Source organism: Cervus elaphus, chromosome 20 (assembly GCF_910594005.1).
Source record: "Cervus elaphus chromosome 20, mCerEla1.1, whole genome shotgun sequence".
Taxonomy (NCBI): domain Eukaryota; kingdom Metazoa; phylum Chordata; class Mammalia; order Artiodactyla; family Cervidae; genus Cervus; species Cervus elaphus.
In genome coordinates, this window is record NC_057834.1 from 35,095,403 (window position 1) to 35,167,491 (window position 72,089).

The 72,089-nt window shown below is 39.2% G+C and overlaps 1 protein-coding gene and 2 pseudogenes across 1 annotated transcript; all 3 read right to left on the reverse strand.

Annotated features, from left to right (window-relative positions):
* Window positions 1–18,063: 18,063 nt before the first annotated feature.
* On the reverse strand, window positions 18,064–21,776 carry LOC122676442 (annotated as a pseudogene).
* Window positions 21,777–21,859: 83 nt separating this feature from the next.
* LOC122676444 lies at window positions 21,860–47,812 on the reverse strand (annotated as a pseudogene).
* Window positions 47,813–60,013: 12,201 nt separating this feature from the next.
* Window positions 60,014–63,773, reverse strand: LOC122676620 (T-cell surface glycoprotein CD1a-like). The gene is made up of 6 exons (XM_043876071.1): window positions 63,600–63,773; window positions 63,025–63,291; window positions 62,131–62,409; window positions 61,383–61,661; window positions 60,978–61,068; window positions 60,014–60,809 (listed from the first exon to the last, which is right to left on the reverse strand). The coding sequence occupies exons 1-6, from the start codon at window positions 63,679–63,681 to the stop codon at window positions 60,767–60,769; spliced, it is 1,041 nt and encodes a 346-aa protein (XP_043732006.1). The 5' UTR covers window positions 63,682–63,773; the 3' UTR covers window positions 60,014–60,766.
* Between the last annotated feature and the right edge of the window lie 8,316 nt (window positions 63,774–72,089).

Here is a 72,089-nt window from a genome sequence, read left to right on the forward strand (position 1 = left end):
AGGTTAAATAATGTCCTGCGTGTGGGAACTTTTAATAAGAGTCCCCAGAGAACCCTTGCCTTCTCTCTCCCTCTCTCTCTTTCCCTGTCTCTCTCTTTCTCCTATCCCCCACCCCCTGCTCACCACATGCACTGAGGAGAGGTCACATGAGGACATATCAAAAAGGTGGCTGTCTATAAGCAAGCCAAAAATTGAACCTTCACCAGACTTCTCAAGAACTGTGAAAAAATATGTCTGTGGTTTTATGTAACCCAGGTTGTGTGTTTTGCTGTGCAGCCTAGGCAGACTAATACACTCATCTAGTCCAGGCAATTCTGGAAAATCCCCAAGCACCCTCACCTGAGGGTCTGTTTCTAATCAAGTCGGGATGGAGGAGACACCAGAGCTGAGGCTTCTGAGAGCAGCTTGGCTCCAGAGGCAAAGAGCAGGAAGAAGCTGTTGAAACATATCACAAACCCAGTTTCTCTCCTGGAGTCACCAATGAGCTAATTCACTCTATTGTCATGGGAAAGAATAGGAATAAGAAAAAAAACAAAAATATTTAGGGAAAATAAGAAGGTATCAGCTCCACCCCCTGACATGATAATACCCATCCATTCATCCAAACGGAAACCTAGAAACCTTCATTTTTTTGAAAACTTATCTCTCCTTTACTCCTCACAGTCACCAGGGCATTTGTCTCCATAATCTAGAAAATACGCCCCTTCCTCTCTAACCTCACTGTCATTTAGTTCTGCTTTCATCACATGTGACCCAGGTCAAGGCCACAACCCCTTATCTGGACAATGCAATCCAAACCCTCTCTCTATCTTTTCAGCACTCTGGTCATCATTGCTACAAAAAAAAAGCAAACCACATCATGTCAAGTTCATGCTTTAAATAGCTCATTTACTTTCATAAAAAATAATCCAAACTCCTATATATGTCAGTTTTATACACAAAGATTCATATATTAATGTGTCACTACCCAACAAAAAGGGTTGAGGAGGTGAAAGGAGTGAGATGTGCAAGAAGGGAAACTGACAGACTATTTATATCAGGGAACATTTATGAACATATATCCAAGAATCTGAAATCTGTATGAAATGCAACAGGGAGAGAAGGAGGTGATTATATAATCTCTCTAGACACACATGATCCCCACAGAATAATCTGATATGGGTGGAACATCCTGATTAAATTCCAACCTGGGACTTCCCTGGTGGTTCAGTGGTTAAGAATTCACCTTGCAATGCAGGAGACATGGGTTCAATCCCTGGTCAGGGAACTAAGACCCCACATCCCACAGAGCAACTAAGCCCACACACCACAACTAGAGAGTCCATGCACAGCCACCAAATATCCCACACGATGCAATGAAGACCCACATGCCACAAGGAAGAATCGAGGTAGCCACATAAATAAATAAATATTAAAAAGAATGTGTCCTGGCTGAGGGTCCTTGCCCATCGTGGGGGATCCCAGTGCTTTTCCTCTGTCACCAGCCTTCCCCAGGCTCCCTCTTCTCGCCCCATTGTTGCCTAGACCACTGCTGTCCTCACGCTCACCTTTGCCTGGGCTCTTACCTGGCCCTCCACCAAACTCATGTCAGCGAGTGGTTCCCCCCTAGAGATCACTGTCCTCAGCCCTCCACTGTGGTATGCCCACCCCACAGGGTCACACTCTACTCCATCATCCCCTCTCTGCCAGCAGAAACCGCACCCTCTGCCCACTTCCCTGCTCAAGAAACCACACTGCCTTTCATCACACATCCCTTTTTCTGGTCTTTCATTTCCCCATCAGCACTTCTTCAAGTGATTCTCTCTCCCTTTGCTGGCTCCCAGCAGCAGTCTCTGCTTCTCTTCTGGGTCCTCCTGCCTATCACATCTACAGCAGTGGGAAGGGTACCACCCTGAGATTCAGGATAAACTTCTTATTTGAATACACTGATTATTGCCCAGGGTCTCAATTTCTCCCACTGTAAAATGACTGCACTAAAAGAATTTGACATTCTCCAATTCTGCTTCAACTCTAACATTTTTTGACTTGATTTGTATTTACATTTATTTTTATTTACATAGTCTTTTCTTTCTCTACCTCCTGGACCTCTTTTCTATGGTTCTATAATATTCTCTGTTTACCCTTAACCTGAGTCCCCTGGGTCTCTTTTCTCTTTTATCACCACTCTTCCCTATCCATTCATTCTAAGTGCTGCTCACCACCTTGGCTAAAGTTTGAAACCTAAAGTATATTGCCTTATAACTGGACCTTAAGTTTTCTTTGTGTAAATATATTAACAAAAGGCAAAATGTTTTTTTGTAATATAAAAGCCAAGAAATGAACAAGAAAAAACTACCACAAGACAGAGGTATATCAGGTAAGCTATAGCTTTGTAAATTATTAATACATGCATATGCTGACCTCACAAGATGAATAAAATCTTTAAGAAGGAACTCAAATAAGACAATGAAAATAAGAGTGGGGAATGGAAGCTGACACTTAGGCTCCCCAGGGCATTGTCGTGAGTTAGTTCCCAAGACTTATGTCTATAGTAGCCACAAAGGTGAGGAGATAGTGTCTTGAGATCATCCCCCTCCCAAAATGCAAGTTGTCATGGGACTTTTGGGGGCTTCCCTTAGGTCTAGTAGTAAAGAACCCTCCTGCCAATATACAAAACATAAGAGACGTGCGTTTGATCCCTGGGTTGGGAAGATCCTGGAGGAGGGCATGGCAACCCACTCCAGTATTCTTGCCTAGAGAATCCCATGGACAGAGGAATCTCATGGGCTACAGTCCATAAGGTCACAAAAAGTTGTACACAACTGAAGTAACTTAACTTGCACGAATACATGGGACTTTTTACTACACCCTCAGTGAAACTGGATTAGGAAGAAAGAAAATCCACCCATATGAACAGGGAAATAAAAAGAAAACTTATGGTTGCCTAATGCTCTACCTAGAAAATTTTTAAATTATTCTTATGAAAGTTCTTAATCACAGGTGCTAACATGAGTTTGGCATTGAAAATATCTACTTAATTTTTAATGCCCAATCTAAGAATTTAATATCTTCCCCACCCAGAGATTAAACCCATGTCTTTTACATCTCGTACATTGGCAGGCAGGTTATTTACCACTAGTGACACCTGGGAAGCCCATATGCCACTATACGCTTGTCCAAACCCACAGAATGCACAGGTGATGCTAGAGGTAAAGAACCTGCCTGCCAATACAGGAGATGTAAGAGATGTGGGTTCGACCTCTGGGTTGGGAAGATCCCCTGGAGGAGGGCATGGCAATCCTTTCCAGTTTTCTTGCCTGGAGAATCTCATGGACAGAGGGGCCTGGTGGGCTACAGTCCTTGGGTATGCAAAGAGTTGGACATGATTGAAGTGACTGAGCATGCACAGAATGCACAAAACCTTTTCTAAACAACCAATTAAAAAAGAAAATCAATTCTAATCAACTTATGCTAGACAACAGACTGAATTACCTTGCCATGCTCTCTACGTAAGATGATATTTTTTTTAATTTTCTTATTTCTTTGGATGATATATTACTTCTGGTGATTTTTTTCAGCTTTTTTAAAAAAACTGAAGTACAGCTTACATAAACCTGTATATAAATCACAGGCATATGATATAGTGATTCAGAATTTTTATATGTTATAATCCGTTTGTAGTTATTATAAGATATTGGCTATACTCTCTGTGTTGTACAATATATCCTTGTTTGTCAGCTTTTTCAAATAAAAAGTTATTGTCATTTCTGTTGTGTCTTTTAAGTGTTAAGTATCTCATAGCTAATTTTTTTCCATTTATTTTTATCAGTTAGAGGCTAATTACTTTACAATATTATAGTGGTTTTTGCCATACATTGACATGAATCAGCCATGGATTTACATGTATTCCCCATCCCGATCCCCCCCCCCCACTTCCCTCTCCACCCGATCCCTCTATACAAAGTGAAGTAAGCCAGAAAGATAAAGACCAATACAGTATACTAACACATATATATGGAATTTAGAAAGATGGTAACGATAACCCTATATGCAAAACAGAAAAAGAGACACAGATGTACACAGCTAATTTTTTAAAAGGTTTCAGACTGTTCACTTTGCAAAAGTACACACAGAACTGAATTCTAGGGATTCATGACCAACACAATCTTCTTTTTTTCTAATATATGCTGTCCTTGCTTTATGCAATTTCAATATATAAAGGTTTCGGGTACCATGGGTTATTTAAATAATGCCAAATCCCCCCAAAAATGGCTCAATTTCAGTTACCACAGTATATTAAATATGAATAATTGAATAAAGCACAAACTTTACTAGTAGCTCTTCATTCTATGAAAAACAGTGGAAATAAGAAATGTGCATTCAGTAACCAATGACATCAGTAATCAATCACAACACTTCTTTCAAAGCTTGTCAGTGACTGTTAATTCCATGCACAGCAAAATGTGTACAGTTGGCCCTTGAATAATGTGGTTTGAGCTACATGAGTCCACTTATAGGTGACTTTTTTTTTTCAGTTAATACAGTCTACAGTTCTACGTGATCAGAGGTCAGTTGAATCTGCACATGTAGAATTGTGGTTTTGGAGGGCCAACTGTGAAGTTATACATGGATTTTCAACTGCAGAAAGAGTTGGCCCCCTAACTCCTGATTGTTTTGGAGTCAACTGTACCTACATTACTTCCTTGTATTCCAATAATAAATCCATGTGACATTTAGATGGACAAAAATAGAAAAAAGGAATCAGCCAGCATAGATGAAAATGAAAATGCTAGAAGTGAGATTTGAATTGAATCTAAATGAAGCCATAGGAGATATAGCAGACCTGGGGAATGTTGATACTGCCACTGGTTGAGAAATTATAGATATGAACCTAAAGGAACTTATCAACATAAATGAGGAAAATAACTGTGACAAAAGGATGAAGGTGTCCCAGATTAAGTGATGCCTACAGAAAATTTCACATTTGAGGAACTCTCAATGTATCAAAAAGTCAGTGTTAATTGGAAACTGATCCATTCTTAGAAGGAATTATGAAATTCCACCAAGGCCTAGAAAAGATATTCCATATCTATAAGTGATATGATGAGAATAAGGCAAGCATGGCTAAAACTGCTCTAGATAAATACTTACAAGAAAATAAAACATTTAAATTCTGGACATTTCTATTGTTTTCAGTGTCGCTGTTGCTGTTCAATCATTCAGTCATGTCCAACTCTTTGAAACCCCATGGACTGCTGCATGCCAGGCTTCCCTGTCCTTCACTGTATCCCAGAGTCTGCTCAGACTCATGCTCACTGAGTCGGTGATGCCATCCAACCATCTCATCCTCCGTTGCCCTCTTCTCCTTTTCCCTTCAGTCTTTACCAGCATCAGGCTCTTTTTCAGTGAGTTGGCTCTTATCAGGTGGCCAAAGTACTGGAGCTTCAGCTTCAGCATCAGTACTTCCAATGAATATTGAGGGTTGATTTCCTTTAGGGCTAACCTTTGATCAAATCCTTTAGGATTTGACTTTCAAATCAAAAAGGATTTCCTTTTGATCTCCATTGTCCACGGGACTCTCAAGAATCTTCTCCAGCACCACACCCTTTTTCAGTGTTCTCACTATTTTTCTCTGTTTCAATGTTTTCAGTGACAATGTGCTAAAGTAATACTAGTGTTACTATTTTTTTCAACTTCTCTTTACAGTTGACCCTAGAACACCATGGTTTTAAACTATGTGAGTCCACTTTTACATGAATTTTTTTCAATAAATATGTACTACAACACTACACAATCCACAGATATTGAACCTCAGATATAGAGGGCCAGCCTCTGCACAGTTTTACACAGATTTCATGACCTCAACCCCCACATTGTTCAAGGATCAACTGTGTATTTATGACCAACAATAAGAAGATTTTGAATGCTTTGACAAAAAATTTTAGAGGTGATGGAATGATCCTAATTTTCCCATTGATAATTTAAGTCTTTTTGCTTGGTTTCACCTTGCCAAGATCATTTTTTAGAGTCCCACACAATCATGCAAAGAAAAAACTAACTTTACATTGTAAGATTTAGACTCAATATTTTAAAATTATAGTTTATTAACATTCATAATATCTTCTTTTTGACATATCATTTTATTTTTTCTTTAAAGAAACCCTTAATCCTCTGAAGTTTGGGAGGAATTAAGTACGTTGGATTAGGATTATAATATCATTCTCTTTATGGTATTAATTTACTAAATATAAAGCCAAACAACTACTAAGTCCATCAATTCAAGGGATATTTTTAGAAGTATACATTTGGCCTGTTTTCTACAACCCATAATTTTATCAATATCTTCAAAATTTCCAAAGAAGTATTGCGGATTACCACAAATTGAATTCTTAATCCTATGATGACATTAGCACCTCATCTTATATTTAACAATGATTTTAATTTTATATTTACTTATATTTTCAATACATTTCAGTGCCTTTTTGGAAACTTTTTGGTGATAGTACCATTCTTGTATGATATTTTTAAAGTTATATAAAAATAAGCTTTTACTATATATTTTGCTATCAAAATTTTAAAATTAATGTGCACAGATCAAAGTATATAGAATGCCATCAAATTTTTTTCAAGTATTTTAAGATGCTTGTCAATTATATTTTCCACACAGGGTGGTACTATCATATACCTGATGTTTCAAATCATTTTTGTCTGTATTCAGCTTTTGTAGCTATATATGATTTATATAATTCCTTTCCAGTCATCTCATGTACTAAGCCAGCTGTTCAACACACACACACAAAAATGCTTTATGTAGAAATATATGTATTTAGAAGTACATAAATCTAATAATTATGTTTTACCTGGCTCATATCTGAGATGATATCATCAAACCTTAGTGGAAAATATTTAGCATTTCTTACCTTATTTAAATTGCTTGATTCGGACTTCCCTGGTGCTCCAGTGGTTAAGACTCTGTGCTCCCAACGCAAGGGGCCTGGGTTCAATCCCTGGTCAGAGAACTAGATCCCACATGCCATAAACTGAGACCTAGTGCAGCCAAACAAATAAAGATTTAAAAAATAAACAAAAGTGCTTAATCTATAACATCTACCATAATTTCAACTAATGATTTCATATTTCATCCCCTAAATAATGTGTTACTATATTATTTGTTGTAAATGTTAGTCTTCTGCATAAATGTTCTATCATACTGATAGTGTTGGCATAATTTATGTAGTATCTGCCAAATGAAGGGAACACTAATACATTTTTTTGGACGGTGCTCTGAATGCTTGATTTTGTCCTGTCAAGCAGCTGATCATGCATATTATGTACTCATTTACAGCATGTCAATATTTTCAAAATAGTCATAGTCTCACAGCACTTATAGTTTCATAATTGATCATATTTCATTTTTAAATATTTATTATGTATCCAAACACTGTTAGGGAGTTTTAACTTCCTTTTGCTATTAGCATGATAACTCTGCTGATCATCTACTCATTTCCTTTATTAGATAATTTTTTCATCATTAAAAGATTTTCAGTATAAATTTTAAAATAATAATAAAGTAATACACATAATAAGGTTTTAGAAAACAGAATCTAGTTATTTTTCACCAATTTAAAAAATTGTGTCAACTGATGTTTCAGAACCTCCTATCTTTTCTTTTGAGATATATATATATATGCATGTGTGTATATATACAGTGAACGCTACTCAGCCATAAAAAGGAATAAAATAATGCTATTTGCAGCAACAGGGAAGGAACTAGAGATTACCATACTAAGTGAAGTAAGTCAGAAAGAGAAAATCAAACAGTGTATGATATCACTTACATGTGGAATCTAAAAATGACTCAAATGAATGTATCTACAAAGCAGAAACAGAATCATGGACATACAGAACAAACTGTAGCTGCCAAGGTGGAGAGATGGAGTGGGAGGTTGGAGTTAGCAGATATAAGCTTTTATATAGAGAGCTCTCCATTCTCTATATAAAACAAGGTCCTACCATATAGCACAGAGAACTATATTCAATATCCTATAATAAATATTTTTAATATTGCATATATATGTATAACTGAATCACCTTATTGTACAGCAATAATTAACACAACATTGTAAATCAACTACACCTCAATTTTAAAAAAAGAAGCAATTGCTTTTATTAAAAAAAAAAAAAACTCCTATCTTTTCTTAATCTTTTTACTGAGCATTCAAAAATGTACCCAATCATACAGTCCATTGATATATCACAAATAGAACACATCTATATTATGCAATTCAGATCAACAAGCAGAATATCACTAGCACCTAAGAAGACTCCATATTGCACTCCTTACTGCATCTCTCATTCCTAAACATAACCACTATTTTGACTTTTAGCATCATAATTAACTTTTTTATCCCACTGTAGTATCTTCTGCCTAAAGAATATACTTCAACATTTCCTTTTCTGATAACAAATTGCTTCAGTTTTTCTCTTGTCCAAAAATAAAAACAGTATTTACCTTCAGTTTTGATCGATAGTCTCATTGACTATAGAATTCTAGATTTTCAATTTCATTGTCTTAGAACTCTGAAAACAGTATTGTATGCAATTTTGGCCCCCCCACTGTTTTCTTTGAGAAGTCAGATGCTAGTTTGGTGATAGAAAACTAGTCTCTAGTCTCTGGCTATTATTAAAATATTCTCTTTGTTTTTAGTTTTCAGTAGTTTTACTGTGATGTACTTGGTATGATTATACACAGGAGGTGATGAAAAGATTCACAGGTTAGATCTGGTAGAGTGCTTAAAAAAGTTTGGATGGAACTTTGTAACATTGTACAGAGGCAGAGACCAAAACCATCCCAAAGAAAAAGAAATGCAAGAAGGCAAAGTGGTTGTCTGAGGAGGCTTTACAAATACCTGAGGAAAGAAGAGAAGTGAAAGGCAAGGGATACAGGGAAAGATATACTCAACTGAATGCAGAGTTCCAGAGAATAGCAAGCAGAGAAAGATAAGAAGGTCTTAAATGACCAATGCAAAAAATAGAGAAAAACAATAGAATGAGAAAGATTAGAGATCTCTTCAAGAAAATTGGAGATAACAAGGGAATGTTTCATGCAAGGATCGGCATGATAAAGGACAGAAACAATAAGGACCTAACAGAAGCAGAAGATATTAAGAAGCAGTGACAAGAATACACAGAAAAACTGTACAAAAAAGACCATAATGACCCAGGTAACAATGATGGTGTGATCACTCATCTACTGTCAGACATCCTGGAATGTGAAGTCAAGTGGGCCTTCGGAAGCATCACTATGAACAAAGCTAGTGGAGGTGATGGAATTCCAGCTGAGCTATTTCAAATCCTAAAAGATGATGCTGTGAAAGTGCTGCACTCAATATGTCAGCAAATTTGGAAAACTCAGCAGTGGCTACATGACTGGAAAAGGTCAGTTTTCATTCCAGTCCCAAAAAAAGGCAATGCCAAAGAAATCTGTATGCAGATCAAGAAGAAACAGTTGGAACTCGACATGGAACAATGGACTGGTTCAAAATTGGAAAAGGAGAGTGAAAAGGCTGTATATTGTCACCCTGCTTATTTAACTTCTATGCAGAGTACATCATGCAAAATGCCAGGCTGGATGAATCACAAGATGGAATAAAGATTTCCAGGGGAAATATCAACAACTTCAGATATGCAGATATCACTATAATGGCAGAAAATGAAGGGGAACTAAGGAGTCTCTAGATGAAAGTAAAAGAGGAGAGTGAGAAAGCTGGCTTAAAACTCAACTTTTAAAAAATTGAGATCATGGCATCTGGACCTATCTCTTCATGGCAAATAGAAGGGAAAAAAGTGGAAGCAGTGACAGATTTTATTTTCTTGAACTCCAAATCACTGCAGACAGTGAGTACAGCCACGAAATTAAAAAACACTTGTTCCTTGGAAGGAAAACTATAACAAATCTGGACAGTGTGTTGAAAAGCAGAGACATTACTCTGCCAACAAAGGTCCATATAGTCAAAGTCCATATGATTTTTCCAGTAGCCATGTAGAGATGTGAGAGTTGGACCATAAAGAAGACTGCTGAAGAATAGATGCTTTCAAACTGTGGTGCTGGAGAAGACTTGTGAGAGTTCCTTGGACTGCAAGGAGGTCAAAAACAGTTAATGCTAAAGGAAATCAACCCTGAATATTCATTGGAAGGACTGACGCTGAAGTTGAAGCTCTAACACTTTGGCCACCTGATGAGGAGCCAACTCATTGGAAAAGACCCTAAGGCTGGGAAAGATTGAGGGCAGGAGAAGGAGGTGACACAGAATGAGATGATTGGATAGCATCATCGACTCAACATGAACTCCAGGAGTTAGTGGAGGACAGAGGAGCCTAAACTACTACAATCCATGGGGTTGCAAACAGTTGGATATGACTTAGTGACTGACCAGCAACACTTGTTATGACCTTTTTGTTGTTGTTGTTCATTTTCTCCTCCTTCATTGTAATTCTTGATCCCATTTTTCTATTTTGGAGAGTTCTCACCCATTATTTCATCTCTACCATTTTCTCCATTCACTCTTCAGTCACTTTGTGACCAGCTATGCATATATTTGACCTTTATATGATATTTCCACAGCTGCATACTTTGTCTTTTCTGTCTTTTCTACACTTTGTTCCTTCAAAATTCATTCTAGATATATTCTTCTAATCTATCTTCCAGTTCACTAATTCCAACTTTAGTGAGGTCTTCAGTTCAGTTCAGTCGCTCAGTCGTGTCCGACTCTTTGCGACCCCATGAATCGCAGCACGCCAGGCCTCCCTGTCCATCACAAATTCCTGGAGTTTACTCAAACTCATGCCCATCGAGTCGGTGATGCCATCCAGCCATCTCATCCTCTGTCGCCCCCTTCTCCTCCTGCCCCCAATCCCTCCCAGCATCAGGGTCTTTTCCAATGAGTCAACTCTTCGCATGAGGTGACCAAAGTATTGGAGTTTCGGCTTCACCATCAGTCCTTCCAATGAACACCCAGAACTGATCTCCTTTAGCATGGACTGGTTGGATCTCCTTGCAGTCCAAGGGACTCTCAAGAGTCTTCTACAACACCACAGTTCAAAAGCATCAATTTTTCGGCACTCAGCTTTCTTCACAGTCCAACTCTTACATCCATACATGACCACTGGAAAAACCATAGCCTTGACCAGATGGACCTTTGTTGACAAAGTAATGTCTCTGCTTTTTAATATGCTGTCTAGGTTGGTCAAAACTTTCCTTCCAAGGAGTAAGCGTCTTTTAATTTCATGGCTGCAGTCACCATCTGCAGTGATTTTGGAGCCCAAAAAAATAAAGTCTGACACTGTTTCCACTGCCCCCCCATCTATTTCCCATGAGGTGATAGGACCAGATGCCATGATCTTAGTTTTCTGAATGTTGAGCTTTAAGCCAACTCTTTCACTCTCCTCTTTCACTTTCATCAAAAGGCTTTTTAGTTCCTCTTCACTTTCTGCCATAAGGGTGGTGTCATCTGTATATCTGAGGTTATTGATATTTCTCCCAGCAATCTTAATTCCAGCATGTGTTTCTTCCAGCCCAGCATTTCTCATGATGTACTCTGCATATAAATTAAATAAGCAGGGTGACAGTATACAGCCTTGACGTACTCCTTTTCCTGTTTGGAACCAGTCTGTTGTCCCACGTCCAGTTCTAACTGTTGCTTCCTGACTTGTATACAGATTTCTCAAGAGGCAGGTCAGGCGGTCTGGTATTCCCATCTCCTTCAGAATTTTCCACAGTTTATTGTAATCCACACAGTCGAAGGCTTTGGAGTAGTCAATAAAGCAGAAATAGATGTTTTTCTGGAACTCTCTTGCTTTTTCAATGATCCAGTGGATATTGGCAATTAATCTCTGGTTCCTCTGCCTTTTCTAAAATCAGCTTGAACATTTGGAAATTCTCGGTTCACGTATTGCTAAAGCCTGACTTGGAGAATTTTGAGCATTACTTTACTAGCGTGTGAGATGAGTGCAATTGTGCGGTAGTTTGAGCATTCTTTGGGATTGCCTTTCTTAGGGATTGGAATGAAAACTGACCTTTTCCAGTCCTGTAGCCACTGCTGAGTTTTCCAATATTGCTGGCATATTGAGTGCAGCACTTTCACAGCATCATCTTTCAGGATTCAAAATAGCTCAACAGGAATTCCATCACATCTACTAGCTTTGTTCATAGTGATGCTTTCTAAGGCCCACTTGACTTCACCTTCAGGATGTCTGGCTCTAGGTGAGTGATCACACCATTGTGATTATCTGGGTCATGAAGATCTTTTTTGTACAGTTCTTCTGTGTATTCTTGCCACCTCTTCTTAATATCTTCTGCTTCTGTTAGGTCCATACCATTTCTGGCCTTTATTAAGCCCATTTTTGCATGAAATATTCCCTTGGGATATTTAGAGATATCTAATTTTCTTGAAGAGATCTCTAGTCTTTCCCATTTTGTTGTTTTCCTCTATTTCTTTGCATTGATCGCTGAGGAAAGCTTTCTTATCTCTCCTGGCTATTCTTTGGAACTCTGCATTCAAATAGGATTATCTTTCCTTTTCTCCTTTGCTTTTTGCTTCTCTTCTTTTCACAGCCATTTGTAAGGTCTCCTCAGACAACCATTTTGCCTTTTTACATTTCTTTTCCATGGGGATGATCTTGATCCCTGTCTTCCGTACAATGTCACGAACCTCCGTCCATAGTTCATCAGGCTCTCTGTCTATCAGATCTAGTCCCTTAAATCTATTTCTCACTTCCACTGTACATTCATAAGGGATTTGATTTAGGTCATACCTGAATGATCTAGTGGTTATCCCTACTCTCTTCAGTTTAAGTGTGAATTTGGCAATAAGGAGTTCATGATCTGAGCCACAGTCAGCTCCTGGTCTTGTTTTTGCTGACTGTATAGAGCTTCTCCATCTTTGGCTGCAAAGAATATAATCAATCTGATTTCAGTGTTGACCATCTGGTGATGTCCATGTGTAGAGTCTTCTCTTGTGTTGTTGGAAGAGGGTGTTTGCTATAACCAGTGCATTCTCTTGGCAAAACTCTATTAACCTTTGCCCTGCTTCATTCCATACTCCAAGGCCAAATTTGCCTGTTACTCCAGGTGTTTCTTGACTTCCTACTTTTGCATTCCAGTCCCCTATAATGAAAAGGACATCTTGTTTGGGTCTTAGTTCTAAAAGGCCTTGTAGGTCTTCATAGAACTGTTCAACTTCAGCTTCTTCAGCAATACTGGTTGAGGCATAGGCTTGGATTACCGTGATATTGAATGGTTTGCCTTGGAAATGAACAGAGATCATTCTGTCGTTTTTGAGATTGATTCCAAGTACTGCATTTCGGATTATCTTGTTGACTATGATGGCTACTCCATTTTTCTAAGGGATTCCTGCTCACAGTAGTAGATATAATGGTCATCTGAGTGAAATTCACCCATTCCAGTCCATTTTAGTTCACTGATTCCTAGAATGTCAACATTCACTCTTGCCATCTCCTATTTGACCACTTCCAATTTGCCTTGATTCATGGACCTAACATTACAGGTTCCTATGCAATATTGCTCTTTACAGCATCGGACCTTGCTTCTATCGCCAGTCTTACCCACAACTGGGTATTGTTTTCACTTTGGCTCCATCTCTTCATTCTTTCTGGAGTTATTTCTCCACTGATCTCCAGTAGCATATTGGGCACCTACCGACCTGGGGAGTTTCTCTTTCAGTATCTTATCCTTTTGCCTTCTCATACTGTTCATGGGGTTCTCAAGGCAAGAATACTGAAGTGGTTTGCCATTCCCTTCTCCAGTGGACCACATTCTGTCAGACCTCTCCACCATGACCCATCCATCTTGGGTGGCCCCACATGGCATGGCTTACTTTCATTGAGTTAGACAAGACTGTGGTCCTGTGATCAAGTTGGCTAGTTTTCTGTGATTATGGTTTTAGTGTGTCTGCCCTCTGATGCCCTCTCGCAACACCTACCATCTTTCTTGGGTTTCTCTTACCTTGGACGTGCGGTGTCTCTTCACGGCTGCTCCAGCAAAGCGCAGCCGCTGCTCCTTACCTTGGACGAGGGGTATCTTCTCACGGCCGCCCCTCCTGACCTTGAACATGGAGTAGCTCCTTTTGGCCCTCCTGCGCCCATGCAGCAGCAGCTCCTGATATTATATTCATCAATTTTTTATCTACTATCATTTTATTTTTTTATTACAGAATTTTCATTTGCTTCTCTCTATATAACTTCCATTTAGCTTCCAAAACTCTCAATCTTGTTTTTATCTTCTTGAGTGTGTTAAGCCTAGTCATTTTAAAGTCTGGGCCTGATTACTTCGTTATCTAGGATGCTAGTAAGCTTGTATCTGTTCTCTGTTGCCTCTAAAAAAATTATTCATTTTGCCTTGTCTCTATGTTTCTTGGTGTTTGGGTTTTGGTTTTGTTTTAAATTTTGTTTTTTAGTGTTGATCATTTACATTTCAAAAATATACAGATAACTTGGGGCTTCAAAAAATGTTACCTTCCCCCAGAATCATTTGTGGTTATTGACAATACAAAATCACCTTATTAACTTCAGAAATTACAATAAGCTGAAATTTGGTTATAGTCTCTGCAAAGTTACGCTCCTTCTGATCTACACTGACTTCAGATGCAGCCCTTTAAGATTGTAACCCAAAGTTCAGGCCACGATACGTTTAAAGATTTGCAAGTCTGTTGAAAGCTTTGATGAGCTTCTCAGTGTGTTTTTTGTTTATTTTTTTCAGAAAGAAATGGAAAATTTTATTCAAGCCAAATTTGAGGATTATAATCCAGAAAAAGTTCACAGAAAGTTCTGAGAACTCTTTCACCCATTAGAAGTCAAGGCACAGTTACAGAAGATTTTGGGGACAAAAGAATGTGGATTAAATGATGTATTATTGACACTTTACACGATCCAGATCTAAGTGTCATCTTGGTGGGACATGTGACCCCTTACAAGATCAAAAAGGAATGAACACTTGCTGAATATTGTGGAGTAAAATGCATATTTTATGACAAGACAAGAGACATTTAAACATAAAAATTTGTCTCAGCCTTTTGGCCTCCTCTCTGCCTCCTACTGTGCATCGTATATCAGCATTATATATTGACCAAATATTGTCCATTGTCAGAAATACTTGTTCAACAACAAAAAGCAACATTCTCCTAACATCAATAAACAACTCCTTAAAATACAGCTTTTTCAGTGTTTTCAGCACCTCTTATGGAATCAGAAGATGCTCATAGTGGAAAAGCAGCCCAACTATAAGACTCATTCTGTGAATTTCTGTTTTCTCCTATATATTAAGTCAGTAATTTATTTCTCCTTTGTTAGTTCCTCAATGTCTTGAAGCAGATTTTATTTCACATTTTCTACTTGTCATTGACAAAAGAGTTGGTTCAAATTAGATAGTCCACCATTTCTAGAAGCAGAATGCCTCTGAAAAAAGTAAAAGTGTTAGTCACTTAGCCGCATCTGACTCTTTGTGACCCTATGCACTGTAGCCTGCCAGGCTCCTCTGTTCATGGAATTCTCCAGACAAGAATACTGGAGTGGGCAGCCATTCCCTTCTCCAGGGGATCTTCCTGACCCAGGGATAGAACCTAGGTTTCCTACAGGGAAGGCAGATTTTTACTGTCTGAGCCACCAGGGAAGCCTTTAAATTGTTTATTAATAAAACCTACCATCCTTCCATGTGTAAGCCTCAATTTCTGTCTCAGAAATCCAGGCAACAACAGAGCTGGAACAAACAAGTTGAGACTGTAGTGGGAAGTGACCCCTGAGCCTGTATATAAAATGTGTGAATTCAAGGTGAATTTCTTCACAAGCCTCCTTGACTGTGAAGCCAGTTCAAAATGACATAGTAAAAGAACGAAATTTAGGATATCTTATCTAAGCTCCCCACCTAGTCCAAACTGAAAACAAGGTCAAACACTGGTACCAATGTTTTAAAATAGCCTGTATCTAAGAGTCTCGGATTCCTTTAACAGATTCTTTGCCTCAGCCACTCCTCCAGAGGCAACCTAATTGAAGGCCATTGTTTATAGAATCTCATGCACATTTTCTTAAGATTTGCTTTGTGGCCTGTGTTTTCAACGCTGACTTTGTGAGGTCTGTGTGTTTATTTAAGGCTTAGCAAGTAAATCTCTACTTCCATAGAAAGGCACCCTTGCTCTAGCAGAGGTTGTGGAGCCACCAGTGTACCCCCTTCAAGATAAGCATGCATGTTCTCTCAGTCTCGGGGAGTGTTGGCTGCTGACAGCTCACAGACATGCTCCTCTCCAGGAACTGCCTTCACTGGAAGAGGTGGTTTGTCCAAGGGAACATCCCTTCCCTGGAGAGAGCACATATCAAATATGTGAGTAAAAAGTGCGTCACATTACCTAGCTTTAGGAAGTCTCTGAAGGGTCCTCCTAGCTCCAGAAGTCTCTGTGAGTTTGATGAAATCCTCTACTGAATCTTCAGCACAGTTCAGCCTCACCCTCTCCTTAGTCCTGCTGTGACTGAGAGCACCCCCAGCAAGCTCCTGCATGCACCTGAGTGTGTTTCCTCAGAAACTGATCTAGGACACTCATCTGTATGAAAAATAGCCACTTGACTTGGACAAAGCCATCGTAAGTAGCAGCATCCTAGCACAGTAACCCTCAAGTGAACACTAGAAGCAAAGTCCTTCTAGAGCCTGTCCAGGCCACAACAATAAAAAGGCTACACAGCATACAAAAATCTCTATGTTGGGAATGGCTAAAGAAAATGTATATATTTATATATATATATTCCATATATATAGTGGACTATTGCTCAGCCATTAGAAAAAAAAAAAGAGAGCAAAATAATATCATTTGTAGCAACAGGGATGGACCCAAGACTGTCATACTGAGTGAAATGTCAGACAGAGAGACAGCAGACAATGTTGCTTGTATATGAAATCTAAAAAATGGGAAAAGTGAACATATTTACAGGATGCAAATAGAGTCACAGATGTAGAAAACAAACTTATTGGCACCATGGGAAAGGGGAAGGAATAATCTGGGAGATTGGCATTGACATATACATATTGCTATATATAAAATATGATATGTATAAAATAGGTATAAAATAGATAAAATGGATAATAAAATAGATATATATTATATATATTTCAAATAAAATAGATAATCAATTATAAAATAGATAATTAATTAATTAGAATCTACTAAATAGCACAGGAACATACTCAATACTCTATAATGACCTATATGGGAAAAGCATCTAAAAAAGAGTGACTATATGTATACATATAACTGACTCACCTTGTATTACACCTGAAACTAACACAATATTGTAATCAAATATACTACAATAATATTTTTAATTAAAAATTTATTAAAAACTCCATGTTAAACCACATGAGCCACTGCATACTAGCAAGATCAAAACCTCATGTTGTCATTCCCTAATTTCTAAAGCCAAACGTTTCTCATACATTAATTTGTTCTCCATTTCCACAATGATTTTTTCCTCCATGCTTATCTTCTAACAAAGGCCCCAGTAACCTTCATTAATTCTCTTCTGAATTAAACTTACTATCCTAAACCATGGACATCCATTGACCCTCCATAAAATGAGTGAAAATGTGTGCTTAAACTTTATTCTAACTTTGTTTATAAGTTACAGAGTTTTCTTGGTTTTAAGTTGCAGCTCTTCTCTGAGTTCAACACAGAGAAGGTTTCTTTTTCTATTTTGGATTTATCTCTGTGAGATGAATTATGAAATATTTCTCTCTATCATTTTCCCAGAAGTTCATGCTGATATCTAACATGTTGCTTTTCATATAAATTTTGGAATGGCTAGTTGCATTTTCTCCTCTGCCTTAGAAAACATAGATAAAAATAAAATTAGATACAGGTAACATGGGTGTTATTGTGAAAAATTTAATTTAGCCTTAGCAAATTTTTTTAAAATCAAAGTTATCAACCTTTTTTTTTTTTTTTAAGACAGACAAAGACTTGTTTTATTGTATGAGTGATCTATGTAACTGCCAAGGCCACTGTGTACAGACAAGAAGGGTAGAACCTATTTCTTGGTCTCTTCCTCCTTGGACAGAACCTTGATTATTTCCTCCTTCTGGGCCTGGAGCCACTCTTCAAAGTCCTTTCTGATTCTCTAACCTTAGATCTGAAAGGCCTAAGCCTGGTGGGCCTGAAGCTTCTTATAAGTGTTGTCCACCTTCAGCTTATGGATATGTTCCATGAAAACACACTTGATTTTGAATACATTACCCTTCCCTTACAGGTAGAGGCTGTGATACATATGGCAGTCTTTATTCTTAGATTTGTGTATTTTCTGAGTAGTCTGTGTGCAATTCTCATCCTTCTCATCCTCTTCATCTAGGTTACCTTATTCAGCATTGGATACCCTTTCACATACCTAAGCCCATATGCCTACCCTTTCAATAGCCCAAGGTGTTTTTCCCAGCTTCAAGCCCAGAAATGAACAGTGACAGTGACAGGCTTCTGGATAGTCAGCCCATCTAGGATCAGCTTCTGGATCTGCTGTTGGGAGTTGGCATTGGATATTTCGTTAGTATCAGTGGGGTCCCACCAGCGCTTTTTCTTGCATTGGAGGACACTGAAGCCTGAGCATGATCGTGGATGTGGTCACAGTGGCAAAAGGAAAGCCAGCATTATCAACATTTCACTGATATTCAGGCAACATCCTGGATTAGTTAGGATCAAGTTCGGCTGTGACAGAAAATTCAGATTAACAAAATCTTTAAAAACATGTAGCTATATTTCTTGTGAAAAGGCTAGAAGTAGGCATCTCAGTGTTGTTATGACATTTCATTGTGCGGGGGACTTGGTTCCAGTTTCCTCTTTTGTTTGAGGGGCTTGGGGTTTTGCTTTTTTGTTTTCTTTAGGTCTTTATCATGCTTGGTCTTCATTCCAAAGGTCATCCTGATCTCTGAAATGATTCAAGAGGTTCTTTCATCAAATTCTCCTTTTAGTCAGCATAAGGAAAAAAGAATAAGCCAAGCACACTCACCCCACACTGCCTCAGTTCCACTTTGCGGTATCTGTACACTACATTGAACAGACCACAGGCACATGACCACAGCCACCTAAAATGTTACCTAAGAGGTGCAATCTTATTCTGCTGGCTATAAATGGGAGTTGATTCATTCTGGAGGAAGTACAAAATAGATTCTTGGAGACAATCACTAGTCTCTTCCACATAACCCCATTTGGCAATATCTCTCTATTTAGGTACATAAATGTATAGGTAGTAACTTGAATAGGTCATCTGGAAATATCATTGTTCAAAGACCGTGGATGTTTGTCTCAGGACAATTTATACCCAAATTAGGGCTCATACTCATTTTAAATATTTCTCTTCCTCAAGTCTTTGGCATTCTCTTTGAAGTGCAATTGGTTGCCTACTAGAGTTGGACAGAGTTGTAGCAAGGTCAAGAAAAGCCTCTGTATTAGAGCAGAACCAAATTATATTTCGAGAAGAATATTGGTCCTCACTACAGATGCTATCAGTCTCCTGGGAGCAAACCTGAGATTCAAATAACTATCCTGGAGTAAGTATCCAAAAGCCACAAAAATTTCCAATTGCAAATTCCATCTGTATCATTAATAATCCACTGATTATTAATGTTACTCCTCTGCATTTAACAGATAATATAAAACTGTCATACATAGGTGCATGTTAGAGTATATAACCTAAAAGTCTGCGCTGATAAAAAACATAATTCAAATTATTTCAACATAAACAATATTTATGGGAGACTTACAGTCTACTCACTCATGTAGGTTATGCAAACTTGCCATTGAGTTTTCCAGAACATCAGAGAGCTGCTCCCATGGACCAGATCCTGCATGTTGTGTAAAGATACTTTCCCCATTTTTTTTTTAGGCTGACATGATTACCCTACTTTAAGAAACTTAAACATACCTGTGAACCTCATGAAATTTACTCAAAGAATACTCCTTGAGAACATCTTTTACTATACCAAATAGTTTCTCCTCTATGAGAACTGGTGAGAGAAATTTCCTTGTGGCCTCAGGACGAAGAAAGGTGAGGAGGTTTTGTGCATGGTTTTGTAAGTAATTTTCAATTATTTTTAGATAAAAAAAGTTATTATGCATTTAAGCATGAGTTTGTGAGCTGTTTGGTGATGTGGGGGCCTTGAATGTGAAACAACTCTTAGTCACTCAGTCATGTCTGACTTGTTTTGACCCTGTGGACTGAAGCCTGCCAGGCTCCTCTGTCCATGGAATTCTCCAGGCAAGAATACTGGATTGAGTAGCCATTCCCTTCTCCAGGGAAATTTCATCATGCAGGGATCAAACCCAGATCTCCTGTATTTCAGGCAGATTCTTTACTCTCTGAGCCTAACACTTCTAATTTTTTAATAAGATGCTGAAGCTGTTTTAACCTCTATTGCCACCCAGTGGCAAAATATAGAAACTTATCTCTGTCTGTAGCTTTGCTGATTACAAAAACCTTGACATTTTCAAGCAGTGTTTTGATATTGCAGATATTTTGATTCTGTTCTTAGACATACAAGTACTTTACACAATATTATATATTTTTCCCTGAGAAGAAACTACTCATGGTGTAACCCATCATCCTAACTCTTTCATATTTTCCAATGTTTATTTTTCTGTGCTGTGTTTTGCCTTTGAAATCCTATGTACAGATTGTTGAGTTAATCATTCTCCTCCATTATGGCCCCATGCACATCATTTGTCCAACAGTCTTTCTCTGTGAAATATTTGATTCATCTGTTTATCCCCGTATCCTTCTCTTTCCCACATTCTAATATATAAATATGTTATCTTGTTAGGTATTCTTATAAAATGTATTATATTTGATATGTACAACTTTAATTTCCACAAATGACATTACACTGTGTTTACTTCAGCTATTAATATCATTTCATTCAGCGGTCTTTTAAAGATCTTCCCATATTTGCTCTGTGTTGAGTCTGTTGTTTCTACTTGCTACATAGAATCCCACAATAGAGATGAACATCTATCATGCTTCCAACACCTCACTACCATAAAAACTCTGTGATAAACATCTCTGCATATGTTTCCTCTTGGAGCTTGGCAAACATTTTCCATTACTCATAATCAGAAGTAGGATTTCAGGGTCAATGTGAACGTCATTAGACAAGTTATTTACCGCAAACTCTCCAGAATTATCTCATCACCACCAATTCATGGGAATTTCCACTTACTGGGTTGGCCAAAGTGTTCTTTCAGGTTTTCCATGACATTAAAAACCCAAACGAATGTTTTAGTCAACTCAATTATTTCACATCCCTGCAAACACTGGGCTGCTGCAGGTTTTTAATTTTGCAAATTAAATGGGATAAAATGAGCTCTTGACTTAATTTGCATTTCTGTAGCTATTAAAGTTCAACTGTAATTTCAACAAAAAGTATTATATGTGTTCTTTATTAATATAATTTATTCAGCACTCTTTAAAAAAGTTTCCCATATTATTATCTGTATATGTGTACAAAATTCATATATGCATTTTTTTTTTAATTTCAAATACTTCCCTCAAGTTTTTGCCCACAAATTTTGTTGGGTATATACGTTATTGAGGAGAATGTCTTATTTTTAGAAAGCAAAGTTCAACAATTTTTACTTTTAAATTAATCCTTTTTTGGGGGTGGGTGAAGAAACATCAATATACCTTGTGGTACAGAAGAAATAACATGCAAACAGCGGCACACTTACGTCGCCCCCACTCCTCCTGGACATGCCCATTCCTACCCCCAGGAAGTGGCAAACCCAGGACCACTGCCCAGCGGGACCTAAGTTAGTTACAGGCTCTGATAGGAACTAAGCCCTCAGGAGTCAAGGCTGGGAAGGAGAGACACCAGCTCTTAGGCCCCCTCAAGTGTCCACTAGTCATATATATGGCAAGGGAGGAACAACCCACCATAGGCCAGTTCTCCCAAAGCTCTAGAGTTTCAAGTTTGGAAATTTAATTTAAGAAATAATTCTGCACTAACAGTATGGCACTAATATTCTGCCATATTATATACTATTAGCTTTCTAGTATTATCTTTTGCATTTAAGACTTTATTCCATTGTGAATAAAACTTCACTCTTCTATTTCAAAAATGATTTAGACCTACACAGTCATTTATTCTTCCACATGATATAAAAAAAATGTTTATTAAGCACCTAGAAAAATTCACCTGGAATTTTAACTAGGAATTTACTGAAGTTATAGAATAATTTAAAGAAAATTGTAATTCCTTGTAATAATAACTTCTTCCATTTAATTTCTATTAATTGGAAATACTCTCATGATCTTTATAGTTTTTAGAATTTCTCTGCAAAATACTGTTATATTCTCTCTTTATCTGATTTTTAGCTATTTTATAGTTTTTGATGTTATTATAAATGGTAAAAAAAAGAAGTGAAGTTGCTCACTGATTCTTTGCAAACCCATGGACTGTAGCCTACCAGGCTTCTCCGTCCATGGATGGTACCTTATTGTATTTGTTTATTACTTATATTTTTTAAAGTTTGTTTATTTTTTAATATTTATTTTGTGTCTACATTCCTTGCTAAATTTGCATGTTAGCTCTAATGATTCACTTTTTATTCCATTAGTTTTATAGGTAGAAATTTTATCATCTGAAAGAATACCAATTCTCTGGAAATCCTTTCAGTTTATATTTGTTCAGTTTTAGATAATTCCTGAGCTCATTTTATTCACAATATTTTACTTACACACAACCATATAATCTTCAAATAATACTTTTTTATTTTAATTTTATTTATATTGAATTATAGTTGATGTACAATGTCATATAAGTAATAGATATACAATATAATGATTCACAATTTTAAAGGTTAAACTCCATTTATAAAATATACAAAATTTACACAATTACATTTATAAAATGTATAAACTCAATTTATGAAATGATGGCTATATTCTTTGTGTTTACAATATATCTTTGTAGCTTATTTTTTAATTTATTTTAAATGAAGCAAAGATGAATATTTTTAATGATAAAAGGTACAATTCATAAAGAAGATAAGCATCATAAACCATTAGACACCTTAACAACAAAGAAACAAAGATACATAAAGCAAAAATCAGAAGAAACATAAAGGAAAAGAAATATAATCATAGTGAGACACTAACATTTCTCTGAGAATATTTTATCAAGTGCAGAAAAAATAAGAATAGGAGCATCTTGAATGATATCATTAATAATTTAAATATAATAGATTCATATTTAATTAACTTATATTAATCATATCCTACACAAATATATTTAAAATTTTGCATCTCATATGTTGTTATTAGATGTACATAGGACATTTAGAAAAACTGGCAAAAAGATAAGCATTACTAAATTTCAAAAAAAATTTATTTGTGTGTATGTGATTCAGTTATACGTATACACATTTGTTATTTTTGAAATTATTTTCCATTATAGGTTATAACAAGATATTGACTATAGTTACCTGTGCCATACAATAAACCTTTGTTGCTTGTTGCATATCTATTTTTTAAACTAGAAATCTATCATTCTAATCATACTAAGTCAAACAAATGGAGTCAAAATGTTATTAATTTCTTAGGGAAAAATTCATAAGTTTTCTAAAATATATGTATTATACATATTCTTTCTATATATGCATACAAAAGCTTTTCTACTATGCTTGATAAAGGATTAAGAAAGAATACCAAAAAAAGAGAGAGAGAGAGAGAGATGTATAAATTGGAAAACATAAACTAAATGAAATGGGAGCACTGAATATGAAATTTAAAAAGTGAAACAAACTAGATAAAGGTAAAAGATCCTCATACAGTCCAGTTGCTTTTAAAAATGGCTGCTTACTAGAAACATATCTGGAGCTCTGGCCAAAAAAAAAAAAAAAAAAAGCCATACCTGGGCAATTGTATTTTTTTAAAAATTCCAAGATAATTCTGATATGCATCTGGATTTTGAAAAGTGATTACAGGTTTTTTTACTAAATGGTAGTTTTGGTGATATAGAATTCTATAATTTTTCTGTTGACCATGATACAATGGTATTAAGTGAGTAATAATTATATAATCATAATAGTAAAAGATGTTTATCAGTTTTCACAATCAATACCCAAACAAAACATAAAAGATAATTACAATTGAGAGCCAAAATGGAAACATGATTAGCTTAACAATATAAAATAATTAAGTACAATATGGGGGGTCAGGCAGAGTGATGTGGTAAGTGGAAATGCATACATGCACAGTTTTCATCTGCTCACCCAGTCTGTGTCTTTTGGTTGGTGCATTAAATCATTTACATTTAAGGTAATTATCAATATGTATGATCCTATTACCATTTTCTTAATTGTCTTGGGTTCATTTTCTGTAGGTAGGTCTTTTCCTTAAATTGTTTTCTACCTAGAGAAGTTCTTTTAGCATTTGTTGTAAAGCTGGTTTGGTGGTGCTGAATTCCCTTGACTTTTGCTTGTCTAGTAAACTTTTGACTTCTCTATCAAATCTGAGTGAGAGTCTTGCTAGGTAGAGTATTCTTGGTTGTAGGTTCTTCCATTTCATCACTTTAAATATGTCATGCCATTCCCTTCTGGCTTGTACAGTTTCTGTTGAGAAGTCAACTGACAGCCTGATGGGAGTTCCCTTGTATGTTATTTGTCATTTTTCCTTTGCTGCTTTTAATATTTTATCTCTGTCTTTCATTTTTGCCAAATATAGTTTGATTACTATATATCTGGGTATGTTCCTCCTTAGATTTATCCTGCGTGGGACTCTCTGTGCTTCCTGGACTTGGTCAATTATTTCCTTTACCATGTTAGAGAAGTTTTTCAGCTATTATCTCTTCAAGTATTCTCTCCGGTCCTTTCTCTCTCTCTCCTCCTTCTGGGATCCCTACAATGTGAATATTCATGCATTTAAGTTGTCCAAGAGGTCTCTAAGGTTGTCTTCATTACTTTTCATTCTTTTTTCTATATTCTGTTCTGCAGCAGTGATTTCTACCATTCTGTCCTCCAAGTCATTTATCTGTGCTTGTGCCTCAGTTATTCTGCTATGGATTCCTTCTAGTGTTTTATTCATCTCTGTTTATTCTTTAGTTCTTGTAGGTCTTTGATAAACATTTCTTGCATCTTCTCGATCCTGGCCTGCTTTCTTTCTCTGAGATCCTAAATCATATTCACTATCATTATTCTCCCCAGGTCGGTAGATGCCCAATATGCTACTGGAGATCAGTGGAGAAATAACTCCAGAAAGAATGAAGAGATGGAGCAAAAGCAAAAACAATACATAGTTGTGGCTGTGACAAGTGATGGAAGTAAAGTCTAATGCTGTAAAGAGCAATACTGCATAGGAACCTGGAATGTTAGGTCCATGAATCAAGGCAAATTGGAAGTGGTCAAACAGGAGACGGCAAGAGTGAACATCGACATTTTAGGAATCAGTGAACTAAAATGGACTGGAATGGGTGAATTTCACTCAGATGACCATTATATCTACTACTGTTGGCAAGAATCCCTTAAAAGGAATGGAATAGCCATCATAGTCAACAAAAGAGTCTGAAATGCAGTACTTGGATGCAATAAAAAAAAAAAAAAATAGAATGATTCTTGTTCGTTAGCAAGGCAAACCATTCAATATCACAGTAATCCAAGTCTATGCCCTGACCAGTAATGCTGAAGAAGCTGAAATTGAACAGTTCTAAGAAGACCTACAAGACCTTCTAGAACTAACACCCCAAAAAGATATGCTTTTCGTTATAGGGGATTGGAATGCAAATGTAGGAAGTCAAGAGACCTGGAGTAACAGGCAAATCTGACCTTGGAGTACAAAACAAAGCGGGTCAAAGGCTAATGGAGTTTTGCCAAGAGAACGCACTGGTCATAGCAAACACCCCTTTCCAACAACACAAGAGAAGACTCTACACATGGACATCACCAGATGGTCAAAACCAAAATCAGACTGATTATATTCTTTGCAATCAAGGATGGAGAAGCTCTATACAGTCAGCAAAAAGAAGACCAGGAGCTGACTGTGTCTTGGATCATGAGCTCCTTATTGCCAAATTCAGACTTAAATTGAAGAAAGTAGGGAAAACCACTAGACCATTCAGGTATGACCTGAATCAAATCCCTTACAACTATACAGTGGAAGTGAAAAATAGATTCAAAGGACTAGATCTGATAGACAGAGTGCCTGAAGAATTATGGACAGAGGTCCATGACATTGTACAGGAGGCAGTGATTGAGACCATCCCCAAGAAAAAGAAATGCAAAAAGGCAAAATGGTTGTCTGAGGAGGCCTTACAAACAGCTATGAAAAAAAGAGAAGCCAAAGGCAAAGGAGAAAAGGAAAGATATTCCAATTTGAATACAGAGTTCCAACGAACAGCAAGGAGAGATAAGAAAGCCTTCCTCAGTGATCAAAGAAAAGAAATAGAGGGAAACAATAGAATGGAAAAGACTAGAGATCTCTTCAAGAAAATTAGAGATACCAAGGGAACATTATATGCAAAGATGGGGAAAATAAAGGACAGAAAGGGTATGGACCTAACAGAAGCAGAAGATATTAAGAAGAGGTGGCAAGAATACACAGAAGTATTCAAAAAAGATCGTCATGACCCAAATAATTACAATGGTGTGATCACTCATCTAGAACCAGACATCCTGGAAAGCGAAGTCAAGTGGGCCTTAGGAAACATCACTGCAAACAAAGCTAGTGGAGGTGATGAAATTCCAGTTGAACTATTTCAAATACTAAAAGATGATGCTGTGAAAGTGCTGCACTCAATATGCCAGCAAATTTAGAAAACTCAGCAGTGGCCACGGGACTGGGAAAGGTCAGTTTTCATTCCAACCCCGAAGAAAGGCAATGCCAAAGAATGTTCAAACTGCCGCACAATTGCACTCATCTCACACTCTAGCAAAGTAATGCTCAAAATTCTCCAAGCCAGGATTCAACAATATGTGAACTGTGAACTTCCAGATGTTTAAGGTGGATTTAGAAAAGGCAGAGGAACAAGAGATCAAATTGCAAACATCTGCTGGATCATCAAAAAAGCAAGAGAGTTCCAAGAGAGTTGCTTTATTGACTATGTCAAAGCCTTTGACTGTGTGGATCACAACAAACTGTGGAAAATTCTTCAGGAGATGGGAATACCAGACCACCTGACCCTCCTCCTGAGAAATCGGTATGCAGCTCAAGAAGCAACATTAGAACTGGACATGGAACACATGACTGGTTCCAAACTGGGGAAGGAGTCCATAAAGGCTGTATATTGTCACCCTGCTTATTTAACTTAAATGCAGAGTACATCATGAGAAATGCTGAACTGAATGAAGCACAAGCTGAATTCAAGATTGCTGGGAGAAATATCAATAACCTCAGATAAGCAGATGACACCACCCTTAGTGGCAGAAAGTGAAGAAGAACTAAAGAGCCTCTTGATGAAAGTGAAAGAGGAGAGTGAAAAAGTTGGCTTAAAACTAAGCAGTCAGGAAACTAAGATCATGGCATCCGGTCCCATCACTTCATGACAAATAGATGGGGAAACAGTGGAAACAGTGGCTGACTTTATTTTTCTGGGCTCTAAAATCACTGCAGATGGTGTCTGGAGCCATGAAATTAAAAGATGCTTGCTTCTTGGAAGAAAAGCTATGACCAACCTGGACAGCATATTAAAAAGCAGAGACATTACTTTACCAACAAAGGTCCATCTTGTCAAAACTATGGTTTTTCCAGTAGTCATATATGGATGTGAGAGTTGGACTATAAAGAAAGCTGAGTGCTGAAGAATTGATGCTTTTGAACTATGGTGTTAGAGAAGACTCTTGAGAGTCCCTTGGGATTCAAAGAGACCCAACCAGTCAATCCTGAAAGACATCAACCCTGAACATTCATTGGAAGGGCTGATGCTGAAGCTGAAACTCCAGAACTTTGGCCACCAGATGAGAAGAGCCAACTCACTGAAAAAGACACTCATGCTGGTAAAGATTGAGGAGATAAGGAGAAGCAGCAGAGGATGAGATGGTTGGATGGCATCACCGACACAACCGACATGAATTTGAGTCAACTCCAGGAGTTGGCAGTGGACAAGGAAGCCTGGTGTGCTGCAGTCCATGGGGTGGCAAAGAGTCAGACATGACTGAGCAACTGAACTGAACTCATATTTATTCTGAATTCTTTTTTTCTGGTAGGTTGCCTATCTCCACTTCATTTAGTTGTTTTTCTGTAGTTTTATCTTGTCCCTTCACCTGGGATGTAACTTTCTGCTTTTTCATGCTGATTAACTTTCTGTAATGTGGTTTGTTTTTAGTTGCTGTGGGATTGTGGTTATTCATGCTTCTTCTGTCTGCCCTCTGATGGAGGAGGCTAAGAGGCTCTTATGCAAGCTTCCTGATGGGAGGGACTGGTGGTGAGAAACACTGGGTCTTGCTCTGATGGGAAGGGAAAGCTTTAATCAAATTATCTGCTGATGGGTGCGGTTGCACTCCTTCCCTGGTATTTTTTTCCCTAAGGTGACTGAGCCCTCAGTCTACAGGCTCTATGGTCAGGTTAATGGTGACCTCCAAGAGTGCTTATGCCATAAGAGACCTTCCCAGACAGCTGCTGCCAGTTCCCCCGTCTCTGTGGTGTGCCCCTGCTAACCCACACTTCTACAGGAGGCCCTCCAATACTAGCAGGTAGTCTTGCTCCAGTTTCCAGTGGAGTCACTGCTCCTTTCTTCTGAGACTTGGTGCACACAAGATTTTGTTTGTGCCCTCCAAGACTGAAGTCTGTTTCCCGCAGTCCTATGGAAGTCTTACAATAAGGAAATTCTGCTGTGCTTCAAAGTCAGATTCCCTGGGGATTCCCAGTCCCTTTATTGGGTCCTTCCCAGCCGTGGGGATCTGAACCTTCACAACAGTGGGAGAAGTTCTTTGGTATTATTGTTCTCCAGTTTGTGGGTCACCCACCCATTGGATATGGGATTTGGTTTTATTGTGATTGTGCCCATTCTACCATCTCACTGTGGCTTCTTCTTTGTCTTTGGACATGGGCTATCTGGCATCCTCCTCTCAATGGTTGTTCAACAGCTAGTTGTGACTTTGGTGCTCTCGCAGGAGATGAGTACATGTTCATCTACTCCATCATCTTGAATCAGAAGAAATAATACTTTTTGTTTAATTTCTCTTTTAAGTGAAAGTGAAGTCACTCAGTCGTCTCCGACTCTGCGACCCCGTGGACTGTAGCCCACCAGGTTCCTCCTTCCATGGGATTCTCCAGGCAAGAATATTGGAGTGGGTTGCCATTTCCCTCTCCAGGGGATCTTCCCCACCTAGGGATCGAACCCAGGTCTCCCGCATTGCAGGCAGATGCTTTAACCTCTGAGCCACTTACCTTGCTGGATTAACTAAGACTCTTAGTATTCTATTGAATGGTGAAGATTAAAGCAGCAGACAACTTGTATTTGGTTTTCACTGGAATGCTTTTAAACATTCACAGTTAAATTTACCTCATGTAGGCTATGTGTATTAATAGCTACATTTGACAATACAGTGGAAGTTTCCTTTCGTTCTGAATTAGTAGTGTTTTATCAGAATGGACATTTAAAGGTATCAAATGATTTTTTCTATAACTTTGGAGATGATTATATGGTTATATTTCCTTGATCTTTTAAAGAAAGGATTCTATCAAGCGATGTTCCTTGGTAAATAATTTTTCCATTCTCTGGATAAATGCCACTTCACCTGGTGCTGTTTTCTGTTTGCAAGTATTTTATTTGAGTCTATATAGAGATAGTTTCCAAGTAAATGTGCCTAAATGAGATTAGCTATTAGCTACTATTTTAATATTTGTTTGGAAAAAAAAACAAAAAATCTTGCTGGCTTTGATATAAAGAAAATATTGCCTCCTAAAATCAGTTGCAATCGTTTTCCATCTTTTTCTCTACCTAGAACAATGTGCATGAAGTACAATTACCTGCCATTTCCTATAGCCTGGATGTAGGACCTGCACAACTAGTAAAAACTTTAACTACTTGTTAATTTTCCTTAACAGTTACTTATATGTTCATATTTTCTCCCTTTACTGGGAGTTTTTAAAAATAAAAAATTATCTATAACAAACATGTTGATATAAATTATATACAGCATTTTCTTATTCTAACTTCTATATCACACGGTAATATGTCTACATTTCTAGAACTTATTACTCTTTTCATTAGCTCTGAGAGAGGTTTTAATATTTTTATTAATTTTCTCAAGGAGTCCTCCTTAAGTGTTGTGCCACCTTTATCAATTTTTGTTTTTCTTTTTTTTCACTTTTCTATGGTTAAATTTTTATTGATTGTGTTGCTATCAGTTCAGTTCAGTTCAGTTCAGTCGCTCAGTCATGTCCGACTCTTTGCCACCCCGTGAATCACAGCATACCAGGCCTCCCTGTCCATCACCAACTCCTGGAGTTTACTCAAACTCATGTCCATCAAGTCGGTAATGCCATCCAGCCATCTCATCCTCTGTCGTCCCCTTCTCCTCCTGCCCCCAAACTCTCCCAGCATCAGGGTCTTTTCCAATAAGTCAATTCTTCACATGAGGTGGCCAAAGTACTGGAGTTTCAGCTTCAGCATCAGTTCTTCCATTGAACACCTAGGACTGATCTCCTTTAGGATGGACTGGTTGGATCTCCTTGCTATAGCTTCCTCAATTAAAATCTTAGCTTATGTGCTTTTGGTCTGTCTTATTTACAAATAAATAACTTTAAATCTGTTAATCCTTCTATGTGTATCACTTTAAAATCATGTATGAACTTCTACATGAGCTTTTTCTTTTTTTCATGTAGAAAAAGATGTGTGCCCACCTATACACAAGCAATGCATGGTAATAAGACTGCAAAAACTAATCCTTAGTGACCACTGTTTAAAAATCCAGAAAAGCAGGAAGTAGAAAGGTACAAGTGCAGATGGTCCATCTCTAAGTCCCATATTAAACACTGAGGCACTGAGTATATGAATCACCACAGAAAACTGAACAAAGCATAAGTCAATCACTTCTGAAACTTACAGACCACAACAATTATCAGATTGACCAAAAATGTTTCTAGGTACCAAACTAGAGTCATACAGAAAGTGGATTTCAAAGCAAGAATGGCCAATACTAATTTCCTAGAAACATGGTATACATTGGTTTATCCTTCATTCTTGCTCAAATTCCTCCTAATCTGTTATTCCCACCAATGATGAAATATATTTTTGTGTGCAGCTTTGGCCAGGGATCTTTTAAGAAAAAATTCTCTTTCCTATGTTTCCCAGAATTGTAAATCCCTGCACTCACAAATTCTATTTAATCCTTCTTTGCAGCACTAATGTATTTCCTATAAACTTGCAGCTTACTGTCTACTTGATCAGTTAAGCTTTCTCACATGTGTGAATATAAAAAAGACTTTTTAAGATCACCACAGTTAAAAAAAATCAATAACTAAAGAATAATAAGCATAAATATTTATAAATGTGATGATGTGTGATGTGTTAAATCTTCTCTCATTTACAAGGCTGACTACAGCCATCTGGTCACATGTCTGGATTTCCTTTAAAAAAAAATAATAATCTTCTACATGCCATTAAGAAATTTAGAACAAAACTAAACTCTAATTAATAAAATACTAGCATACATTTTTACTATTCAACACAATTTCATGCTTTAATATCTCACCTTCCAACTTGTTCAAGCTATTTTCTAGGTAAGTGGGCCACAATAATTCAGAATTTTACATGTTTTCACAGTGGAGCCCATTTGTCATCCTTCACTTATTCACTTCTGTGGTCTGCCTACTAATTTGGACAATACAGTCAACTCTTCCCAGCTGTGAAATCCCAGGATTTTTTTTTTCAACTTCTATTTTCTTTCCAGTGTAATTACAAACCTGCCTCACATTTTTTAATTAATTTATTTATTTTAATGGGAAGATAAGCACTTTACAATATTGTAATGGTTTTTGCCATACACCAACATGAATCAGCCACGGGAGCACATGGGTCCCCCCATCCTGGACCCCCTTACCACCTCCCCCCACCACCCCATCCCTCTGAGTTGTCCCAGAGCACTGGCTTTTGAGTGCCCTGCTTCATACACCGAACTTGCACTGGTCATCTATTTTACATATGGTAATATACATGTTTCAGTGCTATTCTCTCAAATTGTCCCACTTTTGCCTTCTCCCACAGATTCCAAAAGTCTCTTCTTTACTTTGGTGACTCTTTTGGTGCCTTACATAAAGGACTGTCATTATCATCTTTCTAAACTCCATATGTATGCATTAATATACAGTATTTTTATTTCTTTTTCTGACTTACTTCACTCTGTATAATAGGCTCCAGTTTCATCCACCTCATTAGAACTGACTCAAATGCATTCTTTCTTATAACTGAGTAATGTTCCATTTTGTATATGTACCACAATTTCCTTATCATTCATCTGCCGATAGACATCTAGGTTGCTTCCATATCCTAGCTATTGTAAACTGCAACGAACACTGGGGTATATGTGTCTCTTTCATTTCTGGTTTCCTCAGTGTGCATGCTCAGCAGTAGAATTTCTAGGTCATATGGCAGTTCTATTTCCAGTTTTTTTTAAGGAATCCCCACGCTGTTCTCCATAGTGACTATACCAGTTTACATTCCCACCAACAGTATAAGAGTGTTCCCTTTTCTCCACACCCTCCCCATCATTTGTTTGTAGATTTTTTGATGGCAGCCACTCTGGTGGCATGAGATGATACTGGAATGGGTTGCCATTTCCTCCTCCAGGGTGAGACTTTTTGATGACGGCCATTCTGACTGGCATGAGATGATACTTCATCGTAGTTTTGATTTGCACTTCCCTAATAAAGAGTGATCTTTTCATGTGCTTATTAGCCATCTGTATATCTTCTTTGGAGAAATGTCTGTTTAGTTCTTTTGCCCACTTTTTGATTGGACTGTTCATTTTTCTGGTGTTGAGCTACCTGAGTTGCTTGTATATTTTGGAGATTAATTACTTGTCAGTTGTTCTGTTTACTATTATCTTCTTCCACTCTGAAGGCTACATTTCACCTTGCTTATAGTTTCCTTCATTGTGCAAAAGCTTTTAAGTTTAATTAGGTCCCATTTATTTATTTTTGCTTTTATTTCCATTATTCTGTGAGATGGGTCATAGAGGATCTTGATGTGATTTATGTGAGAGTGTTCTGCCTATGTTTTCCTCTAGGAGTTTTATAGCTTCTGGCCTTACATTTAGATCTTTAATCCATTTTGAGTTTATTTGTGTGTGTGGTGTTAAATAGTTTTCTAGTTTCATTCTTTTACAAGTGGTTGACCAGTTTGCCTGGCATCATTTGCTAAAGAGACTGTCTTTTCTCCATTGTATATTTTTGCCTCCTTTGTCAAAGATAAGGTGTCCATAGGTTCATGGATTTATCTCTGGGCTTTCTATTTTGTTCCATTGATCTATATTTCTGTCTTTGTGCCAGGACCAAACTGTCTTGATGACTGAGCTTTGTAGTATAATCTGAAGCCAGAAAGGTTGATTCCTCCAGCCCCATTCTTCTTTCTCAAGATTGCTTTGGGTATTTGATTTTTTTGTGTGTTTCCATACAAGTTGTGAAATTATTTGTTCTATTTCTGTGAAAAATACCATTGGTAGCTTGATAGGGATTGCATTGAATCTACAGATTGCTTTGGGTAGTATACTCATTTTCACTATATTGATGCTTCCAACCCACAGACATGGTATATTTCTCCATCTATTTGTGTCCTCTTTGATTTCTTTCATCAGTGTCTTATAGTTTTCTATATATAGGTCTTTTGTTTCTTTAGGTAAATTTATTCCTAAGTATTTTATTCTTGTCATTGCAATGATGAATGGGATTTTTTCCTTAATTTCTCTTTCTGTTTTTTCATTGTTACTGTATAAGAATGCAAGCGATTTCTGTGTATTAATTTTATATCCTGCAATTTTACTATAATTATTGATTAGCTCTAGTAATTTTCTGGTGGTATCATTAGGGTTTTCTATTTAGAGATTCATGTCATCTGCAAACAGCAAGCATTTTACTTCTTTTTTCCAATCTGGATTCCTTTTATTTCTTTTTCTTCTCTGACTGTTGTGGCTAGGACTTCCAAAGCTATGTTGAATAGTAGTGGTGAGACTGGGCACCCTTGTCTTATTCCTGATTTTAGAGGAAATGCTTTCAATTTTTCAGCATTGAGGATAATGTTTGCTGTAGGTTTGTCGTATATCTCTTTTATTATGTTGAGGTATGTTCCTTCTATGCCTGCTTTCTGGAGAGGTTTTATCATAAACGTGTGTTGAATTTTGTCAAAGGCTTTCTCTACACCTATTGAGACCATTATATGGTTTTTGTCTTTCATTTTGTTAATATGGTATATCACATTGATTGATTTCCAAGTATTGAAGAATCCTTGTATTCCTGGAATAAAGCCTATTTGGTCATGATGTATGATCTTTTTAATATGTTGTTGGATTCTGTTTGTTATAAGTTTGTTAAGGATTTTTGCATCTATGTTGATCAGTGATATTGGCCTGTAGTTTTCTTTTTTTTGTGGCATCTTTGTATCATTTTGGTATTAGGGTGATGGTGGCCTCATAGAATGAGTTTGGAAGTTTACCTTCTTCTGCAATTTTCTGGAAGAGTTTGAGTAGGATAGGTGTTAGCTCTTCTCTAAATTTTTGGTAGAATTCAGCTGTGAAGCCGTCTGGTCCTGGGCTTTTGTTTGTTGGAAGATTTCTAATTACAGTTCTGTGCTTGTGATAAGTCTTAAGATTTTCTATTTCTTCCTTGTTCAGTTTTGGAAAGTTATACTTTTCTAAGAATTTGTCCATTTTATTGGCATATAGTTGCTGATAGTAGTTCCTTATGATCCTCTGTATTTCTGTGTTGTCTGTTGTTTTTTCTCCATTTTCATTTCTAATTTTATTGATTTGATTCTTCTCCCTTTGTTTCTTGATGAGTCTGGCTAATGGTTTGTCTATTTTAGTTATCTTCTCAAAGAGCCAGCTTTTAGCTTTGTTGATTTTTGTTATGATCCCCCTTGCTTCTTTTTCATTTTTTCTGCCCTATTTTTATTTCTTTCCTTCTACTAACCCTGGGGTTCTTCATTTCTTCCTTTTCTAGTTGCTTTAGGTGTAGAGTTAGGTTATTTGTTTGGCTTTTCTCTTGTTTCTTGAGGTAGGCTTGTATTGCTATGAACCGTCCCCTTAGCACAGGTTTTACTGAGTCCCATAGGTCTTGGGTGGCTGTGCTTTCATTTTCATTCATTTCTATGCATATTTTGATTTCTTTTTTTATTGTGTGAGTTGCTGGTCATTCAGAAGCCTGTTTTTTAGCCTCCATATGTTTGTATTTTTAATAGTTTTTTTTTCCTGTAGTTGACATCTAATCTTACCACATTATGGTCAGAAAAGATGGTTGGAATGATTTCAATTTTTTTTTAATTTACCAAGGCTAGATTTATGGCCCAGGATGTGATCTATCCTGGAGAAGGTTCTGTGTGCACTTGAGGAAAAGGTGAAATTCATTGTTTTGGGGTGAGATGTCCTATAGATATCAATTAGGTCTAACTGGTCCATTGTATCATTTAAAGTTTGTGTTTCCTTGCTAATTTTCTGTTTAGTTGATCTATCCATAGCTGTGAGTGGGGTATTAAAGTCTTCCACTATTACTGTGTTACTGTTAATTTCCCCTTTCATACTTGTCAGCATTTGCCTTACATATTACGGTGCTCCTATGTTGGGTGCATATATATTTATAATTGTTGTATCTTCTTCTTGGATTGACCCTTTGATCGTTATGTAGTGTCCTTCTTTGTCTCTTTTCATGGCATATTTTTCAAAGTCTGTTTTATCTGATATGAGTATTGCTACTCCTGCTTTCTTTTGGTCTCCATTTGCATGAAATATCTTTTTCCAGCCCTTCATTTTCAGTCGTATCTGTCCCTTGTTTTGAGGTGGGTCTTTTGTAGGCAGCATATATAGGGGTCTTATTTTTTTATCCATTCAGCCAGACTTTGTCTTTTGGTTGGGTCATTCAACTCATTTACATTTAAGGTAATTATTGATAAGTATGATCCCATTGCCATTTACTTTGTTGTTTTGGGTTCGAGTTTATAAACTTTTTCTATGTTTCATGTCTAGAGAAGATCCTTTAGCATTTGTTGAAGGGCTGGTTTGGTGATACTGAATTCTCTCAGCTTTTGCTTGTCTGTAAAGCTTTTGATTTCTCCTTCATATTTGAATGAGATCCTTGCTGGGTACAGTAATCTGGGTTGTAGGTTTTTCTGTTTAATCACTTTAAGTATGTCCTGCCATTCCCTTGTGGCCTGAAGAATTTCTATTGAAAGATCAGCTGTTATCCTTATGGGAATCCCCTTGTTTGTTATTTGTTGTTTTTCCCTTGATGTTTTTCCCTTTAATATTTTTTCTCTCTGTTTGATTTTCATGAATTTGATTGATATGTGTCTTGGGGCATTTCGCCTTGGGTTTATCCTGTTTGGGACTCTCTGGGTTTCTTGGACTTGGGTGGCTATTTCCTTCCCCATTTTAGGGAAGTTTTCAACTATTATCTCCTCGAGTATTTTCTCAAGGCCTTTCTTTTTGTCTTTTTCTTCTGGGACTCCTGTGATTCGAATGTTGGGGCGTTTGAAATTGTCCCAGATGTCTCTGAGATTTTCTTCATTTCTTTTAATTCTTTTTTCTTTTTTCCTCTCTGCTTAATTTATTTCCACCATTCTATCTTCCACCTCACTTATCCTATCTTCTGCCTCAGTTATTCTACTGTTGATTCCCTCCAGAGTGTTTTTACCTCAGTTGTTGCATTATTCATTGATTGACTCTTTTTTATTTCTTCTAGGTCTTTGTTAAACATTTCTTGCATCTTCTCAGTCCTTGTCTCCAGATTATTTATCTGTAACTTCATTTTATTTTCCAGATTTTGGATCATTCTTACTATCATTATTCTGAATCCTTTTTCAGGTAGACTCCCCATCTCCTCCCCGTTTGTTTGGTTTGGTGGGCATTTATTGTGTTCCTTTACCTGCTGAATATTTCTCTGCCTTTTCATCTTGTTTAGATTGCTGTGTTTGTGGTGGCCTTTTTGTATGCTGAAAGTTTGTGGTCCCTCTTTATTGTGGAGGTTCCTCCCTGTGGATGGGGTGGACGAGTGGCTTGTCAAGGTTTCCTGGTTAGGGAAGTTTGTGTCGGTGTTCTGGTGGGTGGAGCTGGATCTCTTCTCTCTGGAGTGCAATGAAGTGCCCAGTAGTGAGTTTTGAGGTGTCTATGGGTTTTGTGTGACTTTAAGCAGCCGGTATATTAATGCTTGGGGCTATGTTCCTGCATTGCTGGAGAATTAGCTTGGTATGTTTTGCTCTGGAACTTGTTGGCTCTTGGGTGGAGCTTGGTTTCAGTGTAGGTATGGAGGCTTTTGGATGAGCCCTTGTCAATTAATGTTCCCTGGAGTCAGGAGTTTTCTGGTGTTCTCAAGTTTTGGATTTAAGCCTCCTGCCTCTGATTTTCAGTCTTATTCTTACAGTAACCTCAAGACTTCTACATCCATACTGCACTGATGGTAAAACATCTAGGTTAATGGAGAAAAGATTCTCCACAGTGCGGGACTCCCAGAGAGGTTTTCAGAGTTACATGGAGAAGAGAAGAGGGAGGAGGGAGATAGAAGTGACCAGAAGGAGAAGATGGGGAATCAAAAGGGAAGAGCACAATGTAGCCAGTAATCAATATCCTATGAGCTCTCCACAGCCTGAAACACCCAGAGAGGTTCACAGAATTACACAGAGAAGAGAAGAGGGAGACAGGAGATAGGGGTGACCAGGAGGAGAAGAGGGGGAGTCAAAAGGAGAGAGACAGATCTAGCCAGTAATCAGTTCCCTAAGTGTTCTCCACAGCCCAGAATACCCAAAGAGATTCACAGTGATGGGTAGAGAAGAGAAGGGGGAGGGAGGCGATAGAGGTGACCTGAGGGAGAAATAGGAGAGTCAAAAGGGGGAGAGAGCAATCAAGCCAGTAATCACACTCCTAAGTAAAAATGGGTACTGAAGATTGGATTCTTAAAGGTACAAAATTGATAACAAATACCAAAAAGCAAGATTAAAAATCTGGAGTAGAGGTTAGACTCTCAAAAATACATTATTAAAAACAGAAAACAAAATCATAAAAATTATTAAAAATATACATGAAATTTGCTTTAAAAATAGGGTCTTTTTTTGCAAGGTAATAGTAGGTTATAAAAATGAAAATTAAAGGAGTAATAAAGGGCTTAATTTTTTTTAATTAATGATAATAGTAAAACATATCTAGGAATTTCTCTGGAGCTGTTGCAGGCAGTGCAGGGTCAGTTCAGTTTCAGATAGTTCCCTGTTCCAGCTTATACTTCTCAAGATCTATAGGCCCCTTCCAGTGTAGTCGGTGCGAACTACAGGGTTTTAAGCTGTTGCACCTGTAGCTTCCAAAGCGGTTCCCTGCTTATTTCGGCTTCTTCTGTTTGCAAATCTCTTCAGCGTCTAATTTCCTCCCTGACACAAGGGGGCGAAGGTGGTCAGTTATTTAGGCTCACTTGTTCAGTCGTGCTGTGGGGAGGCAGGAACACTGCAAACATCACTGCTGAGTGTGGGGAGCGCTCACAGTGTCTTGGCCACGCTGGGTTTCCCCCTCCCCGCTCACGGCGTGTGTGCTTTCCCGGTCTACACTGCTCAGGCTCCAGGTTGCTCTGCAGGGGCACTGTCTAAAGCAGGCCCTGGATTGCGTGCACTTCCCAGGTCTAAGCCACTCAGGTTCAGGTTCTTGGGTACTCCACAAAGGCGCAAACTCAGTTGGGCTGCATTTTGTGCCCTTCCCAGGCCCGAGCAGCTCAGGCGACCAGGTACTTGGTGAGCACACTCTCCCCAGGTGTGGGGGGGAGGGGGGCATCTTATCACCTCCCTGGTCCCAGCCACTCGGTTTCCTGTGTGTGCAGCAGGAGCACCGTCTCAGGTGTGCCGTGTGTCTCCTCTGGGGAGCTGATCTCTGGCTGCAACCCTCCTGGCAGATGTCAACCATCTAGGATCCCAGGAAGACTTGGTTAGCAACTGGGAGCCTGCTCGCAGTTTGGTAGAGGATGCCATCTCTGGGGCCGAGATTGCCACGCACTGGCTCTGGCTGTTGCCTGCCTGCCTCTCTGCCTCCAGTGGGGGATGGGCCGGTCCCCAGCTGGCTAGCTCTCTTCTAGTATTCGCTCACTCCTTTGTTCTGTGAGCGAGCCCAGAAGTGCCTTAGGTTAGAGCTTTTCGCAGGAAAGTTCTCTCTCTCTCTTTTTTTTTTCTCTCTCTCTCTGTCTACCCCACGGTTTTGGTTGGTATCTCAGGTTAGCTCCCTCAGATTGTCCTTGGGGCATTTAGGTCTGATCCTTACCCTAAGCAATGCAGCCTGCGCCTCCCTGTTCAGCCCCCACTTGCTGGTGGCAGATGTGAGTGCCTGGGCTACTTCTCCACTGGGAGTTGTGGTTAGGCATGTAATCTGTGGGTTTTATTTATTTATTTTTTCCTCCCAATTATATTGCCCTCTGAAATTCCAAAACTCCCCACAGACCCACTGGTGAGAGGGTTTCGTGGTGTTTGGAAACTTCTCCTCCTTCACGACTCCCTCGACATGATGGATCTCCATCCCTAACTCATTTGTCTCTCTTTTTACCTTTTATATTTTGTCCTACTTCCTTTCGAAAACAATGGGCTGCCTTTCTGGGTGCCTGGTGTCCTCTGCCAGTGTTCAGAAGTTGTTTTGAGGAATTTGCTCAGTGTTCAAATGGTCTTTCAACGAATTTGTGGGATAGAAAGTGGTCTCCCTGTCCTATTCCTCCAACATCTTAGGACTGTTTCCCCAGATTGATTATATTCTTTGCAGTCAAAGATGGAGAAGCTCTATACAGTCAGCAAAAACAAGACTGGGAACTGACTGTGGCTCTGATCATGAACTCCTTATTGCCAAATTCCGACTTTAATTGAAAAAAGTAGGGAAAACCACTAGACCATTCAAGTATGCCCTAAATCAAACCCCTTAAGATTATACAATGAAAGTGAGAAATAGATTTAAAGGACTAGAGCTGATAGACAAATTACCTGATGAACTATGGATGGAGATTCACGACATTGTATAGGAGACAGGGATCAAGACCATCCCCAAGAAAAAGAAATACAAAAAGCAAAATGGCTGTCTGAGGAGGCCTTACAAATAGCTGTGAAAAGAAGAGAAGCAAAAAACAAAGGAGAAAAGGAAAGATATACCCATCTGAATGCAGAGTTACAAAGAATAGCAAGGAGAGACAAGAAAGCCGTCCTCGGTGATCAGTGCAAAGAAATAGAGGAAAACAATAGAATGGGAAAGACTAAAGATCTCTTCAAGAAAATTAGAGATACCAAGGAAACATTTCATGCAAAGAAGGTCACAATAAAGGACAGAAATAGTATGGACCTAACAGAAGCAGAAGATATTAAAAAGAGGTGGCAAGAATACACAGAACTGTACAAAAAAGATCTTCACAACCCAGATAACCATGATGGTGTGATCACTCACCTAGAGCCAGACATCCTGGAATGTGAAGTCAAGTGGGCCTTAGGAAGCCTCACTATGAACAAAGCTAGTGGATGTGATGAAATTCCAGTTGAGCTATTTCAAATCTTAAAAGATGATTCTGTGAAAGTGCTGCACTCAATATGCCAGCAAATTTGGAAAACTCAGCAGTGGCCACAGGATTAGAAAACATCAGTTTTCATTCCAAGCCCAGAGAAAGGCAGAGCCAAAGAATGCTCAAACTACCACACAATTGCACTCATGTAACATGCTAGTAAAATAATGCTCAAAATTCTCCAAGCCAGGCTTCAACAATACATAAACCGTGAATGTCCAGATGTTCAAACTGGTTTTAGAAAAGGCAGAGAAACCAGAGATCAAATTGCCAATATCCACTGGATCATTGAAAAAGCAAGAGAGTTCCAGAAAAACATCTATTTCTGCTTTATTGACTATGCCAAAGCCTTTGATTATGTGGATCACAACAAACTGTGGCAAATTCTGAAAAAGATGGGAATACCAGACCATCTGACTTGCCTCTTGAGAAATCTGTATGCAGATCAAGAAGCAACAATTAGAATTGGACATGGGACACATGACTGGTTCAAATAGGAAAAGGAATATGTCAATGCTATATATTGTCACCCTGCTTATTTAACTTATATGCAGAGTACATCATGAGAAATGCTGGGCTGGATGAAGCACAAGCTGGAATCAAGATTGCCAGGAGAAGTATCAATAACCTCAGATATGCAGATGACACCACCTTTATGGCAGAAAGTGAAGAACTAAAGAGCCTCTTGATGAAAGTGAAAGAGGAGAGTGAAAGAGTTGGCTTAAAGCTCAACATTCAGAAAACTAAAATCATGGCATCCGGTCCCATCAATTCATGGCAAATAGATGGGGAAACAATGGAAACAGTGGCAAACTTTACTTTCTTGGGCTCCAAAATCGCTGCAGATGGTGACTGCAGCCATGAAATTAAAAGACGCTTACTCCTTGGGAGAAAAGTTATGACCAACCTAGACAGCACATTAAAAAGCAGAAATGTTAACTTTGTCAACAAAGGTCCATCCAGTCAAGGCTATGGTTTTTCCAGTGGTCATGTATGGATGTGAGAGTTGGACTATAAATAAAGCTGAATGCTGAAGAATTGATGCTTTTGAACTGTGGTGTTGGAGAGGACTCTTCAGAATCCCTTGGACTGCAAGGAGATCCAACCAGTCCATCCTAAAGATCAGTCCTGAGTGTTCATTGGAAGGACTGATGTTGAAGCTGAAACTCCAATTCTTTGGCCACCTGAAGCAAAGAGCTGACTCATTTGAAAAGACCCTGATGCTGGGAAAGATTGAAGGTGGGAGGAGAAGGGGACGACAGAGGATGAGATGGTTGGATGGCATCACCGACTCAATGGACACGAGTTTGGGTGATGGACAGGGAGGCCTGACATGCTGCAATCCATGGGGTTGCAGGGAGTCAGACACGACTGAGCAACTGAACTGAACTCTAAATAACAATAACAATGAAAAGCAGATCAAAGAAACAATTTCCAACATGGAGTCAAAATCAGTTCTTCTCTGCAACAATTACCCCTTCTCTGCAAGTTACCCACTGTCAAAGTCCATTCCACAATCATGTGGAAAAAAGGGGTGATGACCATTCTGCTTTGTCAGATGGATCTTTCTGGGGGTGTTTGCCATTGAGGCCAATGTTCCAAATGTAGATTTGTCTTCTTTTTGTTCCTCTTTGGAAACTGTCTGCTTTACACCTGTAGACCTACTAGACCAAGTCCGTTCACTCAAGGCTTGATATTTTTAACAAGTTCTGCTACCTGTCCCTAAACCACTCTGAATAATTAGGGCCTACTTTCCACCTTCTTCTTTCTGTTTAAACACTTAGGGCAAAACTTTCACACCAATAGGCTTCCAGAGTTAGATAATAAGAATGTTCAGAGGCAAGTTTGGAGGTTCATCAAAAATTAAAATTAGACCTGCCTTATGATCTGGCAGTCCAACTCCTGGGCATGTACCCAGACAAAACTCTAATCCAAAAAGACACATGCACCTCTATGTTCAGAGTAGCACTACCTACAATAGCCAAGATATATAAACAAATTAATGTCCATCAACAGATGAATGTATAAAGATGTGGTACACGTATATAATGAAACACTACTCGACCATAAAAAGAGAATGAAATAATGCAATTTGCAGCAACATGGATGGCCCTACAGTTTATCATACTGAGTGAAGTAAGTCAGAAAGAGAAAGAGAAATACAATGTGAGATCTCTTCTGTGTGGAATCTGAACTATGACACAAATGAATTTATCTACAAAACAGAAACAGACTCTCAAGCATACAGAAGAGGTTTGTGATTGACGAGGGGGAGATAGAGTAGGGAGGGATGGATTGGGAGTTTGGGATTAGCAAATGCAAACTACTGTTTATAGAATGGATAAACAAGGTCTTGTCGCATATCACAGGGAACTATATTCACTAAACCATGATATAAGTGATATAATGATATAAACTGTATTCAGTAGACCATGATTCCATGTGACAAACCATTATGGAAAAGAATATGAAAAATAATATGAAATATATTAATATATATTAATTTATATATAATAATTAATATATTAATATAAATAAATAAAATGTATAATATGAAAAATATATTCCTTTTCATATTCATTTATATATTATTGTGTATATATGTATACATATGTGTATATATATATATATATATATATAAAACTGAATCACACTGCTCTAGAGCAGAAATTCACACAACATTGGAAATCAACAATACTTCAGTAAAACAAATTTTTTTTAAAAAGAGTGGTCAAAGGAAAATTGCATCTGTTTCAACTCAAAGAAATCACTAAATAACTAGGAAAGTGCAAAATTTCTTCCCCAAGTGAGATTTCTAACCAGACAAGCATCAGATACCTCAACACAACGCAGATGGCAGAAAGAAAAAGAGTTTTAGAAGACTGTAAATTTGGTGCAAATTCAACACAGACTTTTACTGAGAGCACAGTGCATGCAGGTAAGACAATTTGACAAGGATACAGATAGTAAAAAGACCTGGATGTTGCTCTCAAAAAGCTTAAAAATTAAAAGGGAAAAGGAACTTAAATAGCCACAACAAAAGGTCTAAAGTGAGGAAAAGATTAAGCAAAATCCAGTTAAATTGTGATGGCACTTTAGATGAGGCAGAGACAGCTCCCGCTTGAGAATCAGGGAAGGTCTTCTTCAAGAAGTGACATCTGAAATGATAAGCCTGATGGTCTATTCACATTTGAATGCATGAAGGGCCCTTGAACTTAATTCCATTCAGAATTTAAATTATGAATTTTAAAGCCTTATAACACAGGATAGAAAAATAATTCTGCAAAATTACATTTAGCTTATATTGATCATTAAGTAGAAATAAACAACAACCAAAACAGGTATACAAGGAGAGTGGAAAGGTTATCATCACTGTCCTATGTTTACATGTCTCCTGAGCTCTTGAGCTGCTGGGATCTCTTTCCAAAGGGAGAAGAGTGCTTGGGTGTTCACAGTGTGTCCTGATGAGAACAGAGATGGAAGCCATTCTACGTGGGAAGGAGGTGAGAAGGAAGGGGCTGGGAGGTGAGAAGGAAGGGGCTGGGAGGTGAGAAGGAAGGGGCTGGGAGGAGGAAAACTGAGAAAAGAGAGAGGAAAAAAGCAAGCAAGTGGAGACTGGGGGAAAGAGTAGGAAAAATGGACACAAAAACCCACCAGTGCTTCCTAAGTCAAAATGCAAGACCTGTTAGGAGTACCAGGGGCACAATCACGGCCAAGATGATCCAACCCACAGAGCAGTGATGATCTGTGGAGTGGGGTGCACACAAGGGTGTCCTCTCAAACCCGCCCACTGTTTTACTGCATTTCTGTGCTCTGCATTTGCTACTCAAGTATCTACCTCAACAATCTCCTTCTTCCCTATTTCCTCTCTTATCCCTCCTCAGAGATGACTCCATCTAACCTCCACACCTTCGTATATCTACGGGGCTCTCATTTTCAACTCCCATATTTCTTATTTTTATTCCTTTTGGGTCTGGGCTGCCTAGAATTCCCAATTTTTCACCTGGCTCTCCTGCTCTGCCTGAGGACCACCCCAGCGGGGCCCTAGTTCTTCCTCACCCCAGTAGAGGATGATGTCCTGGCCTCCTAGACTGCTGTGTCTCACCCAGCAGCTCAGGCCAGATGCCTCACTGGCTTCCACATCCAAGGAAACCTGAAGATACCACGTCCCATCAGCGTTAGGTAAGATGTCACTTCTCTGAGTGCCCTGTTGCTCCTGCTCACCCCGCATCCACATCACCCAAATGGGCTTTGGATAGAAGCCAGAGATATGACAAACCAGCATCAGATGGCCAGGGCTGGGGCTGGGGCCAGGGGACAGCCAGGCTTCTGGTTGTACTGCAGAGGACAGGGAAGGTCGTCAGATGAGGACTCTAGTACAGACTCAGAGGTTCAGAGCTTCATGTCAGTTTAGATGGACATACTTTTCCCACCGTTAGCAGTTGTCACCCATTAACCCCTCTCCCACTTGGCTGCTTGTTAGGAAGAGGAGAAGGTGTGATTTTAGAACAAAAAATTTGTGGAAGGAGGGTGCATCATCTCCGGAGATATGCCTTTCCTGCCTCTAGAAGACCCAAGAGGAAACATGAGCAGATGTCACTCAGCAGCTTATGTGTTTCCTGGGTGTGTCCATAAAGGCTGAAGTCTGCTGACCCACATGACTTGTCTGGAAGCTCAGCAGTTCTGATCCTTGATAACAAACCACACAAAGTCTATTGAGGCTTCACCAGCATGAAGCTCACAGCCTTCTGTTATCTGTATTTCAAAGGGATCTAGGGACAAGGAGTTACCAGAGAGAAGAGGACATTAAAAGGAAAAAGTGAATCAAAAGATGATGCAAGCAGAAAGAAGAAGTTTAGAAGATTTAAGGAAATGAAGCAAGATTGGCTTGATAAAAGTTCAAAGAAAAGGAAATTGGTGATAGTTGGAGATTGAGGAAGAGATGAATGACATGAGGAGAAAAGTGTTTGAAGAAGGCAATATAAAGGATGTGGATTTATTTTTCCATTTATTTTTATTAGTTGGGGGCTAATTACTTTACAATATTGTAGTGGTTTTTGCCATACATTGACATGAATCAGCCTTGGATTCACATGTATTCCCCATCCCGATCCCCCCTCCCCCCTCCCTCCCCACCCCATCCCTCTGGGTCTTCCCAGTGCACCAGCCCCGAGCACTTGTCTCATGCATCCAACCTGGGCTGGTGATCTGTTTCACCATAGATAATATACATGTTTTGATGCTGTTCTTCAAAACATCCCACCCTCACCTTCTCCCACAGAGTCCCAAAGTCTGTTCTGTACATCTGTGTCTCTTTTTCTGTTTTGCATATAGGGTTATCGTTACCATCTTTCTAAATTCCATATATATGCATTAGTATACTGTATTGGTCTTTATCTTTCTGGCTTACTTCACTCTATATAATGGGCTCCAGTTTCATCCATCTCATTAGAACTGATTCAAATGAATTATTTTTAATGGCTGAGTAATATTCCATGGTGTATATGTACCACAGCTTCCTTATCCATTCATCTGCTGATGGGCATCTAGGTTGCTTCCATGTCCTGGCTATTATAAACAGTGCTGCGATGAACATTGGGGTGCACGTGTCTCTTTCAGATCTGGTTTCCGCGGTGTGTATGCACAGGAGTGGGATTGCTGGGTCATATGGCAGTTCTATTTCCAGTTTTTTAAGGATGTGGATAATAGATAATAATATAATAAGGAAGGAGTGAGTGGAATGCAATAGGTTATATTGAGTGTGTAAATAGAGATTGCTGAAGAGATTGAATGGGGAAGAAAGTCACACTTTAAGAAGTCCATCATAGAGTGAGGAAACTGAAGGTATCTAGTCAGAGTCGAGTGAAAGGGGCTGTCACAGGTGACCACTGATGGAATATGATAAACCACAAGCCTGCAGTCAATAAGAGGGAAATGTATAAGTAAGTAGCAGGAGTCTTGAACATTATTGAAAGACAGGGTCTGGATTACACCCCTTGCCCAGCTGCTGTTCTATGGTAGGGTTCTATGGTAAGGTTCAGAATTGAGTGAAAATTGATTGGAGGATGTATATTAGAGAAATAAGAAACTCAGAGATACACACACACACACTTCTCACTGTATCCCCAATCCCTACTGAGGGAACTGAACTTACATTCAAGTTGCCATTGATTGGCATTGTTGTGAAATACCTGCAAAACTACAGCGAATCTCCTGTGAGATACACTTTGCAGTTCCATCAACTCCTCATTGTTGAAGTTGCCCTTGGGCCAAGGCCAAAGGAACATGACCGTGTGAGAGCTGCCTTTCCAGCCATGAGTCTGCAAGTCACCCAACTAAGCTGAGCCCAGATTTTGTACCCAGGAATGGTTGTAAAAAGGTAAAATCCAAATGAATTAGAAAGAGATTGGCTCCTGGAAGCCTGTGGGAAAAGAACAAAGAGAATGAGAAGGGACACTGGGAAGGAGAGAGAATGGAGAAAGAAAGGTACCAAAGAGGGGAAACTTGGTATATAATAGAAAAGGCAAGCCATAGATACCTCAGTGGACATTTGGCTGCCCCAGGGTCCCAAGAGTTAGTTATATGCAACCTTCAAGAGAGCACAGAGGAGTGGGATGTTCTGAGAGAACAGCAATGAAACAAGTATACTATCAAGGGTGAAACAGATCACCAGCCCAGGTTGGATGCATGAGACAAGTGCTCAGGGCTGGTGCACTGGGAAGACCCAGAGGGATGGGATGGTGAGGGAGGCGGGAGGGGGGATCGGGATGGGGAACACATGAATCCATGGCTGATTCATGTCAATGTATGGCAAAAACCACTGCAATATTGTAAAGTAATTAGCCTCCAACTAATAAAAATAAATGAAAAAAAAAGAGAGAGAGAGCACAGAGAACTGGAGTCAGGGATACTTAGATTGGAACTGAGCTGATAACTCTCAATCTCCATCTTGGGGAAACCATTACACATGCACACAAGCGCGTGTGTGCATGCACACACACACAAACACATCCCTTCCTGGATAAGAGCTCTTACCCTCTTCATTGTCACCACCTGGGAGGAGAGTAAGGAACAATGAAAGTTGCAGAAACAGCATCTCATTTGCAGATGTTCTTTCTCACAAAAAAGTAGGTCTTTGATTTCTGTTCTAAGCAAACCCACCCCAAAACACTTCTGTTCTGACTTCCTCTTTCTGCCAACAGCAAACCTTTCCTTTAGTCACTGACTGAAAAAAGAAAGCTTGCTCCTTCCCTAGGCTCTGAACCACATACTCAGATATTCATTTCCCTTCCAGTTCTGATACTCCTCTCTGGATTCCAGTTTCTCTCTTTGTCACCAACATCCATTCTGCTCACCTTTCTATATTTTAACTGCTATGGACCAAATCTTAAATGGTGTTGGAAAGTCAGTGCATTTGTAAGGCCTCTTTTCTCATTCATACAATAAACGAATGAAACTAAATGTCTTCTTAGCATCATGTCTAATACTCTCTTGTCCCTGTTCATTTCCATCAGTCTTTCTCTTACTTTTCTGAATATTTCCTCAAATATTCTCTTCCTCTTCCTCACCTTCACCCCACTTCACTCATATCTCTGACTTTTCTTGGTTCCTTTATTAGCTTTTTCAGAATCCCATATGAGTTCTCTGAGAAACAGTATAAACTGACACACATTCTTTATTATTCTTAGGGAATAGCCAGTAACCATCACAAAGACCACAGGAATATTGTAACATTCTGTTTGTTTCAAACAAATTCTCTGTTTGACCTGTATTGAAATATATTCACTCACCAAAGAATCACTTAGCATCTGCTTGAAACCAAGCATCTGTTACACCTGTGAATTGTGTTATGTAGTGGCTGAAAATACAATTACTTTATTCAATGACGTTTTAAATTTCTTGGGAGAAAAAACAACCCTGAATACACATCTGATGGACTGACGCTGAAGTTGAAGCTCCAAGACTTTGGCCACCTGATGCAAAGGGCTGATTCACTGGAAAAGACCTTGATGCTGGGAAAGATTGAAGGCAAAAGGAGAAGGGGTGACAGAGGATGAGATGATTAAGTAGCATCACCAACTCAATAGTCATGAGTTTGAGCAAATTCTGGGAAACAGTGAAGGACAGGAAGCCTGGTATGCTGTAGCCCACAGGTCCCAAAGTAAGACCTGATTTAGCAACTGAACAACAACAAAAAACCTTACTTGGTGAAATGAGAAACTTCAGGGTTTATTTTTTTGGACTAAAGTACATGCTAATAAGTATTATGTTTAAACAAAGGATCCTGCTGTAAATCTCTTATTAATGATGTAAAAATTAATAAACAAAAACCTCAATTAAATAAAGTCAGGAAACTCGAAGTGGGGATTCTCAGGCTTTCCAATGGCTCACCATGATTGCAGATGCCAAATTGCAATTCTCTGTTCTTCCTGAATAAACCCATCTTGTCTGGTGATAAATCGTCATCTATTTGTTTTAGGTCAACACATAATAAGAAACTAGTAATAATATGTGGGAAGTAAAGTGAATAGAATATTCTGGAGTTATTTATACAAGATTATCTTCTTATTGGTCTTCCCTGAATGTTCCATGCTTCCTTTATCATATGCTGCTCTCTGCTGGAAATGCTGATCTCCCTCATCCATGGTGTTTGTAATTGTCTAAAGTCTCTTAAATATTTGTTTATGCTACTTATCACCTGGATAGATGCATTTAGGCTATTTATTTTCTTATTTCTTGGTACATAACTAATCTGAAAGGTTATCTTGGGCTAATTCAAGGAAGAAAACTTTTTGGAAAATTAAGATTAGAAAATAGAAAGCTGGAAAGAGCTTCCCTTGAATACTTGTAGTATCTAAAAACTGGATAAGCAAAATCTCAACTTTTCTTGAAACCATCACAATACTGATCAGGACCACCAATTAACCCAAAACTTAAGGAAAGACAGATTCCTCCAAGGAAATAAGAAAAGAAAATCCTTGTTTATTTGGGACAGATGCCAGATGCTGCACAAGACAGTAAGAATAATTCAGCTAAAACCGTTAATAAATTCCTAAAGTCTAGTGTGAATATATAGAACCCTTAGGATCCACAGACAAGGGAAATTCACTTTTTTCCATGTACCTCATCAAGGGCTCCTGAAAGATTGGAATCAAGTATATAGACCAGAGAAATCCTTCCTCACAGTACAAGCCTGAGATCTGAGAAAGGTAGGAAGTCCCAACCGGATCTTTCCCCACTATCTCCCACACAGAAAAGGAGGGAGGCTGGGAGCATGGGAGGGGGAAGGGAAGAAAGTTCTATTGTCTTCAGAACACGGGTGAAGACACACAGCAGCTGGAGGAAGGAGGAAAATGGAGAAGGAACAATAAAAGAGCCTGTCCTCACCTATTAGAGATTCCATCCTGCTGAGAGCAATGTGGGAACACTTAGAAGGCCCAAGTCCCACAAGAATAAGACAGAGCCAGATTAAGATAATGCCCCTACTTCCTCTTCCAAGCAGGTGAGCGAGCAAGGAGTAGTAAGAACTTTCCACTGATGCAAGAAGGGCAACAGTGTGACCATAAATCTTCTTTAAGAACCTCACAAAGGAAGTATCCACTGATGCAAGAGAACAAAGGAAATAGCAATGCCTGCAAGCCTGCAAGAGAACCAGGAAAGGCATTTTTCCCCTGTTTTTTAAATATGAGGTCCCACATTTATATTTGGTGCTGGACTCCAAAATCGTGTAGCCACCAGTGCTTATACCATTCACTGTAGACTGGGGAAAAGCAGGAGGAGGCAGTTTGAGTTTGGGTGGGAAAAAGAGGAAGAAGAGTTAACTACCTGAGGAATGGAGGTTGAAAACAACAGGTTGAGAGCAGGGCAGAGAGACCAAGGACATTACAGATGGAGGAGGAAAGGAGGAAGCCCAGATGAGGAACAAGAAGAGGGGAGGAGGTAGGAACAAGAAGAAAGAGGAGGAGGGTGGCAGAGGCTGGGATGGGAGGAGGAAGGAGAGGAAGCTGACAGGGAGGAGCAGGAGGAGGATTGGAAAGAGAAGTGGAGCAGAGCCACTGATTCTTCAGCTCAGCTCCTGTGGGCAGCGTTGGTCCTAATCAGGGAGCAGGAAGCAGCTGGGACTTGAGTTGTGGCCCCACTGTGGACCTGCCGCTTCCCAGGGAGCTCCTCTCCTGAGCATACACTCAGCTATGGTGGATGAAGGACAGCTCTGAAGGAGGAGAAAGGATAGTGGTTTCTCAGGAGCTGACTGAGAAATACTGGGAAATGGGGGAGCTGAGAAAAAACAGAACTGGAAGCCAAAATCAAGGGCTGAGGTGGGGACAGGGGTGAGATGACTGTGACCAGAGGGGAAAAAAAGAAAGAAAAGAACTAAGAGATCTGCTCCCAGGACCAGCAAAACCTAGAATAGAAATCTGGGCATATTGGGATATACCTTGATTATAAATCAAGTTGGTGGGATATCCTAGGAGAGTCTGGTATTCTTCCCTGGGTCACCAGACCTCCCTGAGGATCCTTCTTGATTCACTGGTCAAGACTTAAGTCATTGGTACTTAGGCCACAAGCATTCTCATATTCTTTCTAGCAACTGTTTCTTGGTGCTCCTTCATACACCATCTCAGCTCTTTAATTCCGTCTCCTCAGGACCCAGGTGTGACCTCCCCTCCCTCAGGCTTATCCTACATCTCCTCCCCACCAAAAGAAACCTCAACTTCCCTGCTAGAGAAATTCACTGCCTCTGATAATGATGTGCCTTTTACTGGCCTCATTTTTCCCTCCCACTCTACTTCAAGATTCCCCTTCACTTTTCTGGCTTCATGCATCTGGTCTGTTTGCTTCTCACCCCTCACAGCAAATACTTTGCACTCCTTATGGCTCAGATGGTAATGAATCTGGTTTCAATTAGGGAGACCCCAGTTTGATCCCTGAGTCAGGAAGATCCCCTGGAGAAGGGAATGGCTGCCCACTCCAATATTCTTGCCTGGAGAATTCCATAGACAGAGGAACCTGGCCAGCTACAGTCCACAGGGTGGCAAAGAGTCAGACATGACTGAGTGACTGTCAATTCACAATTCAAAAGGAGCTTTGGACTGAGAGTAAGGTGAACTCCTGGATAGACTCTTGCTGGATATAGCAGTATACTGGAGTGATCATAGCATTCTGGTCTTAGTTTTCTTATCTGTAACATGATTAAGTGAAAAGAACTGAATATGTCCCAGCAACACTTTTGGCTTCAACATTTTTGTGCCTTACTAAAAAGCAGAGACATTACTTTGCCAACAAAGGTCTGTCTAGTCAAGGCTATGGTTTTTCCAGTGGTCATGTATGGATGTGAGAGTTGGACTATAAAGAAAGCTGAGCACCGAAGAATTCATGCTTTTGAACTGTGGTGTTGGAGAAGCCTCTTGAGAGTCCCTTGGACTGCAAGGAGATCCAACCAGTCCATCCTAAAGGAGATCAGTCCTGAGTATTCATTAGGAGGACTGATTTTGAAGCTGAAACTCCAATAGTTTGGCCACCTGATGCAAAGAGCTGACTCATTGGAAAAGACCCTGATGCTGGGAAAGATTGAAGGTGGGAGGAGAAGGGGACGACAGAGGGTGAGATGGTTGGATGGCATCACTGACTCAATGGACATGGGTTTGGGTGGACTCCAGGACTTGGTGATGGACAGGAAGGCCTGGTGTGCTGTGGTTCCTGGGGCCACAAAGGGTCGGACACAACTGAGCGACTGAAATGAATGGAACTGATGCTCCTGCATCTTCTGACCCGTGTGTTCTCCTCTTTCCCTACTCTGCATCTCCCTCCTCTCATTCTTCTGTGTCTTCCCTTCATTCTTCACTAAGTCTCTATCTCAACTCTTGGTTTTCCTCTCCATCTTTTCATAGTCCCTACCCTACAACCTAATCTCACCTTTCTTTCTGACTCATTTTCAAATCTAAAGCATTATTTTATCATGTGATTCTTGGATTCCAGTGTTCAGTTCAGTTCAATTCAGTCACTCAGTCATGTCCAACTCTTTGTGACCCCAGGGACTGCAGCACACCAGACCTCCCTGTCCATCACCAACACCCGGAGTTTATTCAAACTCATGTCCATTGAGATGGTGATGCCATCCAACCATCTCATCCTCTGTCATCACCTTCTCCTCCCACCTTTAAGCTTTCCCAGCACCAAGGTCTTTTCCAATGAGTCAGTTCTTCACATCAGGTGACCAAAGTATTGTAGCTTCAGTTTCAGGATGGACTGGTTGGATCTCCTTGCTGCCCAAGGGACTCTCAAGAGTCTTCTCCAGCACCACAGTTCAAAAGCATCAATTCTTCAGTGCTCAGCCTTCTTTATGGTCCAACTCCCATATCCTTACATGACTGCTGAAAAAACCATATCTTTGACTATATGGACATTTGTCACCAAAGTGATGTCTTTGTTTTTTAATGCACTGTCTAGGTTTGTCATATCTTTTCTTCCAAGGAGCAAGCATCTTAATTTAATGGCTGCAGTCACCATCTGCAGTGATTTTGGAACACAAAAAACAATAAATTCTGTCACTGTTTTCCCATCTATTTGCCATGAAGTGGTGGAACCAGATGCCATGATCTTAGTTTTCTGAATGTTGAGCTTTAAGGCAATTTTTTCAATCTCCTCTTTCACTTTCATCAAGACGCTCTTTAGTTCTTCTTCACTTTCTGCCATAAGGATGGTGTCATCTGCTTATCTGAGGTTATTGATATTTCTCCTGGCAATCTTGAATTCAGCTTGTGCTTCATTCAGTCCAGCATTTCTCATGATGTACTCTGCATTTAAGTTAAATAAGCAGGGTGACAATATACAGCCTTGATGGACTCCTTCCCCAATTTGGAACCAGTCATGTGTTCCATGTCCAGTTCTAACTGTGGCTTCTTGAGCTGCATACCGATTTCTCAGGAGGCAGGTCAGATAGTCTGGTATTCCCATCTCTCAAAGAATTTTCCACAGTTTGTTGTGATCCACACAGTCAAATGCTTTGGCACAGTCAATAAAATAGAAGTAGATGTTTTTTGGAACTCTCTTGCTTTTTCAATGATCCAGTGTATGTTTGCAATTTGATCTCTGGTTCCTCTGCCTTTTCTAAATCCAGCTTGAACATCTGAAAGTGCCATGTAGGGCCACCCAAGACAGACAAGTCATGGTGTAGAGTTCTGACAAAACGTGGTCCACAGGAGAAGGGAATGGCAAGCCATTTCAGTATTCTTGCCTTGAGAACCCCATGAACAGTGAAAGTGAAAGTGAAGTCACTCAGTTGTGTCCCACTCTTTGCAATCCCATGAACTGTAGCCTACCAGGCTTCTTTGTCCATGGGATTTTCCAGGCAAAAGTACAAGAGTGGGTTGCCATTTCCTTCTCCAGGGGAATCTTCCCATCCCAGGGATCGAACCTGGGCCTCCGCATTGCAGGCAGATGCTTTACCCTCTGAGCCACCAGGGAAGACCCCATGAACAGTAAGAAAAGGCAAAAAGATAGGACACTGAAAGATGAACTGCCCAGGTCGGTAGATGCCCAATGTGCTACTGGAGGTCAGTGGAGAAATAACTTCAGAAAGAATAAAGAGACGAAGCCAAAGCAAAAACAACACCCAGTTGTGGATGTGACAGGTATTGGAAGTAAAGTCCAGGGCTGTAAAGAACAATATTGCATAGGAACCTGGAATGTTAGGTCCACAAATCAAGGCAAATTGGAAGTGGTCAAACAGGAGATGGCAATAAATATCAACATTTTAGGAATCAGCAAACTAAAACGGACTGGAATGGGTGAATTTAACTCAAATGACCATTATATCTACTACTGTGGATTCCAGTGTATAAATACATAAAACACCATTATGGATTCTATTTCTGGAATGATGGCACACTACATAGCTCCAAAAGATCCAGAATTCAAGATAAAAAGTGTCTTTTAATTCTTTTTTAAATACATAACTGTATGCATGAAGAAATAAGGGAACCAAGCATAGAAGAAATGGAAACCCAGAGATGCAAACAGGAAATGATACTTGAGCATACAAGACAACATGTAGGTTCTGTAAAGATTTGGCTATTGTGGTTACTTGTATCAGGAAACAGGTCCTTAAGACCAGACAAATAAGGTGAAATTTGCAACTGAGTTTCCTGCTATACAGTCTTCTAAGTGACAAGATGGACTAGAAAGAATCTATTAATTAATCCAGGGAAGAAAGTTTGCCTGGCTGTGTATTCACTGAACATTGACTTGTTTGATTCTCATTCTGAGAATTGCTAATCACAAATCTGATACTAGAGATCAAAAATATTTCTCTTGTGTGATTCTAGAAAGCAAAATCCAATCAATTAAAACAAAATGTGGTTCCAAGTTTGTGCTATCTCTGTGACATTTGGTGGATTTTATTTTATTTTATTTTTGGCTGTGTCACTTGCAGGATCTTAGTTACTGGGCCAGGGATCAAACCTGAGCCCTGGGCTTGAAAGGGCCCAATCCTAACCACTAGACCATCAGAGGATTCCCAACATTTAATTTCCCCAATCCAAAATTACAGAACACAGAAAGAAATAATTCAGCAAAAGGAAAGTTGGTAGGCAAACAAATATAGATTAGATCTCTCAAGAAATCACACATAAAGGAAATTATATTAATATTTTAAAAGCTTAAAGATATGAAAATAAATAACTTCAGCAGAGAAAGAGACATCAAAAAATACCAGGCATATTAAACCTCTAAAAATAACTATTCTAAACACTATAATTAAAATATTGACACATGAATTCAGCAACCAATAGAAAAAGCAATTTTTAGTTATTTCTATATTGGGAAAGCTAAAGAATTTCCTGTATCACAGTGCAGAGGTAAAGAGCTGTTGAATATGAATGAAGAAGTTGAGAGTGATGAAGACTAGCATGAAATCCAGTATAAGTCTAATAGGAATTTCATTAGAGACAAAACAAGTAATGAGAAGAGGAAATGTTTAAAGAAACAATGGCTGAGAGTTTGTAGAATTAATGAAAAGGATAAATCTTTAGGTTCAGGAAAAAGAAAAGCTCCAAGGCATATTAATGAAGTTGACAAATAATGTTCATTTATACAGTGAAGAAAACAACTGAAAATTGTAGGCAACTTGAGAGTATAAATCCATTTAAGCAAAGTTTCTTTCTTTTAGATTTCAGTTATATCTTAGTAATTCAACTAGTATTTAATAAATACCAAAGGATGTGCTGAACACTAAGATGAGAAAGAGTGAAATACAGAAGGTCATACTCTAGAGAAAGAAATGTGTAAACCAACCATAAGTGTAGAGAGTGGTATTTCTCTTATGAGAGAAAGTCCAGGGATGGATGAACCTTATTAAATCCACTTTTTCTATATCTGAGCTGCTTACGTGTCCTGATCACTCAGAACCCACAACACTGCTGCAGTAATCATGTAGCCCGGAAGCAGTGACACTGTATATCCATGAGGATATTTTGGGTGGTTTTTAATTCAGAAATTGATGGAGATATCAAGAAGGTTTGAGGCTGAACCTACATGACGAGCACCTATACAACACCTCACCTGTGAGATATCAACTTTAACTCCTCCATAAGAACGGGATGAGAATCTTGAACAAAGAACATTCTCTTGGTCAGCTGCTTAATGGCTCTGACCTGTTTCAGCAATCACTACGTAAGAAAGATAAAAGCACATCTGTCAGGTGCCCTTTCTTGTACCAATTGCATTTAATACTTTTTCCCCTCATTTTATTCTGAGGACCCTTATATTCAGATAGAAAGCAGATGAAGACATCCTTTGCTATATATTTACTCAGAGTTCTCCTTAAGAGTATTCTCTACAAAAAAATATTTTAAGAAAACTTTGATTTTCCCCTAATATGTTCTGCAAGTGCTAAGTTTTTACCTATTATCCTGTAAGGCTTATTTGCTTATTTACTTGTCTACTTTGCTTAATACCTAATCGTCTAGAAGAAGACTCTGCCAACACTGGATGTACTTATTAGCTTGCTAGTGTTTCCATAAGAGGTACCACAGACTGGGTGATTTGAACAACAAATATTTATTTCTCACTGATCTAGAGGCCAGAAGTCCAAGGTCAAGGTGGCAGCAGGTTTGGTTCCTCCCACGGGCTCTCTCTTTTGTGTGTAGATGGCCATCTTCTCACATCAGTGTCCCCACATCATCTTTCCTCTATGCACACACATCCCTCTTGACTCTCTGCATGTCCAAATGTCCTATTCTTGTAAGGATACCATTCAGATTTGATTAGGGCCCACCCTAATGGCCTTGTCTTAATTTAATTGCCTTTGTAAAGGCCCTCCCTCCAAATACAGCTGTGTTCTGAAGCACTGGTTATTAGAGCTTCAACCGTGTTTAGAGAGACATGGTTCAGCCTTTAACACTGGATATATTCACTTTCAAAATCCTCTTCACTTTACCTCTTTCACTTTTCAAAGTCTTATTGACTTTCAAATGTAATTTTTAACAGAGGTCATAGATATACAGACTTCAGACACAGTTGCTATGGTTTCTGAAAGTAACCTTTAACTTCAAAAAGTTTTTAATTTTCTATTGCTTTCTTGTTCATAATTGTTGCCCCAGTGTTTATGTTTACATTCAAATAGTCAACTCTGTTTTCTAAAATGTAGAGATATGTCTGGCTTTTATTTATTAAGCCTAAAGATCAACATTATATTTTCCTTTCCTTTCACAAGATGCACTCAAAGAAGATGAGAAAAGTAGGAAGACTCACTCTAGTGGTTATCAAGATTTATTACAAACTAGAGTAACCAAGATTACTTTACTACATTGCACTGACAAAAGGATAGATTTATGCAACAAATGACCAAAATAAGGAGTCCAGAAAATACCTATAATACATATGGACACTTAAATTACAATACAACTGGTACTGCATGTAGTGTTATTAATAGATTAAATAACACTGAAAAATACAATTTTACCCCTATTTCACACTACACACAAAAATCAAGTCCAAGTATAGTGTACACATTTACATTTAGTAAAAAGGAAAACAGTTAAGCTTCTCAAAGATACAATAGTACAGTGATTTGCAAAGTCAAATCCTCAGACCAACAGAATCAGCATCATCTGGAAATTGTAAAAAAATTAATTCTTATGACTTTTCCCTGACCTAAAGAATTAGAAACTCTGGAGGTAGGTCCCAGTGAGTGACATGTGCTTTAAAAAGCCTTCCAGGTGATGCTCATATCCACTCGAGTTTGAACACCATAGATTAAGGAAAATATCTCATAATCTTGGGGTAAGGGTAAGTAATTTATAAGCGTAGAATAAAATAGCCATAAGAAAAAATATTAATGAATTGTATCCCATTAGCAAGAAATTCTTTTAATCAAACTTCAACTTTAAGAGAGTGAAAAGTAAATCAAGACATAGAAAATATTCCCAGTGCATATCCAACAAAGGAGTAGTATGCAAGGAATTATAAATAAGAAAAGAATGAATCCCCTCCCTATCACTACACACTGTCCCATACACACACACACATACACACACACACATAGCTAAAACCTTAAACTGGTACTTCACAAAACAGTGTATATAAATGGTTCAAAAGCATGTGAAAATATTTCAAGTACCATTAACCATCATGGAAACATGAACCAAAAAATTTGGATTCACTATACCCCCATTAGAAGGGTTAAAATGTAAAGGGTAAATACATTAAATATGAGTGACATTGTTAAGAAGATGAAAGGTAGATTGGTATAACCACTGAAAACTTGTTTGCCACTTATCTATTAAATGTGAAAAATACATATAAACTGTGCTCAGCAATTTCATTTGTATGTCTTTTTCCAAGAGAAATGGCTGTTTATATTTGCAAAAAGATATGTATACAAGTGTTCAAAGCAACAGTATTCAACACAACTAAAATCTGGAAACAATGAAAATGTCCATCCACAGTAGAACAGCTAAATGGTGGTACAGTCACACAATGGAATACTACACAGCAGTGGAAAATAACGAATTACTGCTATATGTTACAACATGAATAAATCTCACAAAAATAATGTCGACTGAAAGAAGGCAGACACAAAATAGGTCTTACAATATGACCCTAGTAACATGAAATTCAAAAACAAGTCTAAACTCTGGTCATAAAAGTTAGAATATTTGTTGTCTTTAAAAAGATATTGAATAAAAAATGGATGTTGACTGGGAAGTAGAAGCATGAGGGAGAAAAATTCTAGGGGCTGAAACTTTTCTATACCAGGGTAGTGAATTATGCTTAGATTCCCTCCAGAAAGCAGACCTAAATCTGGAGAGGAGAGACCATCAAAGTAAACTATAATGAAACAAGAAACATTGTATAAAACATGCTAGCCATAATGCTAAGATGAAGATGTGGAAAATGTGAGAAAGGAACGAGACTTGTGGATTCATGAGATGATGACCAGTTTTGGTCTGTGTGTATTTGGCTGGGTCAGGCCCTAGTTCTGGCATGCAGAGTCTTTTCATTGCAGCACCCAGTCTCTCTAGTTGTGGTGCATGGACTTAGTTGCTCCATGGCAGCTCAGTTCCCTGACCAGGGATGGGACACATGAAACCCATGTTCCCTGCATTGCAAAGCATATCCTCAAAAATCCATAAGAATGTGTTCTATTTTATCTCTTTGCCTTGATCTCACTTCAACCTCAGGATCAACATTCTTGCACTCTTTTCTTGATCATCTTCTTTTCTCTTCAGGGACACACTAGCACGACTACCCCTCAGATGTCACCCATATCAGTGCTTCTCAAATTTTAATGCATTTATAAACCCTGCTGATTTTGCTGACATACAAATTGTGTTTCAGGAAGTCTCAGCTGAGGTCCAAGATTCTATATGTCTAACAAGGTGATAACTCTGTTCCTTATCACTGAAACATTTTAGATAATATGAGTCTACATTCTGCCTTCTGCTTTGTATTTAGAATACTTATAAATCAATTTGTTCAATCGCTGTCATGTCCAATTCTTTGCGACCCCACGGACTGCAGCACGCCCAGGCTTCCCTGTCCTTCCCTGTCTCACTATTGTTCAAACTCATGTTCATTCACCCAGTGATGCCATCCATCCATCTCATCCTCTGTCATCCCCTTCTCCTCCTGCCCTCAGTCTTTCCCAGGATCAAGGTCTTTTCCAATGAGTACACTCTTCACATCAGGTGGCCAAAGTATGGTCGCTTCAGCTTCAGCATCAGTCCTTCCAGTGAACATTCAGGATGGATTTCCTTTAGGATTGACTGGTTTGATATCTTTGCTGTACAATGGACTCTCAATATAAAGAAATATTTTCACTCAAATTAATGTCTAGAGTTAAAAAATAAGAATGGTCAAATATAAAAACTGTGTTTCTCTTCAAGGGCTCAGAGAAATCACTAAAAACTAAAGTCACTAAGTGCAGTCTCTTGGCCAAGTGAAAAGACTTTTAACCAGAAGAGCATCAGATGTCTCAACTACTACAAAGATGACAGGAAGGAAAAATTTTTTAAAAGATCATAAATTCAGAATAAATTCAACCTAGATTTTTACTTACAGCATACTTACAGCATACATGCAGATAAGATATTTTGCCATAGATACAAATGGTAAAAAGACATGGACTTTGTTCTCAAGAAGCTTATAAAATAGAAGGGAAAGGGGAAATAAATAGCTACAACAAAGGGTCTAAAGTGAGGAGGATTTTTAAAAGTTCAGTTAAATTATAAAGGCAGTTCAGACGAGGCAGAGACAGCTCCCACTTGTGAATCAGGGAAGACCCTCTGAAGGAAGTAACATCTGAAATAAGCCTGATGATGCACTCACATTTGAATACGTGAAGGATCCTAGGACCTTATTCCATCCAGAATTTAAAACCCCCAACACAGGTTAGAATGACAAATTCTGCAAAAATATCATTTAGCTTAATTGACAACTGATCATTAAGCAAAAAAACACAACAACTAAAATATCTCTGTAAGGAGAGTGGAAAAGCCATCATCACTTAAGTCTGTTTAGATGTGTCCTGAGTTCCTGGGCAGCCAGGATCTCATTCCAAAGGGAGAGTAGAACTTGGGGATCCACGGCGTGTCCTAATGAGAACAGAGATGGAAATTACTCCACATGGAGTGGAGGTAAGAAATGACAGCTAAGAAGGAAGAGGGCTGGGAAGAGGAAAACTGATGAGAGAGAGAAGAAAAGGATGGACAGACAAGTGGGCACTTGAAAAAGGGCAGGAAGGTTGCACACGAAGAACTCACCAGTGCTTCCTAAGCCAAAATGCAAGACCTGCCATGAGGACCACGGTCACAATCACTGCCAAGGCGATCCAGCCCATGGAGCTGTGATGATCTGTGGGTGGGACACACACAGGTGTCCTCACAAACCCACCCACTGTTTTGCTGCATTTCTGTGCTCTTCCTTTGTTATTGGAGTGTCACCTCACCATCTCCTTCTTCCCTATTTCTTCTCTCATCCCTCCTTCATCTAACCTCAAGATTTCCCTATGTCTCTAGGGCTCTCATTTTCAACTCCCATATTTTTTATTTTATTTTTATTCCTTTTGGGTCTGGAGTCCCTAGAATCCCCAAATTTTTCATCTAGCTCTTCTGCTCTGCTAGAGAACAACCTACTCCATTTCCAGCGGGGCCCCAGTTCTTCCTCACCCCAGTAGAGGATGATGTCCTGGCCTCCTAGACTGCTGTGTCTCACCCGGCAGCTCAGGCCGGATGCCTCACTGGCTTCCACATCCAAGGAAACCTGAAGATACCACGTCCCATCAGCGTTAGGTAAGACGTCACTTCTCTGAGTGCCCTGTTGCTCCTGCTCACCCCGCATCCACATCACCCAAATGGGCTTTGGGTAGAAGCCAGAGGCGTGACAAACCAGCATCAGACGGCCAGGGCTGGGGCTGGGGCCAGGGGACAGCCAGGCCTCCGGTCGTACTGCAGAGGACAGGGAAGATCGTCAAATGAGGACTCTAAGGCAGACCCAGAAGTTCAGATTTTCACATCAATTTAGATTGACACACTTTTCCACATTGACCCTGGTCTGATTCCTGGATCAGGAAGATCCTCTAGAAAAGACATAGGCTACCCACTCCAGGATTCTTGGGCTTCCCTTGTGGCTCAGCTGGTAAAGAATCCACCTGCAATGCAGGAGACATGGGTTTAATCCCTGGGTTGGGAAAACTCCTGGAGAAGGGGAAAGGCTACCCACTCCAGTATTCTGGCCTGGAGAATTCCATGGACTGTAATAGACCATAGGGTTGCAAAGAATCAAATACAACTGAGCAACTTTCACTTTCCCATATCTATGATGGTCACTATCCCCTCCCCCTCTTAGTTCCTTGTTAGGAAATGAAAAGGTGTGACTTTAGAACAAAATATTAATGGAGAAGGGTGTGGGACTAACCTTGTCTCTGGAGATATGCCTTCCCAGCATCAAGAAGACCCAAGAGGAAACGTGGGCAGGTATCACTGAGCAGCTTGTGTATTATTTCATTGGTTCCTCCAAACAAACTGAATAGTCTTCTGAGGCCCTGAGCCATCTTTCCACCCTCTGGAGAGGACACCCATGACTTGTTCTGAAAGCTCAAGAAGTCTGATCCTTGATAAGCAATCCGCAGAAATCCTACTGGGGCTTTCCCAGCATGCAACTCACAGGCTTTTGCTGTCTGTACCTCAAAGGGATCTAGCAAAGAAAATTAGAGAAAAGAGGGCATAAAAAAGATAAAATTAATCAAAGGATGATGGAAACAGAAGGGAGAATTTCAGATGATTTGATGAAATGAAGCAAGATTGGTTTCATCAGATATCCAGAGAAAGGGGAATTATTGGCAGTTGGGAATATAAGAAGAGATGAATGACATAAGAAGAGGGTAAAATATTTAGAGAAGGCAGTGTAAGTTATGTGAGCAAGAGAATAAGGAAGGACTTCATGTGAGAAAGTGGGGGTTAAAATAACCCAGGATGAATGAAATGAAATAGATAACACTGAATATATAGACATAGATGCCTAGTTGGAAACTGCAGAAAGGAGCTGTTGCAAGTGACCAATGACACAAGATAATAAAGCACAAGCCTGCAGTCAATGAGAGAGGAGTCTGTAAATAGCAGAAGTCTTGAACCTTCTGAGAAATCAGGGTCTAGATTATACCCTCTGCTCAAAAGGATACAATTGCAATTCTATGGTGTAGAGAGTTAAGTTTCAGAATTGATTGGAGGCTGTTTCTTAGAGAAATAAACTCAGTAAAACCCACACACCCCCTACCATATCCCCAATCCCTGTTAAGGAAAATGAACTTACATTCAAATTGCCATTTCCTGGCATGTTTGTAAAATGCCTGAACAAATCTAATGAGGAGCTCGTGAAAAAAATGTTGCAGTTCCATCAACTCCTCATTGGTGAAGTTGCCCTTGGACCAAGGCCACAGGTAAATAAAAGTCCCAGAGTTGCTCTTCCAGCCATGAGTCTGCAACTCACCCAACCAGCCTGAGCCCAGACTTTGCACCCAAGAACTGTTGTGAAAGGATAAGGCACAGATGACTTGGAAGGAGACGGGCTCCTGAAAGCCTGTGGGAAAAGAACAAAGACAATGAGGAGGGGCACTGGGAAGGAGAAAGACTGGAGGATGAAAGGTACCAAAGAAAGGAAACTCAGAGTCCAGATGAAAGGTAAGATATCTCAGCAGCCACATGCCTGCCCCAGGGCCCTATGCGCTATGTATGCATATAATCTTCAAAAGAGCACAGGGGTCTGGAGTCAGGGATACTCAGAATGAAACTAAGCTGATACTCTCAATCTTCTGGTTTGGGAAACCACCCCATACGCACAGGCATGCACGCACACACACACACACATTCACACACACATATACTTACCTTCTGGAATAGAGTTCTTATTCTCTTCATTGTCTCCACTCACGAGGAGAGCCAGGAGCAATGGAAGCTGCAGAAACAGCATCTCATTTGCAGATTTTTTTTTTCTCTCAGAAAAGCTGGTCTTTGATTTCTGTTCTAAGCAAACCTACCACACAACACCTCTACTCTGACTTCCTTCTCCTACCAACGAACCTTCCCTTTATTCACTGTCTGAAAAAAAAAAAAAAAAAAAGCAACAACAATCTGCTCCTTCCCTAATCCCCAGACCGCCTACCCAAGTGCTCATTTCTCTTCCAGTTCCGACTCTCTTCTCTGGCTTCCAAGTTCTCTCCTTGTCACCAGCTTCCATCCTGTTCCTCTTCCCCAATCTAACTGTTATGGACCAAGTCTTATGTGGTATTGAAAAGTCAATGTACCAGTAAGGACTTTCTCAACCAAGAAATAAAAGCATGAAACTAAATGTCTTCCCAGCAACCTACTTAATGTTCTCATGCCACTGCTCTTTTCTGTTACTCTGTCTTCCTCTTGTGTTTTTTTTTTTAATGTTTCCTCAAATATTCTCTCCCCCTTTCTCACTCCCACCCACCTCATTCACACCTCTGAGTTCTCACTCATTGCTTTATTAGCTTTTTCAGGATCCCCTATGATTTCCCTGAGAAACAGTATAAACTGACACATATTCTTCTTTATTCTTAGGGAGCAGCCAGTAGCCATCACAGAGACCACAGGAGCATTGCAAAATAAAGAACAGCCTCCTCTGTTTGACTTGCATTGATATATATTCACTCATCAAACAGTCATGTAGCACCTGCCTGAGAACAAGCATTTGTTATATTTGTGAATCATGTTACACACAATGCAGTAAACTTATTCTAAGAGTTTTAGATTCCTTGGGGGATAAAACACTGAAACAAGAATTGTAAATCTTGCTGTGCTGAGACTTGTTATAATGTATAAACTCTAGATCAAAAAAAAAAAAGCATTCTTGAAACAACATTTTCCAAAATGGTGACCCTAAACTGTTTTGTTTACCCAACAGGATCTTGACTTCAGAGATTGTCCTGAGGTGTTACATCTATAGCCTGTGTGGGGGAAAAAAAATTTTAACTGAGTAAATTTGAAGGTCTAGCTTTAGTCAATGATTCATGAATTGGACAACATCCCATCTAGCAACTACAAAGGCACTCAGAGAAACAGCATAAATGGAAGGTTTTAATAAAAGGGGAAGGTCAGGTGAGCTATTTATCAAAAGAAAGGAAAAGATTATTTTAGACCAGGACATCTTCTTTTTGAGGGGAAGGGAATAGCGAGAATTTTATCATGTAGATTGCCTCTTCTTCCTCTGGAGGATGGAGAGGGCCTCACAGGCAGATTATCTCATTGGTGTTGATCAGAAAATTCCAAAATAGTTGATTAAGATTACATTTCTGGTGAAGGTTGGAAATGCAGTTAAGTCGGATATTGAATCTAGATTTGGCATCATGCACTTTAGCCAAGTGACTCCACTCTGGACCTGTGTTTTCTCTTCAACAACCCCTACTGTACTGGATCCCCAACATCTAACAGAGTGCCTGGCAAGTGGTAGGTGCTCAGTTAATAGTTTTGAGTGTTGGCATAATTTGATACGGGCATCAAATGATATTGTACGTTATAGTGATCTTCAACATAAAATTATTCAAGACATCAGAAAACATTACTTACCCTGCTTGATGAAGTGAAAAACTTTAGAGTTTTACTTCAGATTAAAGTATATACTAATAAGCACGAAGTTTACACAAAGGGTCCTGCTATAAATCTCTTATTAATGATGTAAAAAAATAATAAACAGAAACCTCAATTAAATAGAGTTGGGAGACCCACAGTGGGGGCTCTCAGGCTTTCACATGGGTCACCATGATTGCAGATGCCAAATTGCAAATCTCTGCTCATCCTGAATAAACCCATCTTGTTTGGGGATATATCTTGTCATCTACTCGTTTTAGGTCAACACATAATAAGAAGCCACTGAGAATATATAGGAAGTAAAGTTAATAGAATATAGTGAAGTCATTGATCCAAGATTCTTTTCTTACTGGTCGTCCCTGAATGCTTCATGCTTGCTTTATCATATGCTGCTCTCTGCTGGAAATGCTGATCTCCCTCATTCATGGTGTTTGTAACTGTCTAAAGTCTCTTAAATATTTGTTTATGCTACTTATAACCTGGATACATGTATTTAGGCTCTTTATTTTGCTATTTCTTGGTATATAAGCAAACAAAAATTATTTCAGGCTAATTCAAGGAAGAAATTTTTTTTGGAAAATTAAAGATTAGAAAATAAAAAGCTATAAAGAGCTTCACTTGAATATTTGTAATTTTTAAAAGCTGGATAAGCAAAACCACAACTTATCTTGAAATGATCACAGCACAGAAGTATCAGGGCCACCAATTAACCCAAACCTTAAGGAAAGACAGATTCCTGCAAGGAAATACAAGATGCAAATCCTTGCTTACTTGGGACAGATGTCAGATGCTACATAAGCCAGTGAGAACAATTCACATAAAACTGTTTATAAACTCCTGAGTTTATAAGCATGAGTATCCACACTGAGAGTTACAGATATGGGAAAGTCACTCAGTCATGTCTGACTCTTTGCCACGCAATGGATTACTAGGCTCCTCCATCCAGGGGATTTTCCAGGCAAGAATACTGGAGAGGGTTGCCATTTCCTTCTCCATACAGATAAGGGAAATTCACTTTTTTCCATGGACCTCACCAGGGTCTCCTGAAAGATTGCAATCAAGGATATAGGCCAGAGAAATCCTTCTTCATGGTACAAGACTGAGATCTGAGATAGGCAAGAAGTCCCAACCAGATCTTCTCCACTATCTCCCACACAGAAAAGGATGGAGGGTGTGGGTATGGGAGGGGAGGGCAGAAAGCTCTATTGTCTTCAGGACATAGGTGGAGACGCATAGCAGCTGGAGGTTCCATCCTGCTGAGAGCAAGGTGGAACACTTAGAAGGCCTAACCCCCATAACTGAAAGACTAGGCACCTGCCTAAGAATGAGACTGAGTCAGAATAAAAATAATGCTCCTACTCAGTCTCCCAACCAGATGAGCCAGCATGGAGTAGTAGGAACTTTCCACTGCTGCACAAGAGGCAACAGTGTGGCCATAAATGTTGAAGCACCTCACAAAGGAAACACCAAAGCGTGTGAGTGAAGCAGACATTAAGAAAAATTCTCTATCCACACTGAACAAAGTAATGCTAGAGGAATTTGAAGACTGTTAAAACAACAACAAAACACAAATCCAGTTAACACCTAATTGACAGAAATTACACTCTCAGTGTCTCACAAAAGTCCATTTCAAGACCAAAAAATTAAACAAAAACACTGTTTACTTCGGTGTCTCTTGCACACAATATGATTGCATTTTAACCAGGAGTTATTAAACACACACGAAAGAGTCATGAAAGTAAAGCAGCCAGGCAACTAAGATAGTCTGCACTTGCCGCAAGATTTCCTTTGCCCTAGAGACACTGACTCTAACCAACTAAAACAGACAAACAAACAAAAACAAACAAACAAAAAAAAAACACTAAACAAACATAGCTTGAAAGACAGAAAGAGAGACAGAGAAGGAAGTTGACTTCAAAAGAAAGGGAAAAGATTTATGTCTTAGAACCATTAAAAGCCCTTGTTCCCTGCTTTTTACATATGAGGCCCCACATTTACATTTTGTTCAGTTCAGTTCAGCTGTCGCTCAGTCGTGTCTGACTCTTTGCCACCCCATGGACTGCAGCACCAGGCCTCCCTGTCCAGCACCAACTCCCAGAGTTTACTCAAACTCGTGTCCATTGAGTCGGTGATGCCATCCAACCATCTCATCCTCTGTCACCCCCTTCTCCTCCTGCCCTCAATCTTTCCCAGCATCAGGGTCTTTTCCAGTGAGTCAGCTCTTCGCATCAGGTGGCCAAAGTATTGGAGTTTCAGCTTCAACATCAGTCCTTCCAATGAACACTCAGGACTGATTTCCTTTAGGATGGACTGGTTGGATATCCTTGCAGTCCAGGGGACTCTCAAGAATACTGGACCCCAAAACTGTGTAGCCACTAGTGCTTATACCCTTCACTGCAGACTGGGGAAAAGCATGGAGGAGGCAGTTTGAGTTTGGGTAGGTAGAAGAGAAACAAGAGTTAATTAACTGAGGAATGGAGACTGGGACCAACAGGTTAGGAGCTTGGCAGAGTCACTAGGGAACTTAACAGGTGGAGGAGGAGAGGAGGAAGTTAAAAGAGGAAGATGATGAAGGGAAGAGGAGGGAGGCAGAGGCTAAAAGTGACGGAGGAGGGAGAGGAAGCAGAACGGGAAGAGTGGGCAGAGGACTGGAAAGAGAAGTGGAGAAGAGCCACTGATTCTTCAACTCAACTTCTGTAGCAGAGTTGGTCCTAGTCAGTGGGCAGGAAGCAGCTGGTAATTGAGTTGTGGCCCCACCATGGATCTGCAGTTTCCCCGGCAGCTCCAATCCTGAGCATAAACTTGGCTATGGTGGATGAAGGACAGATCTGAAGGAGGAGAAAGGACAGGGGCTTCTCAGGAGCTGCCTAAGGAATTCTGAGAACTAGAGAAGCTGAAGAAAAGCAGAACCGGAGGTCAACTTGAAGGGCTAACGTGGGGCCAGAGGGAAGGTGACTGTAACCTGGGGGGTGGAAAAATGGGAGAAAATAAAGTGGTCATATAGGTCACTGATAACTATGTGCTCCCTGGACCAAGAAACCCCAGAGGAGAAAACCAGAATAGGTGAGATAAATCCTGATTAGAATTCAAGTTGACAGGATAGAAGGGAGTCAAGTATTCTTCCCTGGGTGATCAGACCTTCCCGGGTTCCTCCCTCTTGATTCATTGGTTCTTAGGCCATCAGAATTCTCCTGTTCTTTCTAACATCTCTTACTTAGTGCTCCTCCAAACACGGAAGACCATCACAACTCTTGAATTCCTTCTCCTCAGGACCCAGATGTGAACTTCTCTGCCCACAATGTCTCATAGGTTCATCTTACATCCTTCTCCCTGCCCAAAGAAACCCCAGCTTCCCTTCTAGAGAAATCCACTGCCTCTTATACCAATTTGTCTTTTACTGACCTCATTTTCCCTCCGACTCTGCATCAAGTTTTCCCTTGCCTCTTCTTCCTTCCAGCATTTGATCTGTGTGAGTCTCACCCACCCCACCCCCCGCCACAGAAAATATTTTCCCAAAAGGAGCTTTGGACTGAGGGTCAAGATGAACTCCTAAATGGATACCTGCTGGACACAGTGTATTGGAGAAATCATATCAGCATTCTGGGCTCAGTTTTCTTATCTGCAAAAATGACTGAGTGGAAAGAACTGAACATTTTCTAAGATGAAATTTGGCTCGGCGTCTTTGTTCCTCACTGTACCCCTGCTCTTTCCCACCTGTGTGTTCTCCTCTTTGCCCACTCTACTCCCTCCTTCTTCCTCACTCTTCCGTTTTCCTAGTCATTCTCCACGAAGCCCTTATCTCAGCCCCCAGTCCTCTTCTCCATCTTATTGTCCCTACCCATTCAATCTCATTACAGTTTTCCTTCCTAACTCACTTTCAAATCTAAAGCATTGTTTTATTTTATCATATGATTTTTAGATTTCTGTGTATAAGTACATGAAACACAGTTATGAATTCTTTTTTTCTTTTTGTTAGAAATATTTTTCAACAAATGCCGGTACTATTTTTTAAATTTTTATTTATTTGTTTATTTGACTGCACTGTCTTGGTTGCTTTGCATGGGCTTTCGCTAGTTGCAGCGGGTGGAGGCTACTCATTGTGGTGGTTTTTCTTCTCATGGAGTATGGGCTCTAGATGTGAAAGCTTCATAAGTTGCAGCGCACAGGCTCAGTGTTTGTGGCACATGATCTTGGTTGCTCCGTGGCATGTTGAAATCTTCCAGGACCAGGGATTGAATGGATGTCCCCTGCACTGGAAAGCAAATTCTTATACATTGTGTCACCAGGGAAGTCCACAGTTATGGATTCTATTTCTGGCAAGATGGCTGATTGTGTAACTTGAATAGACTAAGAAATTCAAGGTAAAAAATATCTTTTCATTCTTTTTTAAATACATAGCTGTGCTGTTGATGAAATAAGGGAATCAAACATAGAAAAAAAACAGAAATCCAGAGATACAGACAGGAAATGATGCTCGGGCATACAAGACATTCTGTGTATTCCCTAGGGGTTTGGCTATTGTGGTTACTTGGATCAGGAAGCAAGGACTTGGGACTTCCCTGGCAGTCCCATGGTTAAGACTCTGTGATCCCATGCATAGGAAATGAGTTTGATCCCTGGTGGGGAATTAAGATCTCACATGCTGCACAGATAGCCAAAAAATATAAAAGGAGACAAGGCCTTGAGACTTTGTCTCAAATAAAGGGAAATTTGAAATTAAGTTTCCTGCTATACACTGGTCTCAGTGACAGAATGGACTAACAAATATCTACCTAACTGTCGGAGAAGGAAGTGTGCTTGGCTGTGTATTCACTGAACATTGGCTCGTTTGCTTGCTTCTCATTCTGAGAATTACTAATCACGAGTCTGAGACTGGAACTCAAAAATATTCTCCTTGTGTGATCTTAGAATACACAAACTAAAAAATGAAAATAAAAGATGATTCCAAGTTTATGATATCTCTGTGACACTTGGTGAATGAAAATTCTGGGGTGCCTATCTGCTTGTGGGATCTTCGGTCCCAGGCCCAGGACTGAACCTGGACTATCGGCAGTGAAAGCACCAGTCCTAACCACCACACTACCAGGGAATTTCCAACACTAGGTAAAATTTGAAGCAAAGTTTGTTTTGAGAACACTCAACACAGTCTGTGAAAAATTCCTACACATAAAGCCTTTCCTAATATGAGTGCATAACCCAAAATTACAGCATATGGAGAGAAATAATTCAGCATTAAAGAAAGTAGACGACAAACAAATAAAGGCTAGATCCCTCAAGAAATCACACACTGACAAAATTGTATTTTTAAAGCTTAAAGATATGAAAAGAAACAACACCAGAAGAGAAAGAAACATCAAAAAACACCAGGAAGATTAAGCTTCTAGATATGAATATTCCAAATACTGTAATTTAAAACTTGATCCATGGATTAAGCAAAAAAAAACAGAGAAAGCAATTTTTGAATATTTCTAAATTGAGAGAGCTGAAGAATTTTTTATAGCACAAGACAGAGCTAAATAGCTGTTGAGTACAAACAAAAAAGTTAAGAGATATGAACACTAACATGAAATCCAACATAAGTCTAATAGGAAATTCATTAGGAGACAAAACAAATAATGAGCAGAGGAAATATTTGAAGAAACTGTGGCTGATAATTTTACAGAATCAATGAAAGGCATAAATCTTTAGATTCAGGAAAGACAAAATCTCCAAAGCAAATTAATAAATTTGAAAAACAATGTTTACTTTTCATAGTGAAGAAAGCAACACAGAGTTGTGGGCAGCTTACAATATAAATCAATTTAAACCAAAGTTCTTTCCTTTAGATTTCCATATGTCTTAATTCAATCAGTACTTAATAAATACCAAGGGACATGCTAAAAGATGAGAAATGGGAGAATACAGAAGCTCTAGAGAAAGAAACAAGTAAACCAACCATAAATGTAGAGAGTGTTTCCCTTGTGAGAGAAAGCACAGGGATGCAATGAGCTTCATTAAGTCCTCATTAAGTCATTTTATCTATATTTGTACTGCTTACATGGTCTTGTTCATTCAGGGCCCCAAATACTGGTTACAATAATCAAGTAGGAGCAGTGAGATTGTACATCCATGAGAATATTTCAAGTGGTTTTTAATTTGGAAACTGATGAAGATATCAAGATATTTGAGACTGGACCTATATAATGAGTGCCGTGTGTAACACCTGGCATGTTAGATATCAACTTCTAACTTCTATGTAAGAAGCTGATGAGAATCTTGGACAGTCAGGGAACATTTTTTTGACCATAGTGCTTACTGGATTTTACTTATTTCAGCAATCACTAGGTAATATGGATAACAGTTAACACTTTTATTAGGTGCCTATTCTTATACCAATTGCATTTAATACCCTTTTTTTCCATTTTATTTTTGAGGACACTTAAAATCAGATAGGGGACTTACCTGGTGGCTCAGATAGTAAAGAATTTGCCTACAGTGCAAGAGACCCAGGTTCAGTCCCTCGGTTGGGAAGACCCCCTGGAGAATGGAATGGCAGTCCACTTTAGTATTCTTGCCTGGAGAATTCCATGGACTGAAGAGCCTGGCGGGCTACTCTCCACGGGGTCACAAAGAGTTGGACACGACTGAGTGACTAACTCTTTCATAATCAGATGGATAGTAGGTGAAGATGTTTTTTGCTCCATGCTTACTCAGAATTCTCCTTAAGAGCATCCTCTGTAAAAACTATTTTAAGACAATGTTGATTTTCCCCTAATGTGTTCTGAAAAT

Excerpts from the sequence above, each read along its gene's own strand:
- LOC122676620 (XM_043876071.1), bottom strand. The coding sequence starts at position 63,681 with ATGCTGTTTCTGCAGCTTCCATTGCTCCTGGCTCTCCTCGTGAGTGGA. Across the intron at positions 63,292-63,599 it reads TAAGAACTCTATTCCAGAAG|GCTTTCAGGAGCCCGTCTCC; the intron begins GTAAGTATATGT and ends CTTTTCCCACAG. Across the intron at positions 62,410-63,024 it reads CAGGAAATGGCAATTTGAAT|ATCCCTTTGAGGTACAGACA; the intron begins GTAAGTTCATTT and ends TTTCTTTGCTAG.